The 69757-nt window shown below is 51.7% G+C and overlaps 2 protein-coding genes and 1 long non-coding RNA gene across 3 annotated transcripts; all 3 read left to right on the forward strand.

The window, feature by feature from the left end:
- The first annotated feature begins 23905 nt into the window (after positions 1-23905).
- MUL1 (mitochondrial E3 ubiquitin protein ligase 1) lies at positions 23906-32354 on the forward strand. Its single transcript, XM_046026994.1, has 4 exons — positions 23906-24188; positions 28312-28399; positions 28802-28922; positions 30344-32354. The coding sequence occupies exons 1-4, from the start codon at positions 24069-24071 to the stop codon at positions 31071-31073; spliced, it is 1059 nt and encodes a 352-aa protein (XP_045882950.1). The 5' UTR covers positions 23906-24068; the 3' UTR covers positions 31074-32354.
- Positions 32355-44561: 12207 nt separating this feature from the next.
- On the forward strand, positions 44562-48073 carry CAMK2N1 (calcium/calmodulin dependent protein kinase II inhibitor 1). Its single transcript, XM_046027634.1, has 2 exons — positions 44562-45230; positions 46724-48073. The coding sequence occupies exons 1-2, from the start codon at positions 45065-45067 to the stop codon at positions 46792-46794; spliced, it is 237 nt and encodes a 78-aa protein (XP_045883590.1). The 5' UTR covers positions 44562-45064; the 3' UTR covers positions 46795-48073.
- A 1277-nt stretch (positions 48074-49350) lies between these two features.
- Positions 49351-52524, forward strand: LOC123953975. The gene is made up of 3 exons (XR_006821003.1): positions 49351-49631; positions 50932-51017; positions 51990-52524. It is a non-coding gene; the product is annotated as an uncharacterized LOC123953975 (long non-coding RNA).
- The last annotated feature ends 17233 nt before the right edge of the window (positions 52525-69757 follow it).

Genomic DNA, 69757 nt, shown 5'->3' on the forward strand with positions numbered 1-69757 from the left:
TCTGGTTTTTCTCGAACAACCCTCACAATATCAAGGTCTGTAGGGCTTTTCTTTTGGGCAAGCCACTGGCCCCAGAGAGAACTTCTAGAGTGGCCTGCACATGGGGGAGGGCTGCCGCCCTCTGGGGAGGAGTGGGGATGGGGCCTCCTGCCTCCTGCCTCCTGACGGCCAGGCAGGCTGCCAGGGAATCCCTCACCCAGGCTGTGCCCCGGGGTCCTCAGTCCAGACGCCCTGGGGGCAGTCGCTCCAGAGAGAAAAGCTCCAGTCCCCTCCCCAAGGGCAGAGGTGGGAATGTGTGTGCTTCTCAGGAAAAGGGATGGCATTTGGGGCCCTCACTGCCGCTTTCCACCTGGCCCCGGTTCCTGGCCCCCTGGCATGACTCTTGTGAGGTTTCTGTTGTTCCCACCCTACTGAGCTTGCTTCTTCCAGAATGTTCTTAACACCTCGCAACTGCTATCATCACTTCTCTCTTTTTTTTTGTCAGTTGATGCCACTTTTGTTCTTTTGTTGTCATCTTAGTGAGGCTTGGGGAAGGACTGGGGAGTTTACCTCAATTTTCCATGTCTACCGGAAGTCTCTCCTCAGTAGTTTCAGATGGGCCATTATTATTATTATTATTTTAAGATTGTTTATTTATTTATTTGACAGACAGAGATCACAAGTAGGCAGAGAGGCAGGCGGGGGGGGGAGGGTGGTGGGAAGCAGGCTCCCCGCTGAGTAGAGAGCCTGATGCGGGGTTCGATCCCAGGACCCTGGGGATCATGACCTGAGCCAAAGACAGAGGCTCCAACCCACTGAGCCACCCAGGCACCCTTATTTTATTATTTTTAAAAAGATTTATTTATTTTAGAGAGAGAGAGAAAGCAAGGCAGGAAGGGGCAGAGAGAGAGGGAGAATCTCAAGCAGCTCCGTCTCACTGTCCTGAGATCCTAACCTGAGTCAAAACCGAGCGTCAGCCGCTCAGCCGACCGAGCCCCCCGGGCGCCCCACAGATGGGGCACCGCTGTGCTTAGGAGTCACATGTCATATTCTCATGACCCTTTGTTCCTGGGATCATAAAATCACCTTGATGCACATCAATTGATTCGTTAATCTATATTCATTCATGTATTCATTCAGCAATGTTGTTTTGCCAACTGAGGAAGCTGGACTCATCGCCATAGTCCCTTTTAGTCTGGACATTGTGCCATCATAGGAATCATTTTATTGAGTCGGTGCTGAGTTCAAAACCAGACACTGCAGGGGACACTGAAGAAATGCACGAGATGTTCCTGCTGTCGCCAGCCACTGAGAGGCTCCCGCTGACCCTGCCTCCCTGGTAGTCATGCCTGTGCCTTGTCCCCTCCCACACTGAGGAGGGTTGGTGTAGGTCATGGGCCAGCCATTGGAGAAAGGACATGGAGTGGTTTCTTTTTTTTCCTTTTTAAAGATTTTATTTACTTATTTGCCAGACAGAGAAAGAGAGAGCATACACAGGGAGAGGAGCAGGCCGAGGAAAAAACAGCCTCCCTGCTGAGCAGGGAGCCTGATGCAGGACTCGATCCCAGGATCCTGGGATCATGACCTGAGCTGAAGGCAGACGCTTAACCCACTGAGCCACCCAGGCGCCCCATGGCGTGGTTTCTGAGGCAAGGACATGGTGGGTCACCATCTCTGGTGGAAATCAGCTGCTGGGTCATGAGGACATTGGAAGAGCGAGTGTCTGGAGAAGTCCACATGGGGAGAAACTGAGGCCTCAAGCCAAGAGCCGGCATCAGTTCACCACGCATGTGAGGAAACCACTCGGAAGTGACCTTGCTGCCCCAGTCAGCCCTTCGGGTGACCCTGACCCAGCTTTCATCTGGACTGCAACCTCGTGAGGGACCCAGTGCCAGACCACGTGGCTCACCTGCTCCCAGATCCCCCCCCCCCCCCACGAACTGGGACGTAATAAATGCTTACTGGGGTCTTCAGTTGCTAAGCTTTGGGAGGATTTTTTTTTTTTTTTTAGCAGAAGATAACTAAGACAATCCCTAATCTGTCAACAGGCCCCCCCAAATCTCTGTGTGGTTGCGCTCCACCCCCACTCCTGGCTTCCCTGGGAGACCCTCTCTTGACCTCAGCCACGCTATGCGAGGTTCCTTCCGGTCCTGCCACCTCCCCAGCCCTGTCCCGTCCTGTCTGCAGGTTGCTCCTGCTCACCCCCCTCCTTCCCCTTCGTCTTGTTCTCCTTTAGCCTGTTCATCTTCCAAGCCAATGCTGAAGTGTCACCACCAGGGAAACAGTCCCCTAAGCTCTCCCGCCTTCCCTTGGTTCTGTCCCTCACAGCTCCTTTAAAGCATTGATCAGAATTGTCATCGTGTCGTTATTTGTGTAAGCATTTATATAATGCCTGACTCCCTGTATCCCGAAGACTCGGAGCATGCTGAGAGCAGGGAGTGTGTCCTTCCTTTACGCTGCTGAACCCCACAGTGCCCCTGAGAGCATCCAGAACCTAGTAGGCTCTGCAAAGACATTTGTTGGACATGAGAATGAGAGTGAGAGGTGCTCCTGCCAGCTGACTCAGTGGTAATCCTCTCAGCTACGACAGAAGCAGCTTAGAGCAAATCCCGAGTACGTTATTCTTAAAGGACAGCACATACCCTTAAATTAAAAAAACAAAAAAAAACAAAAAACAAAACAACAACTAAAACACAAAACTCACTTCCAACAATGACTCATTTTGTGACCTGGGGCAGCTTGCCTTCCTTCTCTGTAAAAGGTAGAGAGTAATTGGTGCAATGTTTCTCTTCAAGGCTGGGAACCGTTTCATTTAGAGAGATTTTGGCAAGGTTGTCAGAGCTCTTAAAGGACAGTTTTCTTAATATTCAGGTAGTTGTGATTGCGTAAATGGTGAATAGAAATGAGCTATGTTCCGTTGTGGAGGCATCTCAGTTCTAGGTGTGTGTGTGTGTGTGTGTGTGTGTGTGTGTGTGTGTGTGTGTGTGTGTGTGTAGGTTTTCTGGTGCTAAACTGATAGACCTTTGTGTGTCCATTTGTTTTAAAGAAGAATTTATGTTTGTTCTAGACTGCTTATGAACATCTAAAATTCTACAGATTTGTTTGAAGCTGTATTTTTTTTAAAGATTTTATTTACTTATTTGACAGAGAGAGAAAGACAGTGAGGGAGGGAACATAAGCAGGGGGAGTGGGAGAGGGAGAAGGGGAGAGCCCAATGCAGGTCTCGATCCCAGGATTCTGGGATTAGTACCTGAGCTGAAGGCAGACACTTGATGACTGAGCTACCCAGATGCCCCTGAAGCTGTGTATTTTATAAAGATTTATTCATTTATTTGAGAGGGAGAGAGAGTATGAGTGGGAGGGGCAGAGGGAGAGAGAGAACCCCAAGCAGACTCCACAATGAGGGCAGAGCCTGACATGGGACTTGATCTCACAACCCTGAGATCAGGCCCTGAGCTGAAAGCAAGAGGCAGATGCTTAACCGACTGTGCCATCCAGGCGCCCCTGTTTGAAGTTGTATTTGAAGCTGTACTCATTTCTAAGTCATTTGGCTCTCTTCTTTTGTGATAATAATAAACCTATATTTACTGGATGCTAACTCGGCACCAGGCATTATGCAAAACCTTTTCCTTCACCAAGCCAAACCTTACAGTCGCTTTTTGCCTGGCAGGAACTGTTGTAATCCCCATTTTACAGATGAGGGGACTGAGGCTCGAAGAGGATAGATAGCTTCCCTAAGGCCACGCAGAGGGTGGAGAAAGAACCGAAATCTGTTTGGCATGCTCTTAACCTTTGGAAAAATTGCACGTGTGGATTTGTGATTCAGAAATTTAAAAAAAGGAGTGGGGGAGGGGCGCCTGGGTGGCTCAGTCGGTTAGGTCTCTGGCTCTTGATTTTGTCTCAGGTCATGATCTCAGGGTCAAGAGACCGAGCCCCACGTCAGGCTCTGAGTTCAGCACGGACTCTGCAGGAGATTCTCTCTCTCTTTCCCTCTTTCCCTCCCTGTCTGCTTGTGCTTTCTTTCCTTTTTTTTTTTTTTAAGATTTTATTTGTTTATTTGACAGAGGGAGAGAGATCACAAGTAGGCAGAGGGGCAGGAAGAGGGAGAGAGGGAAGCAGGCTCCCCGCTGAGCAGAGAGCCCGATGCAGGGCTCGATCCCAGGACCCTGAGATCATGACCTGGACCGAAGGCAGAGGCTTAACCCACTGAGCCACCCAGGCAGCCCTGCTTGTGCTTTCTAAATAATTAATTAATTAATTTAAAAAAAAGGAAAGAAAAAGAGGAGTATGGCAAGAATTCCTATTCATTCTGGAGGATGTAAAATGTCAAGGAGCCTTCAGGATAGCATTGGTCCACGATCAGATGCCCGAGTGCCGAGTGGTATGAAGGTAGGAGATGAGCACGGGTGATGGATGAAATGTTATTTTCAGCGCACCTGTGTTCACGAGATAAGCTCCTGGTGCATCCATCAAATTATAGTCTGGTTCAAAGCAAAATCATGTTTGTGTAACAAACAGAAGAGTCTCAACTGAGGCCAGTGTTTGGGTACAGCTGGCTCTCAGGAATGCAGACAAGAGGAGACAGCTGCCCCCCACCCCCCCCAGGCCCTGAGCCCCGGCAGGTGGGATCAAACACAAGGCCAGAGGCAGGGATGTGGCTCCGTTTTGTCCCGAAGCTGATCTCGACGGGTCCCCTCCACTGGACCCCCTTCCCTAAGCAAATGTGGTCAGTCTTCAGTCACTCTGCCAACCTTTCAACAGATGAATTCTGAGCACTCGTTATGTGGCAGGCACGGGGGACAGAGGCCCACAAGCTATGTGTGGGCCGTCTCTGGAGCTTATAGTCTTAGCTGGGAGAGGGGTGTGTGTCCTAGGAATGTACACATAACAAACGATTACGCAAATCATTATTTAATTATGCGGTGAGAAGAACAGAGGGCTCTGAAAAGGGTCAGGGGCAACCTGCCTGAGGAAGTCGTTTCATTTGAAATCTAGGGGTGTTGGCCGCAGAAAGACTATTTAAAAAGCACAGGTTTGGGGAGCCTGGGTGGCTCAGTCATTAAGCATCTTCCTTCAGCTCAAGTCATGTTTCTAGGATCCTGGATGGAGCCCCACATCGGTCTCCCTGCTCAGCAAGGAGTCTGCTTCTCCCTCTCCCTCCCCATGCTCACGCTCTCTCTCTCTTTCTCTCTCAAATAAAAAAACAAACAAGATCTTTTTTTTTATAAATAAGATTTTTTAAAAAGATGTTATTTATCTATTTGATACAGAGAGAGAGAGGTCCCAAGTAGGCAGAGAGGAAAGCAGAGAGAGAGAGAAGGAAGCAGGCTCCCTGCTGAGCAGAGAGCTGGATGTGGGACTCGACCCCAGGACCCTGAGATCATGACTTGAGCCAAAGGCAGAGGCTTAACCCACTGAGCCACCCAGGCGCCCCCCCCCCTTTTTTAAAGCACAGGTTTATTTAATTATCTATGAAACAAGTCCCTCCACAGTGCAGTGGCTTACAACAGCAATAATTATTTGATTACCTCTCAGGGTTTCTGTGGGTCAAGAATTTGGGGGCAGCTCCCCTGGCCAGTTCTCAGAGTCTCTCCTCAGATCTCAGCCACATGCTGGCTGGGGCTGCCATCATCTGAAGGGTCGTCTGGGGCTGGAGGGTCTGCTGTGACAGGGCTCACCCTTGTACCTGGCAAGATGGCACGGCTGTTGGCCAAGGCCTTAGTTTCTCTTCACGGGACTGCTTGCGTGTTCTCGTGGCATGGTGGCTGACTTTTCCCCAGAGAGAATGAGCCAAGAGGCCAGCATGGAAGCTGCAAAACCCTTTATGATTAGTCTCCAAAGTCACAGAGTGTCTCTCTGCCATGTTCTATTAGTCACACAGGACCAGTCCTGCTCCAGGCCAGGAGGGACTATATCAGGTTATGTGTGCTGGGAAATTGGACCCTTGGGAGGCATTTTAGAGGCTAGTTACAAATGATGGGTCTGTAGGGGTTAAGCAATGGCCTTCCCATACAGTGTTTTCCTGGAGCCCTTGCAAATGGTGGATGGGTCCTGTCCCACACCACTCAAACCACTGGACCTGTGGCCAGGTACTGGTCCTTGCTGCTTCCCATTGTTGCTCCCAAATCAAAATCCCTTTCTCCCCGCTGAAATCTCCCATGTCACCAGACTGTGCCACCCACATGCTGTGGCCATTTACCAGCCCCAGGGGCCTCCCTGCCCCCCGAAAGATGTTAAGTCTTGACTCATTGTTCTCTGCCGTAGCCACAGACAGGATCCCCCACCATTTCAGCCCCCATTTCCTCCTCTGAGGATCCTGTCTCCTGCCCCATCTTAGCACTCATTCCCATTATCCTACCCTTGACCTTGCCATTATCAAATGCTGCAATCCCATCATAATGTCAACTCAAAGCCTCCCACAGTGCAAGATTTTACCTTCTAGCGCATCCTCTCCTGCAGTTCTTGGACCCCACCTGGTCCTCTCATTCATGGATCTTACTACCTTTGTACCCTGCTCATAGCTTGATTCGCTCCTCACTCAGCTCCGAGGCTGTGACTTCCTGGCATATCCCTGTATTTGTCTCCTGCTGCCGCTCTTACAGATTACCTCAGACCTGATGGCTGAAAACAACACAAATCCATTTTCTAGCGGTTCTAGAGGTCTCAAATCTGAAATGGGCCTCACTGGGCTAACACCAAGCCGTTGGAAGGCTCTAGGGAGGACTCTGTTTCTCTGCCTTCTCTAGCTTCTAGGGGCCACCCACATTCTTGGGCTCATTGCCCCTTCCACCATCAACAATGTTGGGCAGAGTCTTGTCTGACCATTTGTGTCTTTTCTGTCTTCCTCTTCCACTTATAAAGACCCCTTGAGATCACACTTGGTCTGTCCGAACAACGCAGGATAATCTCTCCGCTTCATGGTCCGCCGATTGCCAGTCTTTATTCTATCTGCAACCTTAACTCGGATTCTTGTTCACCATGTAATCTAAAATATGCTGAGATTCCAGGGATAAGGATGTGGATATCTTTGGGGAGGGGAGTGTTATTCTGCCTCCCACAAGCCCCCTCAAGTGCTTCGCTCTTCCCCCAGGTTGAGTTACTAACCCGAGCAGAATCCCAAATCTCGCTTCACCCCACCATTCACCTACACTCCGTGTCCGCACCCATGCAGCTCGGCCAGGCTGGACCAAGACGGAGACCGCAGCTTGGTCTCCATTCACGACCATTCATCTCAAGCAGACATTAGCCAGCCAGCCAGTTCTACTCTATGTCCCTAGTCCATTCACTCTCCCGTTCTCTGTGATGACTTCACACCTCCCCTCCCTCCAGACCCCCACGCCTCCTTCCTGGTCCTCACTCTGTGTGGATCTTGCTTCCTACTTCACAAAGAAAACTGGGGCACTAGGAAGAGAACTTCCTCAGACTCAGCAACACACCAACCCGCCCACCTGCATCTGTGCTCACATGCGGCTTCCTTTCTGCTTCTGTGGAGCAGCTGCCTAGAGCCAGCCCTCCACCGCAGGGAGTGAGCCAGCTCACAGAACACCCCACTGCCCTCCTCAGGGTCTTCCCCCCGGAGAGCCCCTGTGCCCTCTTCTATGTTCTCGATCCACCCCCCTCCCCTCTTTTGGGTAATTGTTCCATCAGCATACAAACATGCCATCATTTTTCATCCCATACAAAATGAGAACAAAATAAAATCCTCTCTTGATCTGACATGCTGTCTCTAGCCAGTGCCTACTTCCCCACTGTTCTTTGCAGTGGAACTTGAAAAAGTGCTCTCTGCTTCTTGGGTCCAGTTCCTTCCCTCCCGGTCTCCTGGATCCGTTCGTTCATATCCGGCCTTGGCTTCCACTGTGCTTCTCAAGGTCACGGCAGACTGCCAAGCTGCTAAATCAGTGTCAACTTTCAGTGCTCACCTTAACTGAGCTCCCAGCAGCATTTGAAACATCTGGTCACTCCTTCCTCCAGAACACCCTGGTCTTTACATCCTCTTTGGTGTCCTTGTCTCTCCATGGCCACTCTCTCAAATTCCTCCACTGGGCTTTCCTCATCTCTTTGACCTTCAGGTGCTGGAGTGCCCACACTCCCTTGGTGATCTCATCTGGGCTCTTAGCCCAAAATACCATTTTATAAACCAACGACCTCCAAATTCTATCTGTAGCCTGGACCTCTCCTCTGAACTCCAAACTCTTTCCTATCCTAGACTTGCAGGTCAAATAAACTTCTCAAAATGAAAATGACCCGAACCAGTGATGACTAGCCTGCCAGTTACTTGGGCAAGAATTGAGCATCACTCTTAACTCCTCTCTTTCCTTCACACCCTCAGCCAGTTCTTCTTCCCCTTTACCTCGGCTCTTCCTTCAAGAACGTCAGAGGTCTGACTGCTTCCCACCACACCCACTGCCCCTACCCTTCTCTCGGCCCTCATTCTCTGCTGTATTTTTCTCCCTTGACGTGTTTCCGTTTGTCTCAGTTTCCTATTGTCACTATGACAAATGACTACGAACAGTGGCTTAAAACAACCCAAACTTATTATCTTAATAATTCTGGAGATCAGAATGCCGTAGGGCTATATTCCTTTTGGAGGCTTGGGGGATAATCTTTTTCCTTCCCTTTTCTACCTTCTAGAAGTTTCCTAAACTCCTAGGCCTGTGGCCCCTTCCTCCACCTCCAAAGCCAGCAGCATAGCCTCTTGTTTATCTGGGGCCCCCCTGGATAATCCAGGATAAGACCCTCATCTCAAGATCCTTAACTTAATCACGACTGGGGAAACCCCTTTTGCTACTTCAGATGAAATATTCACAGATTCACAGGGATTAGGACATCTTTTGGGGGGGGGCACTTGTCAACCTACCCCACCTTCCGAAAAACCATCTTTTCCTTCTGTATGGTTTATCATCTGTCTTCTTGGGGGAAGGTTTTGTCTGGATCCCCAGTGCCTAGGACTATCCGTGGTTGATAGTAGCTGTTCAATAAATGCTTTTGTGGCGTAAACACCTGTTGTTTCGGCTGTGGCTGTGTTTGCCTGTTCTTGGGCTATGTGCCCCCAACAACGTTGGCTCCTGTTGGAAAGTCTCTGCCACCTAAGCAGCAGGCAGTGTTGACAGTGTCCAGGGTGGTTTCAAGGAGGGCACTGGGCAGCCCCCCAACTCAGCCAGGCTAATGGGAGCCGCACTCCCCTTCCATTTTTTACTAGGCTGCTTCAGTGCAATTCGATTTAATTCTTTGATGTTTTTTTGAGCGGCGAGGTGGAAGGCTCAGTCCCGCCCCGCCGCACCAGGAGATGTCTAGAAAGAGCCACCGTCTCCCTCAGCTTCAAGCCAGAGATTCATCTCCAGTCTCGAAAACGGCATTTGGTTACCATAGCAACCGAACTTCTAAAAAAACGGATGTCAAGCAACATGCGGATCCCAGTGCTCATGGCAACCACCGTTCTGCATATTTTGGGGAGAAAATGTGTCTTGTCTTCTTCCTGCCTGGGGATTGAGGAGGGGGAAGGTGAGCTGAGCAGCACCAGGTTTCCTTCCAGAATTGATGAGCCCCTGAGGGTATCGGGTTAGAGACCGAATCCCTCCCCCCCCGCCCCCCACCCCGGAAAAACAGCTCTTTTCCACAAGGTTGCATAACCAATGTCTACCCCCTCCAACCCCCTCGCCACACACACACACACACACACACACACACACACACACACACACACACCCTGGGAAGGAGATCTGGCTCCTGCCCCTCCCTTCTTTGATGCTGTTCAAATCCCTGGGGCCTTGCTTGGCTTCCGCTGGGCACATATAACGGAACCACCGCCCCCCACTCCCCATGGGCTGAGGATCTGACAAGTGGAGGTATAACCCTATAACCCTTCACCCATCGTCCTGCTTATTTGCTCTTTGATTCATTCATGCATTTCCTCAGTAAAAATTCACTAAGACCCTCCTGTGTGCCAGACCCTGTGCTGGGGCTGTGGGGGCAAGTAGGACGCGATTCAGTGATCCTCGTTCTCCAGCCCAGAATCTTGCAGAGGAGATAAGTAAACACACAAATTACATAGTGGCTTGAAAGAAAGAGGCGTCGTGCATAAGGCACAGGGAGGAAGGGGGGTGCTTAGCTCTGGCGTAGATGTAGGTGGGGGGAGGAAATCAAAGAACCCCGCCTTGTTTTAGCTTCTTTTATGGAAAAAATTGGCCCAATTCTATTCATTCGAGGAAGACTTAAGAAAATACCTCTAACAGCTTTCTCAAAGGCATTTTGGCCTCTCCACTCCCTCAAGGGAAGACGCACATTTCCCCCAGTATAGTGTTTCTGAAATCAAGATGTCTTATGATCAATGTCCTTATTTAATGAAGCGTTTCTTTCCTCACTCCCAATAAAATTGATAGTGTGTCTTATAATCAGTGGTGTCTTAGAATCAAGAAAACGTTGTTCCCAATATTCATGAGTAACTAAGCCTGAGACCTCCGAGAATCTCCTCTGCCTTGGATTCCTGCTTGTATTTTTTCCCCTGAAGAAGTGTAGTCTTTTCCGTTAGAAACAAGATACGAGGGGCATCTGGGTGGCTCAGTCAGTTAAGTGTCTCCCTTTGGCTCAGGTCATGATCTCAAGGTCCTGGGATCGAGCCCGAAGTCAAGCCCTGAGTCGGGACTCCATGCTCAGCCGGAAGTCTGTTTCTCCCTCTGCTTTTGTCCCACCCTCAGCTTGTGCGCAAGCTCTCTCTGTCTCTCAAATAATTGAACAAATTAATCAATTAAAAAAATAAAAGAAACAAGGTATAGTTCCATTCAGAAAGATTTCCAGGCGTTCCCTGACTTGGGTAGCAGCTAAGTTAGTGTTCAAGAGTCAGACAGCCTGGGTTCCCTTCATGTCCAGGCTCCTCACTGTGAGACCCTCTCAGACCATCATCTGTAGGATCATTATATTATGTAATTTTATCCTTCCATTTGTTCATTCAACTAATTTGGATTGAGCATCTACTATGAGTCAGGCACTATCAAAGAACTAGGAATGCAGGAGTGGACAAAACATAAAATCTCTGCCTTTGTAAGCTTACATTCCTTTGGGACAGGCCAATGATAAAAACACAAATTATTAAAATAGAGTACATTAGATGGTAGAAAGTGCTCTGGAGAAAAATGAAGCAGGAAGTGGGTGGGGACAGCTAGTGCAGGGTAGTTAGGCTTAGTAGTTGCGATTAGGTTCGCTTGGGAGTAGCAAAAAAAGCCAAAACAATGGTGACTTAAAAAAAGACAAAAGTTCATGATAATTTATGATAGATGTAGGAAGTCCAGCTGACTTTATACCCACTAGGAATCCAGGACCCATTTATCTTACTGCGCTGCCATCCTCAGCACCTGGCTTCTCCCTCATGACCCAGTATGGCTGCTGGAGCTCCAGCTATCTTGACTATATTCCAGCCAGCAGGAGGAAAGGAGGGAGTGCAGGAGGATGAGCTTCTTTATAAAATCAGGACGTGTCTTATGACCCAAGTATGTATCTGTTGAAGCGTTTCTTTCCCTACTCTTAATTAAACTGATGTGTGTTAAGAACATTCCCTGGAATGTGACATTTCCCTTTCCTCTCCTTTGTCTGGAACTTTGTTGCTGAGATAGTTATACTTTTGGAAGGAGGGCTGGGAAATGCCATTTTTATGTGCCCAGCTGAAACCAAGAGCTTTTATGACAAGGCAAGAATGGATGGGACCAATAATGGGTGTAGTTAGCTGTCTCTGCCACTCACTGTCACACAGATTTGATTAGATAATGCATACAAAGGATTTCGCATAGAATAAGCACTCGGTAAATATTAGCTCTATTTCAGCGGGTTTTCTCCATGTATGTGTGGTTGGGAGCTATTTGTGTCTGGTAAACATTGAGTAAACCAGGGCCCAAGGGTCTTAAGTGACTGCCCCATGACCGCAGAACAGAATGGTGGTGGGTCCTATCTCAGGAGCTTGAGTGGGTCTGCCTGGGAAAGAGGAGGGAGTCTTATGGGGGTGAGGGTGTGTCAGGGATGACCCTGTGGAAGTCCTCTGAGTTTGAGGACCCACACAATGCCATAGGAGGTAGGTCCCTGACAATGTGCATTGTGCTCTGTGCAATCGGGCTACCGGCTTCCCCAGACTGCATTCCTTTCCAGGACGTGGGCCTTGTTACCTCTCATGCCGGCCTGAGAGGTGCTGGCCACACAGTTTGGTGGCTTTTCAGAGCCATTTCTTTCACTCGGGCATGCCTCTGCTTTGCTCAAAAACTCCTTGCTGCTTCCTGAGTAGAGTGTGGACTTCACCATTTGGTGGGCATTGATATACAAGTTTGTTAAAGTAATCAGTTACAGGACCTCATTGATCTGGCTTTATTTTTTCCAGCCTCTTTCCCCACAATTTCCACACTCCCTGCTCCAAGTGGAATACTTTCTTTTGTAACTCAATTGTTGCATTTTTTTTTTCCTGGAACGTCAGGTTATCAAACTGTTATTTAGAAATAATTGTTTCAATGGAAAAAACAACAAAAGAGGGCTAGACTGTTTCAGACTTACAATACTCGGAGTTGTCTTAACTTACCAGACACTTTCCTGGTCTTAACCTGCAGTCCCTGGACCACAAGAACAAATACATATCCCAGATGACACCATCGTATTATTCCACCCCTTGGTCACAGTGATTGGTCCAGGCGTGGACATGGGACCAAAGATAACCAATGCGAGGTCTTCCCTGAGACTTTTCCTAAATGCCACTACCGGGAAACTCTCCCAGTCCCCTCTCCTATTTTGCTTGCAAGACAAAGAGCTTAACCCGGAGCTGCTTGCAATGATGATGTAATTATAAGGAGAAAGATGAATAGTGGTAGGAGAAGGAAGTAAAAAGGCAGCGGAAAAATGAGGAGGAGGGAGAGGGGAAGGGGAGAAGAGAAGAGAATGAATAAATACGGGTGCCTTTGAGTCCTGGATCCATGTGCCCTCTTGGCCAGCTTCACTATTGTACCTTTCCTAGTTAGGATATTGTTTTGTAAATATTTTTTCCTTTTTGGCTTCAGCGAGTTTGAGTTGGGCCAGGGCTGGGACTGGAGGAAGGCAAGCTTGTTTGTAGAGACCCGAGAATGAGGGCCTCCTTAAATTTGCATCCTAGAGTACAAGCTGGTTCTCCTTCATCTTTGGCCCTCCGTTGAGTTTCACTGACTTGTAACTGAATGAATTTTTGATCAGTAAAAATTCTATTTATATTTTGTAATCACAAGTTAAAAACATATTAGTTGATCAATTGGCCAAATACATCTAAGTATTAATGAGTGCCTCCTGTAGAACCTAGGCGACTGGATCAAAGCCCGTGGGTATCTAGACCAAGAAAGGAAACTGTAGCCCATTTCACAACTGCCAACGACTGGCTGGGCTGTAACACAAGCTGTTACATCAGGAACGTGGCTGCGTTGGTTATAATGTGGTCAGTTGCCATTGTACATATCTGGTTCTTATTGCTCCGGCACGTCTTATGGCTGGTGGAGTGGACACTGATCCATCTCCCTTTCTTGGGTTACAGTGCCTAGAACAGTGTTTGTTGCATAGAAGGCAATCAGTAAATATTTATTGGATTGGACTGAACAGCACTCTGATCTCTGGCCAATCCTCACGTCATAATGCATCTAATATTGATTACACCATTCCTTCTTGACCAGTCAGTGTTTTCCTTCCCTGTCCTCAGTGATTAGCTCAGGGATGGATATGAAATCCAAGGCAGTCCATGGAACTCAAATCATGGGAACTTTGTTGAAACAATTGAGAAAGGGAATTCCTTTTCCACTGGGGCTGCAAAGCTATAAGGATATGGGACTGGGGCTCCTGGTGACTGCTTTATGACCTGGGGACTGATTGCCTCAGAATGGAACAGAGGAGAGAGAGAGAGAGAGAGAGAGAGAGAGAATGAGTCCTGATAACATGACTTGAGTCCTGGATCCAGCCAACACTGAACGTTTCAGTTTCTGAACTAAGGCATTCTATTTTTCAAGCATGTTGAAGTTGAGCTTCTGCATATCCCTGAAAAAGCCCTCATAATGCAGCTGTCTTTTTATCTGTGTATCTGTTAGGATGCTCTGCTGGTAATACCAATGGCCAGTTCACTGGGATTATGCTATAGGGTTTATTATTCCGTTGACAAGAAGTTCAGAGATGGAACACCTTCAGGCACAGTTTGATCAAGGTTCAAACTCCACTTCTCTATGATTCTCTTAGATTTTCCCTTCTCCATGTATTGGTCTTGGTGGCAGCAAGAGGGCTTCAACAATTGCATCACATCCAGATCCATCCATCAGAGGTGGAACAGGGGCCATCTCTTTCAGCCCATGCTTCTTAAGAGAAGGCTTTTCTGAAGCCCCTCGCCAGACCTTCCCTCTAGCTTATTGGCTAGAACAGGGTTATGTGCTCATTCCTAAGCCAATCCCTGGCAAGGGATCCAGGGCCACCATCATTGGGTTGTAGCTGACGGCAAGGCCCACCTCCTGCAACACATGGTCCCCCAGAGGGTTCTCTGTTTATCCCTTCCTCTCCAGTGTCTACAGTCTGTTTCCTTCTCAGGGTCCATCTCAGCTGCTTCACACATAGATAACTTCCTCCCATCTTGTTCCCCTTTCCTTCCTTCTTTCCTTCCTTCCTTCCTTTGTAAAGATTTTATTTACTTATTTGAGGGAGAGGGAGGGAGAGAGAGAAAGAGAGAGAGGGAGAGAGCACAAGCAAGGGGAGGGGCAGAGGGAGAAGCAGACTTCCCTTTGCGTAGGGAGTCTGACCTGGGGCTCAAATCGGAGAACCCTGAGATCATGACCTGAGTTGAAGGCAGACACTTAACTGACTAACCGCCCAGGCTCCGCACCATCTTGTACTCTTTGAACCTGCCGTCATGTTTCTCTACTTCCTTCCATTAGAGTTAGGTGGGCTCAGGGTTGGCAGAACTCAAGGGAAATTTCTGAGATGTGCAGAGGGGCTCAATATTCAGTCTCTTCCTCAGGATAGTCAAAGCCTCGGGATGGCAGGACCAGGGCCAAGAAGGTGAAGTGCCAGAGATACAGACGGCTGCTCAGAGACTCCTGTGAGGTAGTGAGTTTCCCCACCGAGGGAATTATTCAGGTAACGGCTGGCTGACTCTTTCTGAGTCCCCGAAGAAGGGCTTCTCCTACTGGGAATGAGTTTAGACAGGGTTTGCTCATTCATTTATTTATTCCACAAGTATTTATTAAGCACCTATTGTATACCAGCTCCTGGACTAGGTACTGAGAATGCAGCAGGTGACAAGAGTGATACCTGGGCTCATTCAGCTTTGAATTCAGCAGGGGAGATGGACCGGAAATGAATCGTTATATATGTAAATACACAGTTGCTGGTGTGACAGGTGAGCTCCAGAGTCCCTTTTGAATGCAAAATGGATGATTCTGTACGTAGTTGCTTGGCTGAGGGTGCGGCACATAGTAGGTGTTCAGTAAATGTTACTGCTATTGTTATTCCCTAACCATAGAAACCTTCTGGCAAAGTTTTCCTTCTCTGAACCTCTGTGTCATCTGTGTCTCTGTGTTACTCATTTGCCATTCGGCCACACTTTGATTTTATTATTAAACTGTTAACTTATCTTGTGACTACAGTACCTTTTTCCACCCAGAAACTACAATATTAACCTACCAAATGATGCCAAAGAGATTCAACTAATTAAAAAATCTAGAATTGTTCAATTTTATCAACCTCCCTGCTGATGTTTTTCAAGCCAAGAACACAAACAATCATTAAAGGAGAACAATTCCTAACATGTCCATTTCGGTTTCCCATGCATCAGCTTATGTGGGGTAACAGCAGTCCTGTGTGGAAGACGAGGGAACATCACCTGCCTTTCCAGCTAAGAAAACAAAGGCTGGGAATGGGGAAATGGTTTGTCTAGTACCTGGGGAGGAGAATGTTTCTCCAATTTTTAAGTAGTTTGAATTTAAGTAGCAGAATCCCAGCTGCAGGATAATCTGGGGACCATCTACACTACAGATGGAAAACATTTTACCCAGGACTTGCCGAAGACTACATTGCTAGTAAATGGCAGAGCCTAGGACTCCAGTCTTGCCTAATTCCCCCCTTTCCCAATACCCGGGGTGCTGGTCCTTCCAACTGGTCAAGGGGTGCTGTTCATAACTACGGGAGCTCCTGTATTTCCCAGGTGAGGCTGGTGGTAAATTTAGCAACATGTGAGGGCCATTGGACCTGCTGGCAAATAGCGAGACTGAGGTGTAGTGGGACTCCTGGATACAGCCCAGCCTGGGGCCGCCTTTAGCCTGAGCGCTCCCTCCATGGTCCTTGTCTCCCCTCCCTAGGCCCCAGTCCCTTTCATCCTCCGGCTTTTCGCCCGCTGCTTCTTGTGCGTCTTGCGCCTCTTTGTGGCTAAAAGTATCCACTGCACTGGTTCTTGGGAAAATCCCCGAAATCATAGAATGGAGAAATTGAAGGACCTTTGGAGATCGTTTTACAAATAATTTCCATTTTTCCCCCTCTAGCAGTGGTAAAACCAACCTGAGTCAGGATTAGAGCTCAGGAGTCCCGATTTCTAGACCAGTTCCCCAAATGGGCTGTCCTTGACTCAGTCTTTGAACAGGAGTAACTTGTGGGGTTCAGGGTTTGAGTTGTTTTTGGGGCCAACAAGAAGAAAGAAATGAGTCAGTATAGTTTAGTGCTGAGGCATATAGATCTGGAGGGAGATGAAGTTGGGTAAACCCTACAACTTTACCTCATTGAGCCTCAGTTCCCACATCTGAAAATGGGGAGGAAAATATGTAACCACTTTGCAGGGAAACATGAGGATAGCAGGAGATGGTGCACAGAAATCCCAGTGCCTGGCACACCACATATGCCGAACAGATTGTAGACAGAATGTAAAACCGAAAACGATAAAACTCTGGGGGGAGAAAAGAGGAGAAAATCTTTGTGATCTTAGGTTAGCTAAAGATCTCTTTGATGCAACCCAGAAAGAAAGCATGGCCCAGAGAAGAAAAAAACTGATAAATTGAACTTCATAAAAATCAACACTACTGCTCTCCAAAGACAATTTAAGAGAAGTTAAGACATGATATGGAGGAGATATTTACAAATCACGTATTTGATGAAAGATTTGTGTCCAAAATATATAAAGGACTCTCAATAATTAGCAGTACAATCCAACAAAAATATGGGAGAAAGATTTGAGCAGACACATCACCGTGAACACAGGTGAGTGGACAATAAACACATAAACATCTTCAGCATCATTAGTCTAATATTAGAGAAATGCAAATTTTAACCATGATGAAATGCCACTCTGCATCTATTAGAATGTTTAAAATAAAAAGGTTGATCGGGGGCGCCTGGGTGTCTCAGTCAGTTAAGTGTCTGCCTTCGGCCCAGGTGATGATCCTGGGATCTGGGGATCGAGTCCCCCCGGAATCCAGTCCAGCCCTATGCCTCCTTGCTCAGCAGGGAGTCTGTTTCTCCCTCTGCCCCTCCTTTCCACTCATTTGCTCGCTCTCTCGTGCACATGCTCTCTCTCACAAAAATAAATAAATAAAATCTTTTAAAAAAAGGCTTATTGGGGCACCTGGGTGGCTCAGTGGGTTAAAGCCTCTGCCTTCGGCTCGGGTCATGATCTCGGGGTCCTGGGATCGAGCCCCACATCAAGCTCTCTGCTCAGCAGGGAGCCTGGTTCCTCCTCTCTCTCTGCCTGCCTCTCTGCCTACTTGTGATTTCTGTCTCTCAAATAAATAAATAAAATCTTAAAAAAAAAAAGGCTTATTGTTCCAAATGTTGGTGAGGGTTTGGAAGATCTAGAACTCGCATACACCACTGATGGGAATGTAAAACGGTATAACCATTTTGGGGTTTAGAAGTTTCTTTAAAAGTTGAACGTTTAGGGGCGCCTGGGTGGCTCAGTGGGTTACAGCCTGGCCTTTGGCTCGGGTCATGATCCCAGGGTTCTGGGATCGAGCCCCGCATCGGGCTCGCCGCTCGGCGGGGAGCCTGCTTCCTTCTCTCTCTCTGCCTGCCTCTCTGCCTACTTGTGATCTCTGTCTGTCAAATAAATAAAAAAAATATTTAAAAAAAAGTTGAATGTTTATCTACAGTATGACCCAGCATTCTAGTGCTAGGAATTTACCCCAGAGGGGTAAAGTTTATGTCCATACAAATACTTGAATACGAATGTCCAAAGCAGCTTTGTTTGTAGTAGTTCAACTAGAAACAGCCCAGATGTCCATCAACGGGTCAATGGATAAAAAAATGGAGATGTATTTCTACGATAGAAGACGATTCGCAGTAAGAAAGAGATGGACTGTCACTGATACACACAAGGTAGGTGAATCTCAAAATGCTGATTCTGAGTGTAAGAAGCCAGAGACGGGAGAGTACCTGCTGTGTGATTCCATTTACAGAAGATTTCAAAAAATGCAAACTAATTTATTGTGACAGAAAGCAGATAGGAGGTTTCCTGGGGATGAAGGATGGTGGGAGCAGAAGAGAGGCATCACTAAGGGATTTTAGGAAAATTTTGGGGGTGATGGGTGTGTTCACGATCTTAATTGTGCTAATGGTTTGATGGGTCTATACAAATGTCAAAACTTTTCAAATTGTGGGGCGCCTGGGTGTCTCAGTGGGTTAAGCCTCTGCCTTTGGCTCAGGTCATGATTTCAGGGTCCTGGGATCAAGCCCAGCATCGGGCTCTCTGCTCAGCAGGGAGCCTGCTCCCCACCCCCACCGCCTGCCTCTCTGCCTACTTGTGATCTCTGTCAGGTAAATAAATAAAATCTTAAAAAAAAACCTTTTAAAAAAACTTATCAAATTGTAGACTTGAAATATATGTCAATAAAACTGTTAAAAAAGAAAATTATAATGTTTGGTTGATAACCTACTGTGTTGAGGAATTTCAGAGTGAAGTAGTGACAGGTCAGTCCCTATCTAGGGGCTAGGACTTCTCCCATGATTTGCGGTGCTGGTGAGGCCAAGGCCCACCCCTACATCCTCACAGGCCATTTTCCCTTCCAAAAGAATTCCCATCTGTGTGCTGGAACCTTTGGTCAGTCAATGGTAAGTAGGTGCCATGGGCCCAAAGATGACTGAGAGTGAAAGTGAACCCACTGGGCTTAGACTCCCCGCTCTGCCCCTACCCGGGTGCACCCTCCTTTGGGAAATCCTCAAAGCCTGCATCCTTCCATGAGCTTCTGACCTCAGCATCCTCGGGGATGGACTGTGGATCCACCCTCTGACCTCTAGTCAACTTGGCCCCTCCCTCTTCATCACACTTTTCACCAGCTGCCTTGAATTGATCTCTGAGGTGCTCACCCTGTCTTTTCTATGAGATCATACCCCAACACACTTCCTTTTTGCCATGGCTGTTGGGAAGCTCACAGTCTAACATGGTGTCCTACTGTAGTTGTTAACTCATTCTAGGTGCCTAGTACCTGTTAGTTTCCTGCTCCTTTCAGCTGGGTTTTGAAGATTTTATTTATTTATTTGTCAGAGAGAAAGAGAGTGCACAAGCAGGGGGAGCAGCAGGCAGAGGGAGAAGCAGGCTCCCCGCTGAGCAAGGAGCCCGATGCTGGACTCCATCCCAGGACCCTGGAATCATGACCTGAGCCGAAGGCAGACACTTAACCGACTGAGCCACCCAGGTACCCCTCATCTGGGTTTTGTTATTGATTGATTTCTATGTTTATTTTTAATATATCTTTTATGGTATGTTCCATCTTAGGAAGTCATCTCAGTGTCTTTTCACAAATAGATGGGGCTTCAACCATTGTAAAAAGAAAAAAAACGTCTCACTTGTACCCCATGAGAGGAGGGGGCATGTCCTGTACGTTATCCTTGTGTCCCATATCTGGAAGAGTACATTACATGGGGAAGATGCTTATTAAAAATATTTTGAATACATTATATAATATTACATAATTACATAATTATTACATATAATTATATAATCATAGTATATATACAGCATATAATTATTATATAATGATACTTATCATGTTAGAGGCTCTCCCAAGGGAAAGTAGGGACACTGAATGACAACCAGATGTGGATCTTTTCTATTTTCTGTCTCCCGTGGCACCTGTCTGGTAACGTCAGTGCAGGTGCTAAAGGGACTGCTTTTGTATCGATTTGGGGCCTGGACCCTGCTAAGTGTCTTCCTGGATGGATGGCCGAAGAGGGCATTTACTCAGTGACTCAGAGGGAATTGTTGCTCCTCTGAGAGGAAACTAATGGCCTCAATTCTGTGTTTCCAGTGGTGGCGCTGTCCTTGGTAGCCCATCTCTCCCAGGTTTGACACCCCCAAAGTCTCTGCCTCCTGCTTTGGGAACTTACCTCACTTTCTTGAAATCAGAGGCTTATCTTTACCTCGTGACTCTGTGAGGACAGCCATTTGGAGCTGGGAATGGCTCCCTAGGGACATCTGGCTGCAGCTGAAACTGCCCATCTCTCATCGTTCCTAACAAGGGCCATTGGAAGTGCATTTCAAAATGTTCCAATAAGACCGTGCTCAGCATGGCTAACGAAGGATTTCAGCCTTTGGCAAAGAAATGGCAGGGTTAGTTAAAACCGAACTGTTTCATTGAGGAGTGATGGGTCTTTTAATGAGCTCCCAAGGAACCCATGAAAGCGTCGGCAGACTAAAAAGCAAGAGGGCCCCAGAAAGTCAGAAGTCATAAACAGGGACCCCTAGTAGTGGAGACACCACACCTGTTTTTATTTTTATGGCCCCTTCTTTGTTCTTTCCCCTGCTGTGTACTAAGGATACAGGAATTTTGATGATAAGAAAACAGATTAGATCATGCTTTGCTGGTTCTCAAACAGCTTTACTAGATCTCATCCCCAGTATGAGGGAGTTTAAGCTTCTGGTTTGGTTTTTAGGACCCTACAGGATCTGCTTGCAACCTTCCTTTTTAATTTACTTTCTTACCTCACTTTCTTGATTTACTAATTTTTAATTTACTTGCTCCCCATTCTCTGTCATCACATGTCCTGGCTTGGACTATACCCGCCAGCTCTGGGTAGCTTCCGCACTTTTGGTCATCCTCTTCCCTCTGTGTGAAAAGTCTTTCCGATCCCCATCTCTCCACTCTACCCACCGTTCTGTTTGCAGAACTCAAATTCCTTCCCTAGTGAGGAAAATAAACCGCACCTCCCTACGCCGGTGGTACTTTGCTTGCCCTAATTTCACTAGGTCTGGATAACAAATAACCGTCCATGTCTGTTTTTCCTCAAGATCCTAAATAGCCAGAAGGCAGAGCCTGGCTGGATATGGTTGTATCACGTGGAGTGGCGTGTTCTTATTCTTTTATTTATTTTTTAAAAGATTTTATTTATTTATTTGAAAGAGAGAAGAGAGCGTGAGAGAGAGAGAGAGAGAGAGAAAAGCAGGGGAGGAGGGGCAGAGGGAGAAGCAGTTTCCTTGCTGAGCAGGGAGCCTGATATAGGGCTCCATCCTAGGACCCCGGAATCACGACCTAAGCTGAAGGCAGACACTTAACTGCCTGAGCCACCCAGGCACTCCTCTTCTTGTTCTTTTTATTATTTATTATTTAATTTTATTTAAAGATTTACTTATTTATTTGACAGAGATCACAAGCAGGCCGAGAGGCAGGCAGAGAGAGAGAGGGGGGAAGCAGGCTCCCCGCTAAGCAGAGAGCTCGATGCAGGGCTCGATCCCAGGACCCTGAGATCATGACCTGAGCCGAAGGCAGAGGCTTAACCCACTGAGCCACCCAGGCGCCCCTATTTTTAATTTTTTTTAAAAGATTTTATTTGTCAGAGAGAGAGAGAGAGAACACAAGCTGGGGGAATGACAGGCAGAGGGAGAAGCAGACTCCTTGCTGAGCAGGGATCCTGTAGGTCTCGATCCCAGGACCCTGGGATCATGACCTGAGCCTTACCCAACTGAGCCACCCAGGCATTCCTCTTCTTGTTTTTTTAAAATCAAGTTTTATTAATTTAGAATATGCCATATATGCACACTAAAAAGTATAAAAGAGTGAAAAGTCACTCCGTTCTCTAGCCCGCAGATTCCTTTCTATGTGAATAACCAGTATTATCAGTTTTTTATGAATCCTTCTAGACGTATATAAACATACATATTTTTATTCCTCCTCTTTATTTTATTTTTTTAAAGGTTTTATTTATTTGACAGACAGATCACAAGTAGACAGAGAGGCAGGCAGAGGGTGGGGGAAGCAGGCTCCCCACCACGCAGAGAACCCAATTCAGGGGCTCAATCCCAGAACCCTGGGATCATGACCTGAGCTGAAGGCAGAGGCTTTAACCCACTGAGCCACCCAGGCGTCCCTCTTCCTCCTCTTTAAAATAAATGGGATCATACTTAAACAGTTTTGCATTTTGCTTTTTCACTTTACGATGCCCACATACACATACATTTAAAACTTATTTAACCAATTAACTTGATGTGTCAGTTTTCATTCTTTTGTTATTAAAAACAATGCTGCAGTGAATAATCTTGTATATTTGCCATCTTCAGATGCGTAACTATTTATGGAGGAAGAATTTCTGGAGGTGAAATTGCTAGGCCAATAAGTATGGGCACTTTTAATTTTGATCATCATTGCCTAATTGTTCTCTACAAAGAACATCCAGTTTCACACCCATAAGCGATATATGGGAATCTCTGTCCCTTCACCGTTGCCAAAACGATGTGTTATTAACTTTTGGACAGCTATTTGTTTGTTTGTTTGTTTGACAGACAGAGGGAGAGAGAATACAAGCAGGGGGAGTGGGAGAGGGAGAAGCAGGCTTCCCACCGAGCAGGGAGCACCAACGATGCAGGGTTGGATACCAGGACCCTGGGATGGTGATCTGAGCTGAAGGCAGATGCTTAAAGACTGAGCCATCCATGTGCCCCTAGATTTAATTTTTAAGTGTATGTGTGTGTGTGTGTGTAACAAATTCATGATCACTTCTTGGGTTGAAAATCATCAAAATTATCTGGGAGTGTTGACAATCTGGAGATTCTAAATCCATATTCACAGAAAAGTAATTCTTGTTTGACTCCAAGGGTAATTAAGGAATGTGGTAGAAAAATGTCACAGAGAACCCGTTTCTTTAATAAAGAGATTTTACTTTTGTGGAGCAATTTACAGATTTTAGATGCATTTTACATGCATTGATTTCGATTTCTGGTATCTTCTGATTATTTTAGTAAGGAAATTACTAAAGAGGTCAGAAGATAGTCTGAAATCCGCCCCATAGACGTGTTGTGAGGATTAAACAGGATGTCTGCAAAACTTTTGTCACAATACCCGGCATATAATAGGCACTCAGTTAAGTAGCTCTAGTTATTAGCTAACTAACAATAGGTTGTTACATGCTGCGATGATAAAATCTGCCCTCTTGGCAGTTAGGGCTCTGGAGCCCCATCAATTCCTCTCTGGCAGTGTGACTTTGAGCACATCCCCTAACCTCCCCCGCCTCAGTTTTCCCAACTGGAAAGTGGAAGAATAAAATCCAAGGCTCGAGGTTTGCCCTGAGCTTACGTGGGCAGTACTCTCAAGGGCTTGCTACACCTAGTTCTCTTCTTTCCTCTCAGTCTACTGACTGGAGCCATGAACAACCCATCCAACAGGAGGCGCCTGGGTGGCTCAGTGGGTTGGGCCGCTACCTTCTGCTCAGGTCATGATCTCAGGGTCCTGGGAGCGAGTCCCACATCGGGCTCTCTGCTTGGCAGCGAAAAAAATCTTTAAAGATTTTATTTATTTATTTGACAGAGAGAGATCACAAGTAGATAGAGAGGCAGGCTGAGAGAGAGAGCGAAGCAGGCTTCCCGCTGAGCGGAGAGCGCACAACCACCTGGCCCCTCCCCTCGGCGAGGGAGACCCCGCCCCAGCGGAGGCTCCGGCAGGCAGGCGATCACCCCGGCAACGCCGTCTTCCGGTCGGCTCGGCCCCGCCCTCTTCCGGCCCGACGGGACCCGGAGCGGGTTTCCGGAAGTGGTGGCTTGGGGGCGCGCTCCGGGGCGGGGGGCAGAGGGCGGCCGAGCGAGGGGGGCGGCGGAGCGCGGGGGACGCGCGGCCTGATCTCGGCGTCGCCGCCGGCACGCGGGACTCCGCGCAGCCATGGAGAGCGGAGGGCGGCCCTCACTGGGCCAGTTCCTCCTCTTGGGCACCAGCTCTGTCGTCACCGCCGTCCTGTACTCCGTGTACCGGCAGAAGGCCCAGGTCGCCCAAGAGCTCAAGGTCAGTGCTGGAGCCAGCCTGGCCTCAGCCGGCTCATCCCTGCCCCCGGGAGTAGTGTGAGCTCGCCGTTCGCCTCGCGCCGCTCCAGCGTCCGAAACGGCCCTAAAGAGGAAGTGGGCCCTTGAGAGATGTCGCCCCGCCAGGCACGGGAGGAGCTAGGATCAGAATTCGGGTCTCGTGATAACCGCTGCACTGCCCCTCTACTCCGCAGCCGTCCCGGTTCCTCAGAATCTCGACTTCATTACTTTATTCGACAAATACTTAGGGGCGGCCTGTGCGGCTCCAGGCACTGGGGCTCTGGCATGGGTAGAAGAGACAAAAGTCCTTGCCCTCATGGAGATTCCATTCCCGTACAGCGAGACAGAGAGTAGCTCAGATGGTATGACAGACGGGGAGAAAAATACTACAGACCCTGGCGGGGAAGAGGGGAAATGCAGCGCTGGAGAAAGGGAGGTTTGCCATTTCAAAGAAGGTGACATTTAACAGAGGCCCAGGAGGAAGTGAGGGAGACCGGGCAGGTGTCTAGGGGAAGCGCAGTTCACGTGGAGGGAGCAGCCAGCGCAGGAACTCTAGACTTTGCCCATTTACGTAACCACTCACTTCCTTGCTTCTACAGACTCTTCCTCTTTAATATTTTAGTTAATTTAAAAATAACGCTTGCTTTCTTAGGCTGCCCTCGACAGCTTTGCACATTCTCATCTTGTTATTTTTTTCTTCACAATAATTTTTTTGGGGTAGGGAAAACGACAACCATCTCCAGATTGCAATTCAGGAAGTGGAGACTCAGAGCAAAGGTCTTACAGCTCCTCTGGTTGGGACTTGAGCTTAGGTCTTCTGATTCCAAGTGTAGGCTTTTTTCCCTTTCTTTTTTTTCCTCCCGATTGACCACACTGCTTTATTGTGAATGTCTGACTGGCCCATGAGAGATGGACCTCTTTAGGTCAGAGACGGTCTTATTTATCCTCCTCCCGCCCCCTTCTAGGTTCTAACTCAGTGGTAGATGCTTAGTAAATGTTTGCGGATTCCTTTTGGCTGAAATACCACAATGTCACAGTACCACAGTTAGGGCTTCTTCACTTGACATTTATTTGAAGAAGGATTCCTAAACCTTAGTTGTTTATCATATGTTTTCAGGAAGGGCTTAGAAACCAGTGTGTGAAATCCCTGCGGAGGAAGAGAGTTTGGTAATCCATCTGAAATGAAGCAAGTTACCAGACAGTTGGATTTGTGGTGCAAGTGGCCTTCTAGTGAATTCCAGCTGCCCAGTTGTTTGTCTGATTATAAACAAGTTACTGCTGAAATCATTGGCTAGAGGTGTAACTGATACTTCACTTTCTTACTCTAAAAGTTTGAAATCAGGCTGGCCGAATGTGGGACCTTTGAAGCAGTGAACTCTCCAGGATCCAGTTTTGGTGACCTTAGAAGTTTTGCCAGTTAGTTTCCAAATGAGGATGAAATAGCCTTTTCCTGGAAAGAGTTGGAATTCCTAAAATTTTAGATTCTATTTTCTTGATCAGATCAAACTTCCAGAGTAGGTTTGAGTCTTATCCTTGTGTAGCTCTCAGAGTGATGGGAATGCCTATTTATTGGTTGCCTACACGTGCCAGTCCCTGGGCTAGGTTCTTCACACCTTATGTATCATTTATTTTTTATTAATTTTTTAAAGGATTTTATTTATTTGAGAGAGAGAGCGAAAGAGAGCATGAGCAGTGGGGAGAGGAAGAAGCAGACTCCCTGCTGAGCAGGGAGTACGTGGGGTGCCATCCCAGGACCCTGAGATCCTGACCTGAACTGAAGGCAGACACTTCGCTGGCTGAACCACCTGGGTGCCCTCCTATCATTTAATACGCATAAAAATCAGGGACAGTTTCTCTCCGTTTTCTACAACTTTGGAAACAGATTCAGGTTGTTCAAAGTCACGGTAGATGCCCTGAAACTTGATTCAACCCTGGGTCTTTCTGATCGTATTCTCTCTCCCCTTTAAAAAAATTCTAACTAGGGCACCTGGGTGGCTCAGTGGGTTAAAGCCTCTGCCTTCGGCTCAGGTCATGATCCCAGGGTCCTGGGATCGAGCTCCACATCGGGCTCTCTGCTCCGCGGGGAGCCTGCTTCCTCCTCTCTCTCTGCCTGCCTCTCTGCCTACTTGCGATCTCTGTCTGTCAAGTAAATAAATAAAATCTTAAAAAAAAAAAAAAAATTCTAACTAGCTCTCCTGTGGTGGATACTGTGGCTGTGTAACTTGGAGCAAAGCACTTCACCTGTCTGAGCCTCTGGGTCCTGATCTATAATTGGGGATGATGTCTTCTGTATAGGGACGGTAGGAGCATTACATGCATTTATGCTTTTAAAGTGTTTAGCGTAGTGCCTGGTATATACACTTGACCTTTGCACAAGATGGATTTGAAATGTGCAGGTCCATTTACATGCAGATTTTTTTTCAGGAAATACAGTACTGTGAATGTGTTTTCTCTCATGATTTTTTTTAAAAGGATTTTATTTATTTTTTTGAGGGAGAGTGACACAGCGAGAGAGGGAACACAAGGAGGGGGCATGGGAGCCGGAGAAGCAGGCTTCCCGCAGAGCAGGGAGCCCTAGGTGGGGCTCCATCCTGCAACCCTGGGATCGTGATCTGAGCCAAAGGCAGATGCTAGATGCTTAACTGACTGAGCCACCCAGGCGCCCCTCCTGATTTTTAAAAAGTCTTTTCTCTAGCTTGCTTTATTATAGGAACACAGCCTATAATACATATAACCTACAGAATATGGGTTGATTGTCTGCTTAGGTTATCAGTAAGGCTTCTGGTCAACAGTAAGCTCTGAGTAGTGAAGTTTGGGAGCCAGATTTATATGCAGAATGCAGATTTTCGACAGCGTGGCGGGTCAGTGCCCCTCACCCCTGCGTTGTCCAAGGGCCAGTTGTAGTCTAAGTGATGATTCATTCACTAACTCATTCATGAACTACATACTGAGTGCCTGCGGTGGGTCAGGCACTGTTCTCAGCCCTAGGGGGACAGCAGTGAACTAGGCAAGTGAGGTCCCAGCTGTCCTCCAGTGTAATGGTCTGGGGGAGGGACACAGAACAACGGAGTCAGTAGACTGTAAGTGTTAGTTGCTGGGTGGTTATTGTACTATGTTCACACTTAGGTGGTTCATAAGTTTGGTTTGACCCATCTCCTGTCATTCACTGTGCAGCTCTAGCTTCAAGTTCGAGCGACCTCAGTGACCTTAGAGTACCCATCCCTCTTCACGCCTCAAGGGCTTACTTAGCTGGCAACCTTCAGATTTTTTTTTTTAAAGATTTTATTTATTTATTTGACAGACAGAGATCACAAGTAGGCAGAGTGGCAGGCAGAGAGAGAGGAGGAAGCAGGCTCCCTGCTGAGCAGAGAGCCTGATGCGGGGCTCGATCCCAGGACCCTGGGATCATGACCTGAGCCGAAGGCAGAGGCTTTAAGCCACCCAGGCGCCCCAACCTTCAGATTTTTTTCCCCATCCTTCCAGTTTGTCGATGGCAGTTCCCTGCAAGCAGGAAGTGTCCTTGATTCATCCCTGAATCCCCCGTGCCCAGCCCACATGGATGCTCAGGAGCCGGTCATTGGTTTTATTAATCTCTTTATTTTCGATACAGCAGTGCCAGGCTGGCTCGGTCCCCGTGCACAGCAGGTTGGAAAGTGAATCAGAGCGGGTGGCCCACCATTGCCTGAGCCCCTGCCATGTCCGAGGCACTAGCGCGGCTGCTTCCCACAGCAGCCCTCTAGATGCATGGCTCTGTGTCACCGTCAAGAAGAGATGGAATTTTGTTCTGTCTGTGGCATGAAAACCAATAAGTCCCTTTCATATTTTCACTAAGAAAAAGTTAAAATGAAGAGGAGGGTGTGTTTCCGTTAACTGGGGAGAGAATGTCACCGGCACCCCCGTTTGGAGGGCAGCAGATGCTGGTTATGTGGAGAAACTTCTGGGGCACAGCTTGGGAATGTGACTCTCCATCCTCTCCTTCCTGCCTGATTTCCTTGTTCTCTTTTCATTACGTGAAAAAAGTAAATAGGCTTTTTTCGTGTTGGGCCTGTCAGTGTGGTAGAACATGGAGTTTTCAGCAGCTGGTTGAATGTGTTGTTTCCATTTAGGGAGCTAAAAGAATCCACTTGGGTGAAGACTTAAAGAACATTCTCTCGGAAGCGCCAGGAAAATGTGTGCCTTACGCTGTTATTGAAGGTATGTTTATTGGCAAAATTAAAAATATAAAAATATTTCCTCTTCTCCAAGTTTGATTAAAAATCTTCTTGGCTGATATTAAGGCCCTTTTGTATGGGGCAGTGGTCCAGAGCCTGGACCTTGGGGTCAGGAAGACCTGTGTTATCGCTGTGTGATCCTGGTGCAATTACCCAGCCTTTCTGAACCTCTCTTACCCCATCTGAACAAGAATTCCAACCTTTCAGGGGGGTTGGAGAGCTGAAATGATGGATCCCCGTAAAGTGCCTGCAGAACAGAACTTACAAGTGATGTCATTTTCCTCATTTTGATCAATGGAACTCAAACTACAAACAATATTTAAATCACCTTGAAAGAAAAAGGCAGAACAGTTCTTCAGCAGTAAAATAATCTGTTTCTGTTTAGGGGCTGTTCGATCTGTTAAAGAAACGCTCAACAGCCAGTTCGTGGAAAATTGCAAGGGCGTGATTCAGCGGCTGACGCTGCAGGAACACAAGATGGTGTGGAACCGGACGACCCACCTTTGGTACATAGCCTTTCTCCCCTGGCCAGGCTTCCCAGTTGGCCGGCTCAAACGCGGGTGTCCTGGGTACTGTTTCCATGTCTTCTGGTTCCCCTGAGACAAGGCCTAGACCAGTTCCTTCATGCTGACAGTATTCTTGCGGGAGAACGGTTTTTCCAGCCAATCCTAGTGGGTTTTGTTTTGTATTTTTTTATTGTGGTAAGAACACTTAACATGAGACCAGCCCCCCACTTTTTTTTAAAGATTTTATTTATTTGAGGGAAGGTGGGGTGTAGAAGGGCAGAGAGAGAGGGAGAAGCAGACTTCCCACTGAGCAGGGAGCCTGACGCTGGACTCGATCCCAGGACCCCAGGATTATGACATGAGCCAAAGGCAGATGCTTAACTGACTGAGACCCAAGCACCCCAAGATTTATTTTTACCAGCACTGGAGCATACAGTCCTGTTAGCTGCCGATGCAAAGTTGTACAGCACCTCTCTAGAATATATTTATCTTATATAACTGACGCTTTGTACCCACGGAACAGCAGCTCCCATTTTCTTCTTTGCCAGCCCCTGGCAGCCACCATTCTGCTGTCTCCATGAATGACTACTTTATTTTATTTTTATTTTTTTGAGAGAGAGGGAGAGTATGTGTGCGTGTTCGCGTGAGATGGGGGATGGGCAGAGGGGGAGGGAGAGAGAATCTTAAGCAGGGTCCACGCTCGGCACGGAGCATGACGTGGGGCTCTATCTCATGACCCTGAGATCATGACCTGAGCCAGAATCAAGAGTCAGACGCTTAACCGACTCAGTCACCCGGGTGCCCCCTGAGTGTGACTATTTTAGGTCCTTCATGTAAGTATTTGACTTTCTGTGCGGTGGCGTAGTTCTCTTAGCATAATGTCCCCCAGGCTCATCCCTGTTGTCACTGTCACATATGGCAGAATTTCCCTCCTCTTTATGGCTGAATAATGTCCCGCTCTGCGTGTCTCACATTTCTCGCTCCACTCATCTGCTGGTGGGCGTCTAGGTTGTCTCCACGTCTTGGCTCTTGTGAATAGCGCTGCGGTCAACACCGGAGCGCAGATACCTCTCTGAGACCCTGATTTCACTTCACTGGGTTGCATACCCCGAGAAGTGGGATTGCCAGATCGTACAGTAGTTCTGTTTTTGACTTTCTAAGGAATTGGATATTTATTTGAAAGTGGCAAGGAGTGGTAAATGGAGGAGGTGATCTAGGACAGTGCTTAGTGCCCACTGATCGGCCTGAGAACCTCAAAAATGGAGCTTCCCCGTCCTGAGGCACTAGGATAGCAGAGATTTGTGCATATTCTTCTGGTTAGTGCGGACACTACCCTGTCCTGGCATTTAGGCCATCCCCTCTGCCTGGGCACGGCGCGTTTGCCGTCGTCTCTTCTATCTGGGGTTCTCTCGTTGTTTCAGGAACGACTACTCAAAGATCATTCACCAGAGGACCAACACAGTGCCCTTCGACCTGGTCCCCCACGAGGATGGCGTGGCCATGGCCGTGCGAGTGCTGAAGCCGCTGGACTCCCAGGATCTGGGCCTGGAGACCGTGTACGAGAAGTTCCACCCCTCCGTCCAGTCCTTCACTGATGTCATCGGCCACTACATCAGCGGCGAGCGGCCCAAGGGCATCCAGGAGACCGAGGAGATGCTCAAGGTGGGCGCCACGCTCACGGGGGTGGGCGAGCTGGTGCTGGACAGTAGCTCCGTGCGCCTGCAGCCCCCCAAGCAGGGCCTGCCATACTTCCTCAGCAGCCAGGACTTCGACAGCCTGCTGCAGGGCCAGGAGGCCCGCGTCCGGCTCTGGAAGGTCCTGACGCTGGTCTTCGGCTTCGCCACCTGCGCCGCCCTCTTCTTTATCCTCCGCAAGCACTACCTGCAGCGCCAGGAGAGGCGGCGGCTCAGGCAGCTGGAGCAGGAGTTCCGGGAGCACGAGGCACAGCTGCTGAGCCGCGCCAAGCCCGAGGACAGGGAGAGTCTGAAGAGCGCCTGTGTTGTGTGTCTGAACAGCTTCAAGTCGTGTGTGTTTCTGGAGTGCGGGCACGTGTGTTCCTGCGCCGAATGCTACCGCGCCTTGCCGGAGCCCAAGCGGTGCCCCATCTGCAGGCAGGAGATCGCCCGTGTGATCCCCCTGTACAACAGCTAACCGTGCGAGGGCCCTGCGGGGGGACTTGAGGGGGGACACCCCTTTTCAGGAATTTTTGTCGTGAGGCCTTTAGGTGCGCAGTGATGGGGGCCGCAGTCAGCCCAGCTACTCCTGGGGGAGGGGACTCGGTGAGGGGGTGGGGCATCCCGGTCCCATGCTTCGGACACTGGGATGCTGCTTTGCTGTTGCCGTGAGAGGGGACCCTCCCTGAGCTGGCTGAGCCTCACCCCCCGCCGGGGTGGATGTGGTGGCCTTGCATTCCTTCCTGGCACCTGTGGAGAGTGTGTGTGTGTGGTCTGAGGGCCCAAGCCTGCGATCTCTAGCTCTTCTGATCCTTCCTGGGGAGTTGCTGTGGTCTGGAACCTTGAGTGACTCAGCCAGCAGGGAGGCAAGCCGGGCGCTGGGTCTGGTGTACGCCTCAGCGGGCTGCCTCTGAAGAGTTGCCTTTGAGGAGACTGTCAAGTCTTTCTTTGTTTTGCTTATACCCCAGGAGAAAGGCCAGGCTGGACATATCACCTGCGTCCCTTTCCCCTCACCTCCTTACCTCTTAAATGCGTGCGCGTGTGTGTCAGGACAGAAGGGAGTGAAGCCTACTGCTTGCCTTCTACCTAAAAGATGGGGCTCTGATCAGCCGGCTGAAGAGCGGCCACTTGAAGGGACAGTCGGACCGTCACGTCGTCCCCAGTGGTGAAGATGGCAGCTTGGCAACCACCCTCCTCGCGTTTCCGTGACCTAAAGGGAGGGCCGTCCCAGCACACGGAGCGCACCATGCACACCGCCGGCCCTGACTGGGAGTTCCCAGGGCTCGAGGGGGTTGAACGCTGGCTCCGGCTTTCCCTGCCTGAGATGAGCCTGGAAGGCCTCACGTCCTGCAGGAAGCAGTAGGGCCACTGCTCCCCCAGCCTCGCACTGCCAGCCTCCCTCCCAGGCTGTCACCAAGGCAAAGGAGTGAGCCAGCCAGCACCCCAAGCACAGAGCCTTCTCCAGGGTCCTGCCTCCTCACATCGAGAAGTGAACATCCCGTGGCAGAATCCCATTGTCCCTTCCTGGGTTGCTGTTCACGCCTTCTCCTGCCCTCCTCGTTTTTGTGGAAAGAAGTGGCGGAACCCCCCTCACCTCCGACTAGTCAGAGGTCTTGTGCACAGCTCTTCTCTCCCTTCCCTGGCTTCGAATATTTATCCCCTACCCTCCTCTGGGGGAGGTGGGGTGCTCTTGGGGGCGGATACCCCTTATATGCAGGGTCCAGTGTGGACGGCACAAAATAAACACGTTAATACCAAGTGTTAGCCTGTTGATTTGTCAACGAAAGTTCCGTGGTTTGGGTGAGGCTTGCCCAAGATGGGATTGAATCCTACCGCGCTGGAATGATCTAGAGACCTCATAGCCGCTGTGTGTGTCTTCCTCGGCAGAGAGGTGCTTTGGGGCTCTTATAGGGGGTGTGCAGCTTGATGAGGCAGAGGCCTGGCGGCAGACATCCTGGAGAGCAGCTGGTCGGTATCCCTGGCCTCGCTGAGAAGTCCTGAACAGAAGGGCAGGGAGACAGTGGCACTGGGATGGGGTGCTGGGGGACAGCAGGGGGGAAACGAGCATTTAGAATTTTACACTGTGCATTCTTCTGAGCTTTCATTTCAAGGTCAGCTAATCCTCCAGAAACCTGTAGGCTCTCATGGTGTCTGCATCTCACAGATGAGGAAATCGCCCCCGAGGGGAAGTTTGTGGGGCTGGGGGCACACTGCCAGTAGGTGGGGGGCCCGAGTTTGCGCTCCAGGCTGTTTGCAAGCCGCTGACCCTCCTGCTCGCTGGTGGTGGCTAAGTTCCTCAGGGTCCATAGGAACTACGCAGGACACTGACTCCTGAGTTCATGGAGGGGCGGACTGTGGAGGAACGGGCAGAGGTGAGAAGCTGCTTGCCAGCACCGAGTCCTGTCTGGGGATGTGGGAAGAGCCTGGGGGCTGGGCAGGTGAGGGGGTGACCCAGTGCCGTGAAAGTACCTGCCCCTTTTTCCTTGTCCTTCAGCCTTGACTTTGTCAGAAGGTCCAGCTTTAATTTTTAAATTTTATTTATTTTTAAAGATTTTATTTATTTATTTGACAGATCGCAAGTGGTCAGAGAGGCAGGCAGAGAGAGAGGGGGAAGCAGACTCCCTGCTGAGCAGAGAGCCCTATGCGGGGCTTGATCCCAGGACCCTGGGATCATGACCTGAGCTGAAGGCAGAGGCTTAACCCACTGAGCCACCCAGGCGCCCCAATTTATTTTTATTATTTTTTTTAAAGATTTTTATTTCTCTGAGCGTAAGTTGGGGGGGAGAGCAGAGGGGGCGAATCTTCAAGTAGACTTCCCACTGAGGTGGAACCTGAGTCGGAGCTCTATCCCAGGACCCCAAGAAGATGACGACCTGAGCCACCAGGCGCCCCAGTCTGGCTTTCAGTAGAGGTTGAAAGAACCGCCTGTGGCCGGCGTAGGTGGCGGTCTATCCAGAGTTCAGCCCTCAGCACGGATTTCGTAAGCCGAGCGGGAGCGATGGAACAGGGAAGGCCACCAGCTCTACCCCAGCCCCACTCAGATCTGGGCAGACCAAATCTGCCTCGACTGTTCCTGCAAGCCCAGCCAGGGACACGGAGCCGTGGCACATGCTCCCCGCCTTAGGAAGTGACAGCTGGTGGGGAACATTGACACGCGTGTACCCGGGTTCTGCATTTGAGGTCCCTGCTCAGTCCTAGCCCAGGAGGGGCTGACTCTGTCTCCCAGCCCCCTGGCCCTGTGGCAGTTCCCACCTTCCACTGAGGCAACCCTCTGCTCCGTCACTTCAATCCTCGACAGACACCTTCAGGAGTCCTCTTGAACATCTGCTCCTGGCATCTCGAATGTCTGTGAGGCACTTGTGTGCATTAATGCGGTGGGTGGGTGGGGTCCATAGAGTGGACATGGTTATCCCTGCTTCACAAGCGAGGCTCAGAAGGGCTCTTGTGTTTGCCTCCAGCCCCATACCATCTTGAGCCAGCCCGTGTCATGTTCCTCACAGGCGGGCTTCCTAAGACTTGGGGCGAGCAAGAGGGGGAGACTATCACCCCGTTTTGCAGGTTATGTAGTATGTCTGAGGCTACTAAGGTCTGACTGGAATGCCTTCACATTCTGTCTTTATCACTTTAACCTGAGAGGGAAGGAGAAGTTGCCCAACAAACCCTTGAGTGTGGCAGACCCGGCGTTTTCCTGGCCAGTCAGCACTCAACAATCACCAGTCACCCCCTGGTTTTACATATCCCAGGGAGAGGCTTTGCTCTTCCCCACCTTATCCTGATGGAACAGAAGCCAGAAGGCAGGTCTTTGGAATCCTAACGCATTCAGAATTATGATAGAAAATTAAAGAAGCAACAATATGGGAAACATTTAAAAAGCAAACAACAAGACAAACTTGGCCGGTCTGGAACCCTTTACAAGCCCGGTTCCAGGCCATGAAAATCCCAACTGCATGTTGGGTCTGAGGCCGATGATCCCACAGGGCCTCTGGAATGCTCAGAGCAAGAGCTGGTCATGTTCAAGCTCATTGATGGGCATTTATTCATCTAACAAACATTTGCTAAATCGATATTTAGCAATCTGCCTGGAGAGGCAAAATGAGTAGGACAGTCTCTGCCCTCAGAGGGCTCCGAGTTGTCTCTATACACCGGCATTGTTTGAAAGGCAGTAAAACTTAGGGGGGTGGTGTGATGGCGTTCAGGGGTTGGGCATTTTTGGGGTTCACAGAATATAGGAGCTGGGGTGGGCCTCTGAAACTGACCAGCTTAGAGCAGATTCCCATTCAAAATCAACCCACCAAGGGCAGTTCCGTGTTGCAAAAGGGGAGCCAGGCAGAGAAGACGGACCCCACAGAGCCTAGAATGACCTAGGAAAACACCAACCTGACCGTGTCCATCCTCTGTTGGAAGCTCTTCCCCAGGCTCCCTGTGATCTCCAGCCCCAGGCCCTGACTCTTCCGTGGCATCTGCAGGTCGGCGTAATCCAGCCCGGGCCACCTGTCCACGTCTCTACGCATCCCTCTATCCCACGCGTGTGGCTCTGGCCACGCAGTCAGTGAGGCTCCCGAGACAGGCCGTACCGAGTCCTGGCTGCGGCATCCTGGCCCTTCACGTCGCTCATGTCTACTTAACCTTTCAAACTCAGCTTTAGGTGGTGTCCCCTCCATTCCTAGATGCCTCCGCGGGGTTAGAGCCCCTCCCCTGAGGTTCCATAATACAATCTTCTCATTCCTGCACCTAACCTTGGGAAGGACCTGCCTCTTGTTTTCTCTTGGGTCGTCCCTATACACTAGTTAGAGCTAACATCAGGGCTTGTTTTTTGCTGGGTACTCACCGAGTGCTCACCATGATCCCTGTCATTTAATCCGTATCCTAAGTTACGTGTTTGCATTAGTCTTCCTTTAAAGAGAAGGAAACGGGGTCCCCAGTGGAGGGGGGGGGTGCTCTGTCGGTCACGTGTCTGCCTTCAGATTAGGTCCTGATCCCCAGGTCCTGAGATCAAGTCCCAGTGGACTCCCTGTTTAGCGGGGAGTCTGCTTCTCTCCCTTCGCCTCTGCCCCACTCGTGTTCTCTCTTGCTCTCTCCCAAATAAATGGATAAAATCTTTAAAAAAATAAATAAAGAGAAGGAAACCAAGGCCCAGAGATGTCAGGTATCTTGCCAAGCTCATAAGAGAGTCAAGATTTAAGCCCACACAGTCTGACTCCAGGCCTAAGCAGTGAATGTCCATGGAATGCGTGCGTGTTGAGTAGCAAGTGTACCAGACACGCGGTAAGCGGTCCTGAAAGGCTGCCTGTGGGAGTCGGTTAACTGGACCAGAGATGAGAGCCATGACCTGGTTGTATGAAGTGAGGGAAGGGCCTCTTCTCTAGGGCTTTGAGCCAATGACGATAAACCGCACGAGAGGAACATCACGTCCAGCGAGCTGACCAGAGCGTTGAGGACGCCACATAGGGAAGTTGGAATGATGTCATTGTGTGGTGGCAAATAGTCTGGACTGGCAGCCCAAAGGCTGGCCTGCTTTCAGGTCAGCTGTGTCGCGTTGTGATCTTAATGGAGTGATTCGACCTCTCTGGGCCGCAGTTCTGTCTACAAACGGAGCGAGTTGAATCGAAGCCCTCCAAACCTTCAACCAGCTCTGCCACTTTGCATGTCTAAGAGTGGGTGAGGGAGCAATGAGGGGGAATTTGGGGGCCCTCTTTGGGGTTGCAGGTCTGGCAGAGGAGAGCTGGGCCCTCTTCAGGCTAGCTGCCCACCATAGCTTCAGGACCACATTCCCCTAAAGCCGGGAGAGAGCACATTTTCTAATTAGATAGTGTTAACTTATCAATTTTGAATGAGATAAGTTTCAATGTATGATGTCCTGAATTGCTCCCTGGAGTGCTCATTAGTCACTTCCCCTGCAGCTGCCTTACTGTTTTCCAGATGCCAGCCAAGGGACCTGGCATTTCGCTTCCTCAAGAGCGGGCTGCACGAGGCTGAGGCAGTGACCCCAGCCTTGCCTGGGCCGGGGTCCTCCTCTCTTGCCCTTTGCCCTCTGTCCTTGCCAGAGCGATTCCCTTCCACGACGTTCCTCAAATTCAGATCCCTCCGGGATTGAGCCACGACTCTGGGGGCCATAACTGAACTCAACAAGCATTTATTAGGCACCACGTTTGCCTGGCACCTTGTATCTGTAACCTGAATGTTCTCTAGGCTGGGGGAGGGGAGGGAGGGACAAAAGAAGTTGTGTTAATATTAAAGTCCATATTGCCCCAACTGAAGGTCTCCCAGTCCCTCATCATCTTTCCTAGTATTTAAGGTTCTTCATAGGGTGGAGCTTCATAGACTCTTGCAATAAGTTGGTCCATAGTCTTTATTTCTTCCTACCCTTTCCCACAGCAGGACTCGCTGCATGGGATCTCTCCTACTGTTGCAGTCCCTGCCATGACCTCCAGGTGGCGCTGTGCCCCCACGGTTGAGGCCGGCTGGAGGCCTCCCGAACCACCGCGGCTGTGCTTCCAAAGGTCTTTGCAAATTTTCTCTCCCGTGATGGGCAGAAAACAGGCGTGCGAGGGTCCCGAACTGCTGATCCCAGGTCTAGCGGGGCACAGCCCGGAAAGGGGAGAAGCAGGGATTTTTCTCTCTGGTTCCTTCCTTTCTCTGCCCAGCTCACCAGGAAGCTGGGTGGAGACGTGAAAGTTTCAAGAAGCCCAGAAAATTCTGGGGGGAAAAATCCGCCATTTCTCCCCCGATAATTTTCCAGGCATTCACATCTTTAAATATACTAACCATGATTTCTTTCAACAAAAACGAGATATGCATAATGCATCACATGTTCTTAAAATACCCAAATGACTTCACACTGGCAAAGGATGCTTAAAAAATGGTATGGCATAGATTCTGATTCTCCCCCAAGAAGTGTTTTCTCCGCAGGAGAAAGAAAGAAGTGTCTCTTAGCCCGGCCTGCTGTCCTTGCTCTCGGTCTCTTCTGTCCTGCCTTTGCCTTTTTGCCCCCTCATCCAAGTGCCCAACTCCTCTGTCCCCTGCTCTGGCTGCCTCTTGTCAATTACTTTACTTGGCAGTCCTACCTCTTATCTGCCCTGTTTGCCTCTTGCCTCCCATTGTGGGTAAGAGTTTCTTCCTCTGCATGTGGATCTGTCCTCTTCCCTGAGGCTTTCTTAGGCTCTCTGCTTCTCTCTGCTTCTCTTCTGTGTGGCTCTCTCCCCTCTCATCTTTCTCACCTGTGCCTGCACCTGCCCTCGCAGACAGAATTTCCTTTTTCCCCGTCCCCTGCTCAGGCAGGGTAGGATGTGGAGGGTTCTGCGACCATGCAGTGGCTGCTTCTCACTCTTCTCCCCTTCCTGTTACATCGGGATTTCCACTCCTGGGGAGCAAGGGCCCTTCTGTCCACCCCTGGAGGGCTTAGGTGGTGGGATTCACAGCATGGGACTGTCCCCTGCAGTGACCCCACAGCACCTCATCTGATCCGTACAATCTCCCTTTGAGGCTGATGTAGTTATCTCCCTTTCAGAGCTGTGAGGAATTCTGGCTCAGAGAGGGAAGCAACAGCATCCACGCCCATGCGTGTGGTGTAGGGAGGGGTGTAGGAAGGGGTTTAGGAAGGGGTGCAGCTGGGCGAGGCCGGGTCTTCTGATTTACTCTCTTTTACTTGCTCTTCAGCAGGTCCAGTAGACAGATCTGTGCTGGGAGACCTGGGATCTTGGTCCTGACGCCGTCTCCTTCTGTTGTCACAGGAGACTGTTGGGGAATGGCAATTTGTGGGATCTAGTCCTGCGTTCTTTAACTTTAAGGGGCCATGGAGGTTCAGAGATCCCCTGGGAACTGGGTACACAATTTTCTGCTTCTGGGAAAGAGAATCCTTTCTCTTTGATCAGATTTCCAAGTTCTTGGCCTGCAAGAGGGTTAGACTCTTTAAGCTAGAGCCTCTCCATATCTGTGGGTACACTGAGGTGCAGAGACCGGAAGAGGCTTGTCCCTGGTTTGGTGATGCCCTGGTGTCCTCAGGGAGGCAGTGTCGCCCAACAGTTGGGAGCTCAGCCTTGTGTCAGACCTGCTGCCTCTCCTGGGCTGTTGCAACTTTGGGCTTGCCACTCCTTTCCTGGCTGCAGACCCTTACAGATGGTCTAAGACAGATGAGAGTCACTCCCAAGGTAATGGTGAGCATGATCAGGAGCCTGGTAAGCTCTTAGTAGTGCCTTAGACTGGGCAGTAGGAGTTTGGGGTCAGGAGGTGGTGGTGGCCCTTTCTGAACTTGCTGGAGTCAGCGCCTTCTTTGTCCCCTTTAGCTCAGCTCATTGCTCTAGTGGGGCCAGGTACCCTTTTGTCAGCAGACTTTGGGCCTCTTGGGAGCTCTGGACAGATGAAGGCAGACACATAGGTAAAATACCAGAGCCCTGGTTTCTGAGTCAGACCCCAGTTCCCAGGCTCCTGAGCCTCCCCATGTGTCCATAGGGCTAAAGCTATACCCATCCCTGTCTGCCCCTAGGATCCTGAGGATGCTGGAGACCACCATGGCGCCAGGCCTGTCGGCTGCCCTCTTTTTTCCCAGCCCGAGAGGGGCTATCATTTCCCAGGGTGACACAGAGCCCCGGCACCCCAGCTGCTCGGTCTGGTTTGAGGGTTGTAGGCAGAGCTGCTCTCTTAGAGTACCAGGACCCCCCATCCCTCCACATGTGAGGATGCGGAAGGAGGGGGGCGGAGAGCAGGGTCAGGACATAATACCGGTTATCCCCTTTTCATGTTCTGGTGACATTTGGCTCCTAAACCCCTCCCAGCTGTCCTCACCCACCGTTCTTTAGGTTTTCCTGAAGAACCTGTGGGACTCTTACTTTGTGGGCTGTGGGCACAATAAAAACTTAAAAATTTTTAAAATTAAAAAAATTACCTCTTCCGATACTTTTATTTATTTTATCTGAAACACAGCAAACGTCCTTGTTGAGAAAAGCCCTTTTTTCTGACTAATGGTGGGTGCTGCAACTCCCGCCCCCGTGCAGTTCTGGGTGGGCTGAGTGGTGCAACGCTAATGGAGGGGAGCCCTCCATTCCAGCAAGTCCTGGCATCGGGGCCACAGTTTCCCCATCTGTACCGGAGGAGGCTGGACTAGCTGAACTCTGGGTGGTTTCCCACGGAGCTGTCTCGAGCTCTGGGCATTCTTTGGAGACCCTTTCGGGGGGGGGCTGGGGGAGCCAAAGGGTGAGTCTTGAACCCCTAGCTCCCCAGCAGCTTGCCCTTTATCTATTATTTTATTTACCGGGGTTTCTTGTGAGATGATTTCTGAAGAAAGGGGCTTGGTGATTAGACAGATGAAGGGAGAAGGGAAGAGCCCTTGAGCTGTCCTGGGGGAAGGACAGTGCTGCCGCCCAAGTCCTGATCACACATTTGCTGAAGGAGTGAGAGATGCATGAGTTCCTCTCTTACTGTTCTTCGATTCAAGGCCTAAGCCACGTCCACGCGTTAACACGCCTCTCTCTCATGGCGTGTGCCCGGGCATATGTGCCTGAGTGAGGAGGTGGGCAGCAGAGGCCCTGCCTGGCTGCACCCGGGTTCCAGTCCCTGAGCTGAGAAGGGTAGGGGTGACGTGGGTTGGCATCGAGACTTGACTCAGAGCGATGATGCCCTGCTGGGAGGCCTCTTAGCCTCTCTGAGGTGACCAGCTGGCCACTGACCTCGCACAGCATCCTGATGGAAGGCTAGGGTCGGAGCCAGCCCTGGCAAGTCTCCACACTCCCCACACTCCCCTCTGTGGCGGCATCCCTGAGACTGAGGTTCCCCACGGTCTCATTCTTCTCTGGGTTCTGCCATCGCTCTCTGCTGCTGCCGCTTGTGCCCTGGTTTCCCCGTCTGGATAGGAGAGAAGGGAAGGAAAGAAAGAGAACCACTGTGTGCCAGGTTTGTGCTGGTGCTGCTGGGGCTGGCTTTCCCTTTATCCCTCCCCCCCCCGCCCCCCAAACACTGGTGTAGGGCTCAGTGCACAGCAGGGACCTGCCAAGATCTATCACTTCAACCCGGGAATGTCGGTGCCCCAGGGGCCATGGACGTAGTCCAGTCCTGTGGCCCCCAATTCTACAGAGTCCTAGAGTCCCTTGAAGGAGATTTCAGATGAAATTTGAGGGGGATGCCCCCCACTTTGGCCTCAAGGAGGTTTTGTCTCCTTGAGATTTGGGAGAACTGGCTGATTTTGCAGTTGAAAAAAAGATGCGATTTTTTGGTGTTTTTTTTTGTTTTAATTTTTTTAAAAGATTTTATTTATTTATTTGAAAGACAGAGATCACAAGTAGGCAGAGAGGCAGGCAGAGAGAGAGGAAGAAGCAGGCTCCCTGCCGAGCAGAGAGCCTGATGTGGGGCTATCATGACCTGAGCCAAAGGCAGAGGCTTTGTTTTCTATTTTGTGATGTAGAGTCAGAGGCCTAGTGGAGAGCACCAGCTTATTCAAGGCCACAAAGAGAGTCAATAGCTGAGGATGAGAAGTGCATCCAGGACTTACTGTGTACCAGGCATATGATGCGTATATGATCTCCTTTCCCGAACAAACCTGACCAAATAGGAATAATTATTAGCCCCATTCGACAGATGAGAAAACTGGGGCACCATGAGGTGAAATAATCATTAAGTTAGGAAATGCCAGGTTAGGGATTTGAATGTGGTGGCCCCAGGGAAGTTTGCACCCCCCTCGCCGGCTACTGCACTAGACCGTGTATTGCCAGTCTTCCTTGATGGGTAGCAAAGAGTGCAGCTTCCTCTCCTGTCTTGCTTGGTCCACTCCTCCATCTGGCCCAGGCGTCCTCAACACAGCCCTGGGCATCTGGCTCGGAGCCAGCCCCTCAGCTTTGGAGGAGAACACAGGAATCCCCAGGCTGTGTCTGCATCCAGGTCTAGTGCCCTGGAGATAAAGGGATGCCCCACTGGAGGCTGGACAGAAGGGAGAATGGGTGCGGCATTTGTAACTGAGACAGCTGGGAGGCATAGAGGCGTGGACAAATGCCACGCTGATTCACACTTGCTCTTGCAAAAAGGTCTTGTGAACTTGGAGACACCAGTCAACCTTCAGGTACCTTATCTGTAAAACGGGCCTGACCGTCCTAGTCCTGCAGCTTCTAAAGGCTAAGGGAAGGCTCCGAGGGTGTAACAGTCATGGAAATGCTTTTCTAACTGTCAAGTGCTGAGTGCCTGGGGTGTGTGTGTGGGTGTGCTTCAGGAAGGGGGTGTGTACTGAGCTGGGAGGGTGCAATGCAGCCACCTTTAACCCTATTTGGAACAGGACAAGGAAAACCTAAAAACAGATGGGGTTTAAAAGCCGGCTTATCTTCTTACTCTCGCTTGCTGTGTGTGCAGGGTTCCTCGGCCCTCCCTGTGCTGCTGTGCTCACCTCTGTATAGCAGGGAATGTGCTGGATGCTCATTGTGTAAATTGCTTCATAACTCTGCAGCAAGGAGGGAACTGGATGAGTAGGGTGGTCCCAGTCCTGCGTGGAGCGTCCCCTACAAGGACCTGGAACTACAGCTGGCAAGAGTGGCTTCTCCTGGCTCCATCACTAGCCTGTGACCTTGGCATGTCACTTATCCTCTTTCTGGGAATATCGTTAGACAGGGATGGGAGGTCTCCTCTCTCTACCTCTGAAGATATTTATTTTGAGAAGCAAGGTCAATCATGGATGTGAAATGCATAGGGGGAAAAGCAGAAAAGCAGGATACATTTGTAAGAGCTTCTTGTTGTATACTTGATCATCCTCCTGGTTATGCTTTTGTTTTCTCTTCCAGCATTTGGCCTGATGCTAACCTCAAAGCAGACACTCTGCAGAGCCTTCATGAATGGGGCGGCTTGTGGAGGGAAGCAAAGGGAAACTGCAGACCAGCATTGACCAGCTGACTCGCTGCGGGATTTGGGGCAGGCCCCTGAGCCTCTCTCTCGGGATCTCAGTTGCCCCCTTGTCAATGAGGTTGGGCTGCATCGTCCCTTAGGGATCCTACCAGCTCTGACAGCTCAGAAGTGGGAATGAATGAAGTGCTAGTGTTCTTTCTCACTACTCATTAAGCACCAGGAGCCTGATTTCATTTTGTTCTGCTAACAGCCCTGTGAGGCATCCAGGCAGCTAGCCAGCCAAATGTCCCATTTTACAGCTGAGATAATGGAAGTTCAGAGAGGGGACGTGACTTGTCCCAAGCCACACAGCTAGCCAATGACAGGATAGGGATTCAAACCCAGTCCCCACTCCCATTCCCCACCCTCTCAAGCATCCCACTGTCTCTGTCTCTTGTTTCTCAGCCCCCTTCCTCTGGCTCTCCCCAGGGTGCCTGGCTTCTGGGAGGGGACCCTTTTGCACAGTTGGGAGAGGGGGCTGGTCTGGCTCCTCTCACGTAGCCCCCTCTACCAGATGTGGTGTCCCTAAAAAACCATACCCCTTTCCCTCCCGCCTGCCCCCCAGGGGAGTTCCAGAAGGAAGGGGAGTGTGAACCTGAGGGTGCTCCTTCACCAAGGGTGGGGCCAGGTGATGGGCCAGCGGTTGGGCCAGCTGAGACCTCACCGGGGGACCTAGATGTGTTTGTTCCCTGGCTCTGCCTTTGCTGGTGGCACGACCTGGGGACGGTTACCCCTCTCGGTGGTTAGACTGGCTCTGCCGAGTGAAGGCGGTCTCCAGGGTGAGAGCTGTTGGCTCTGGTCGAGGATAACAAGCCCTCCTCACGTCCCTTTCCCCCCTCGGAGTTACCATCTGCTTGGCAGATGCACCTCCCAGGCCTCCGGGGCTGCCCCAGTCTCCCTCCCGGGACCGGGAGCCCGCTCCTCGCCACAGAAGCCACAGTGTCTCCCCAGGGCTCGAGGCTATTGCTGGCAGGGAGGTCCCCCAGGGCAGAGGGCTGCAGGCCCGGGGCATCCCCGGAGGAGAAGGAGGAGGCGGTGGACGCCGAGAGCCGGGCATCCCGGGCGAGCCCGGCGTAATGAGGCACTCCCCTCTCCTCCGGGAGGCGGGGCTGCCCCCTCCCCCATCCGCCTCCACCCCGAGGCCCCGCGGGAGCCCGAGTTCTGAGCCTCGGCTAGGGAGCAGGGCCTTCCAGGGCGATCGCCGTGGGGGAGGAAGGGGGTGAGGGCCTAGGGGCCGGGCGCCGGACGTGTGAGGGGGGGGCGCCAGTGTGGTGGGGGGAGGGGGCTTCCTGGTTTGAGGCCGGCGCGGGAGGCTGCGTCCTCAGGTCGCCCTCGCGCCCTCTGACCTTTCGCCCCAGCGTCCGGCCTCGGGGGAGACGGGAGTCCATCTGTCCTTCCCGGTGTGTGGTCTTTGGTCCGCGCCCCCTCACCCCCACGCCCACCCCCGCCCCGCGCCCCGCGCCCAGCCAGAGGCCGAGCGGGCGGCAGGTCCGGCGCTCACCGGCTCCGGGGCCGGGTAAACACCCCGCGGGAGGGGCGCGGGGGGAGGAGGCGCCCGGAGGCCGCCGGTCCGGGGCGGGGCTCGCGGGGGGCCCCTGGGCGCGGGCGGGCCGGCGGGGGCCGGGGGCGGAGGCAGGAAGCGAGTCGCGGCCCGGGCCGGCCCGCGCGGCCCCGTGACGTCGCGCGGCTTCCAGGGATCTCTCCCCGCGGCCCCGGGTCCCCTCGTCTCCGCCCTCCTCCCGCCCTCCTCCCCGCGCCTCGCCTCCGCGCAGCGGCCGGCATTTCTCGCTCGCAGCTCGCTCGCGGGCCGGCTTCTCCGTCCCAGCCTCCTCCTCCGCGCGCTCCCACTCTCCGCCTTCCCTCCCCGACCCTCTTTCTCTCCCCGCCGGCCCCGTCCCCGCTCCTCTCCGCTCCGCCCTCGGCCGCGGCGAGCCGGACCCGTCGCTGCCTCCCCTTTCTTCTCTCCCTCCCCTCCGTCTCTCCCTGCCGGTTCCCCTGCTTCCCTCTCCCTTTCCCCTCTGTTCTTCTCGCCGTCTCCCTCCCGGTTTCTCTCTCCCTTCCCTCCCTCCGGGCATCCTCTCCCCTCCACCCCCTTGCCCTCCCTCCTCCCTCACTCCCCTCCCCCTCCGCCCCTCGGCGCCCCGCCGCTCGCCGCTCCCCAGTCAGCCTTCCCGAAGCCGCGCGGCCGCCGCCCGCACTCGCCGCAGGACCGGCCCGCCGGGCTCCCCGGGGTGCGCCCTCCTCGGCCCCGCGCCCCGCGGGCTCGCCGGGACACCGCCCCCCCTCTCCGGCTTGCGGCCCCGCCCGGCCAGGCCCCCGCCCAGCGCCCGAGCGCGCCGAGGATGTGAGTCCTGCTCGCGGGTGCCGGAGCAGCAGCCACTCGCGCGCGGAGCAGGAGCGCAGCGCAGCGCAGCGCCCGGCGCTCGCAGGGTCGCTCGGGCGGGCGGCGCGCTCTCGCCTCCGCGGTGCCACCCGGCCCCTTGCCGGCGCCACCGCCGCAGCTGCCCGCGGGCCGTCCCCGGCCGGCCGCCCCCGGCCCCAGCGCCGCTGACCCTGTCCGCCGCGGGCGGGGACGCGGGCGGAGGAGGCGCCGCCGCGGAGCCCCCGGACGCGACCATGTCGGAGGTGCTGCCCTACGGCGACGAGAAGCTGAGCCCCTACGGTGACGGCGGCGACGTGGGCCAGATCTTCTCCTGCCGCCTGCAGGACACCAACAACTTCTTCGGCGCGGGGCAGAACAAGCGGCCGCCCAAGCTGGGCCAGATCGGCCGGAGCAAGCGGGGTGAGTTCGCGGCCCCCTCCCCCGGACGCCCCTTAGCTCAGGCGCCGAGGCCTGGCCGAGGTTTGTGGGGGCTCTTCAGCACCCGGGAGCCGGTTCCGACCGGACGGAATCCCATCGCGCGGAACTGGGGGGATCCCGCACTGCGGGTCGGGCGCCCGCTGGCCGCGGAAACCCCTCCCCCTCAGCCTGATTCCCGCTGGGGTCACCCAGGGGGCGTGGCGGCCTCGAGCTACCGCGGGGGCTGGAAGGTTATTCGCGGGTCCCCACCCGCGCCGAAGTTTGCTTTTCGATTTCTAACCCCCCTCCCCTTTTGCGCAGTGTAGTTGCAGCTGCACTCGCTCTATAACCCAGGGCGGTGGGTCCCAGGGCTCCCCCAGGGACGGCGTGGAGAACTGCTGGGGGGACCCCACTCCCACGGGGAAGGCTAGGGGCTTTCGGGGCGGACGGCTTCTCATTGTTACTTAGCAGGGGGAGGGGGTGGCCGAGTCCGAGCGCTCGGCGCGGGAGCTGGAAAAGCCGGGAGGGAGACTGGGACGCAGCGAGGCTCGGAGAGCAGTTCCAGAGGCGCGGGGACAATGAAGGGACCTATAACTGCCCCGAGATATTGAGACGCAGAGATGGGGGGCTGGTGGGGGAGGCGGCTGGTGGATCGGGGGAGACCGAGAGGGGCAGAGGCCGAGACAAAGCTCGGGAGAGGGAGCCAGAGCGGGAGGTAGCGAGCCGGGGACGCCAGTCGGAGAAGGACAGAGAAACAGCTGAAACAATGAGGGAGACCTACACCGCAGACGGAGAGAGACCCAAAGACCTCGACAGGTGACGGCCACGCCGAGAGACTGCTGGCGGGACTGAGGAAGGCGAGGCTGGCTAGGTAGAGGCGGTGAAAGAGGCGGAAGGGCTGGCGGGAGGCCGGCAGCGCGGGGAGGCTCTGACCTCTGCCGTGGCGGGCGGCGCGGAGGGGGCGCGCAGGAGGGGTCGCCCGCCCTGGCCAGGCCAGATCCGCGACCCGCCGCGCGCGGTGGCCCCCGGCCCCCCGCGTGCCCCCTTGCTCCCCGCATCTCCGTACCCAGAGACTTGGACACCCGCGCCGTGCTCGGGGCACCCTCGAGGGTCCCCAGGCGGGGACCCTGGCACCTCCTCCCCGCCTTCTTCTGTCGGCGAGCCTTCTTTCTATAAAGGCGCCCGGGAGGTGCGGTTCGGTGAGGACGCGGACTGGCCGCGTCTCGGCTGCTGCGGGGCCTGCGGGATTTGCGCCCTTTCCGCCGCCTTTTCTCAGAACCGAACCAGGGCGCAGCTTGGGGTCGTGGGGAGCGGTTCAAAGGGAAGCAGCACTGGGTCCCCCGGCGGAGACAGAGGAGGTTGGCGCGCGAGGAAGCCTCCCCCTCCCTCGGCCTCCCAGTCCCATTTCCCAGTCCCCGGACGTAGCGGGCCACATCGGAGACCCCCGGCGAGGCCCAGGCGCGCTCACGTCTCCTTTTCTCCCCCTTTTTTTGCAGTTGTTATTGAAGATGATAGGATTGATGACGTGCTGAAAAATATGACAGACAAGGCACCTCCTGGTGTCTAACTCCCCCAAAGACAATGAGTTAAGGGAGAGTAAGAACGGCGGTAACAGTTATTGGCAAAAAGCATGAAAAGAGAAAGCACTTTGAAATTCATGACTAGCTTGCTACCCACGATGAAATCAACAACCTGTATCTCGTGTCAGGCCGGGAGACAGACGAGGCGCGAGAAGGAGGAGGAGAAGGCTCTGGGCTCCTCAGCAAAAATAAAAATTAAAAAAAAAATTAAAAATTAAGAAATCACTATATACACACGTATAAAGAAATAAAAAAGAAGTCTCAGTACAGCTATTTGTCAAAATTAATATCCATTTCCTTTTATATACAGTGAATATTGCGCAATGATAGATCTGGATTTCGAACCACTTAAATAATGAAGCGGCAACACCGGGTGTTCTGAGGTGTTGGCATTCTTCACTGATTTGGCTGTTCCCAATGTTTACACTGTTTAATCTTGCAAAAATGATTCTGTGCACTTGGATGTGAAACGCTGTCCGGTTTTATTTTTTCATGTTGTTATCCTTGGATGTATGAAAAATCAGCAGATTATCTCTATAGATACTATGTTTTATTTTGGTCATCATTTGAAGTTATCAGGAATGCGTTTAAAACACGAAGAGAACTTTTCTAAAGAATGATACCAAGGGAGAATCCTTGTTTTATTTTGAAGTGACTTGTAAAGCTTGTGTTTCTTTGTTCCTGCAAGCTATTGCCCAAGTTAATGCAAATGGACACATTTTATATGTCAGGAGAAAAACCCAGAAAAACAAAACAAAACAAAACAAAAAAATGCTTGAGCTCGTTCTAACCTCTTCCTGCAGTCTGTTGTGTGAGCCGCCTGTTTTTTTTCTCTAATATTGTGTCAGTTTATTCTCTTTAATGGGCTGTAAAAAAAAATGTAATCACAAGAGTGCCAAATATCTTGAAATGCCAAAAGGCATTTTGGTTTCTTTTCTTTTTCCCTGTGCTCTGAGTCCACGTAAAGGAATGCTTGGAGTGTCTTTTCTGTTATTTATAGGGGTTCTCTTAAGGCACACCAGCTGCCTGTTTTGCATGGTATTTGCAAAAAAAAAAAAAAAAAAACAAACCAACAACAACAACAAAAAAACTCCTCCTGCGTGAGGAAATCTTTTACCACTTTTTGTTTGCAACTTTGGACCTCAAGAGGTTTCTTCCCTTCCCTGTTCCCTCTTTTCTTAGTTCGATATTCTGGATGTCGCACCTGTAACCAGCACACGGGGCTCTTTCTCCAACTTACAATAAAAGAACTGTCCCTGTGTCTCACTCCTCTCCGGTCTCTGCTTTGGTTCGGGGGACTTGCTTTTGTCTGCTGGCTGCAGACCAGAAGGAGGGACTGGTAGCTTTGGTCCGGGAGGCAGCAAGGCGGTGTGGAGGGCCCCGCTGGGGTTGGGCTCAGATGGCAGGAAAGACAGTAGACTGGCAGGGCCATACCCCGAGGGAGAGAGTTCATTCCATTTGGATTTGCAAAGGGCTCTCCCTGCTTCCCTGCGTTGCTGCCATCCCTTGGGTGTGGAGAGATGAAGGTCCCGGTCCTGGTCCCTTGTGTTGGGAGGCATGCAGTCTTATTAAAAAGAGTAGTGTTTAGAGGCTGGCAGACGTGGATTAAAATCCCAGCTCCTTCGCCTCCCAGCTATATGGACTTGAGCAAGTCGCCTTGCTACTTGAAGCCTCAGTTTCCAAATCTGTGAGCTGGAGGTCAGGCAGCTCCTGCCTCCTGGAGTTGTGAGAGGTTTAACACCACACCCAGCAGGCTGTAGCTCTCCGTTATAGGCGGCTCTATGCCCATAGGATGCTTCACCAGAGGCCATCTGTCCTCAAAGGCAGGACTGAGTAGCGGCAACAATCTTTCCCCTGCACCTTGGGCTTCCGGAGTTCACAGGTCACTGTATAAGGGATAGGCCCCGTCTTCTGGGGCCCACACAGCCTGGTAGGTCTCAGGTTCCCCCCAATCACCACTCAAAGAGGCTCCTTGTGAAACAAAATCTCAGTCCCTTGCCGGACTCTGGGGCAGTTAATGGTGATGGAGCAGGTCCCTGTGGGAGGAGGGTTTGGGAGAAGGGTTTTTGCTGAAGAAAGGCCTGGAGAAGTTTTTTTTTTTTTTTCTTTTTTTTCGGCGGCTGTTCTGCATCCAGGAGCCTCAGTGCTGGGAATTTTTAATGTGTTTGTTGTAAAACTGTCAGCCAGGGAGTCACAACACAGCTCACGGTGACAGGAGCCTGATTGTGACTCAGACATCAGGTAAGACAGGCCCCAGAGTGGCGGCAGTGGGGGTGGGGAGAGGGGCTCCAGAGGGCCTGTGGGGGAGGGGCTGATGTCTCATCCCCCTTCCCAGGCAGTGGAGGCCTTGAGCCTCCGGAGGGCCCAACAGAGAGGCTGGACATCCTATCAGCCATTAGTGGGAATGGAGGGCAAGCGGGAGGTGGTGTTGGCAGCAGGATGACCCGGGACGGCAGCTTGAGCTTCCCAGGCGCGTGACCCTGTTCCTGAACCTGGCTCTGTGTCTGGCCAAGGCCAACCCCAGAGAATCCCAGTGTTTTGGAGCTGATGGGCCTGTAGGCACCACAGAGCCCTACTCTCTTTCCCCTTGTGCTTTTCCCATGAGAAAGTGGAAGGGTACCACCCTGAGAGTGCGAGGCAGGGCCCACCTTCTGCTCGGCCTCAGTCTGCCAGGAGGGGTGGGACCCATATGAAAAGAGTCTTTCTGAAGACACCTCTTGGTCCATACCAGGAGTAATTACTGCTTAGCTGCTTGATACAGTGCAGCCCTTCTCTCGCGCAGTCGACCCGGCAACTCTGGAAACCCACAACGATGAACTCTCTGGTAGGTAAAGAAATTGATGCCCCAGAGGGGCTAGAAGGACCACAAAACAACCACACCAGCTGACTTTGACTGTAAGCCAGGCTCACAATAGCCCTAGGAAGCTGGCTTTATTCCTATCCTGATTGTGCAGGAGAAACCAGGACTCAGAGATGCGAGGTAACTTGCATAAGGCCTGTGCGCTAGTTGGTCGGCTTGGCAGGAGTAGAACCCAGAGCCTGAATTCCAGGACGTTGTGGGGGAGGGGGGCGATGCAGAATCACCTGAGCTCAGTCTCAGCTGCAGTCATTGTCCTTCAGCCTTAAAGACCCTTTAGCTGGTTCGTTGTTTCGAGGTTACGCTCTCTGCCCTCTGCACAACAGACAGCTGCATAAGCGGTCAGGAGGGAGGCAGGGCTTGGATGTGTCAGCGGAGGCCGGGAGCTGTCCTCTGCCGGGAAGGGGAGAGCACGGGAGCCCTCTGCCAAGGCTCCGGGTCCACTTTAATAAGTGATGTATTAAAATGTTCTTGCTGGAGGCCACCCCGTCAGCCAAGGCAGGATCCTCTGCTTGGGAAGACAGAGTCGGCTTTTCCGGAGGACTCCATTCAGCAAAAAGGAATATCAGTCTTTTAAATATACTCCAACATCGGGGTAAACATTTGTTGGGAAGGCACTTTGGGGACTGGGCAGATACCGGATTATACTAAGGGCCGAATATGTTTGAAGTATCGGGTTAGGTGGCAATAAATATGGAAAAGGCCATGACACGTCCAAGGTGGGGGAGGGCGTCTGTAAGCCTCCCTGCATCCATCCAGCCACCATGGCTGCATTATTCAAACTTCACTAATTGAATGCTTGCAACAAGCATCCATCTCCCTGGATTCTGCTTCTGTGGCCTGTCCAGGTCAACAGCCCGGAGGAATATCCAAAAGCACCTCTAAGGGAGAAATTGGCAGATTGAGTTTTAAAAGAAAGAGACTTGAACGGCACTGGATGAAAGGATTAAATAGGAACTCTTATCTCTCCCCTGCTTAGAGCCTGGCGCATAATGAATGGTAACCACCAATGAATGTATATCAAGTGCCTACTATGTGCCGGGCAGTAGACTTTCAGAACCTGGAAAACAGATCTTGTTGTATGAAGTGTCTTCGTAGAAGTACCCATTGGGGGTACCGAGGGGGCAGCGGAGGCTTCACTGCGGGGTCTGGGAGCAGATGGAGGGGGAGCAGCTTGGAGGAGTCTGCTTACCTATTATTGTCATCAGCTCCTCAAACCCCCCAGTAAATTCAATCCTAAGTAAATCTGAATGCTTGTTCTCCAAAGGCCCTGTTCGGAGAAGTCTACCCACTTCTAACCATGTTGCCAGAAGCCTTCCTTCTCCGGATGGGGACTCGGATGGGGACTTGCAGGTACTGACCTCTTGCCCAAGAAAGGGAAGAGTGTGGCTCTCTGCTCAGTTAAGATTTTATTTATTTATTTGACAGAGAGAGAGAGAGAGAGAGAGAGAGAGAGATTACAAGCAGGCACAGAGGCAGGCAGAGAGAGAGGAGGAAGCAGGCTCCCCGCTGAGCAGAAAGCGGGATGCGGGCCTCGATCCCAGAACCCTGAGATCATGACCTGAGCCAAAGGTAGAGGCTTTAACCCACTGAGCCACCCAGGCGCCCCTCAGATCTCCTCCTTTGACAAGTCCTCAAGTTTCATTCATTTTTCACAAATATCAACTTAGCACCTGCTATGGGCCAAACACCGAATTTACAGCCATTAGGAAGTGGGAGATTTCCTTGGGCTTGGAAAGGATGACAGTTCCACGGAAAGGAGGTTGGGCTGGGGTACCACCAAAGTCAGTAGCCGGGACCCTTGCTTCAGGCAAAAAAGAGGGAACCAAAGAGAACCTGGTCTTAGGGGTTGCCTGAATCCCACTTTTCAAAAAAATAAATTTTTACTTTAGAATAGTTTTAGATTCTCAGAAAAGTTGTGTGGATAGCATGAAGTTTTCAATACCCTGACTCAGTTTCTCCTATTGTTAATGTCTGACATTACTATGGTACATTTTTCTTTTTTAGATTTTGTGTATTTATTTATTTATTTGAGAGAGAGAGCGAGCACGTTCCTGTGAGAGCAAGGGGAAGGGCAGAGGGGGACGGAAAGGAAGAGAGAATGGCTGAGCACAGTCCAACTCGGGCCTTAACCCGGGGACCCTGAAATCATGATTTGAGCCAAAAGCAGGAGTCAGGTGCCTAACCGACTGAGCCACCCAGGTGCCCGGCTTTGATACATTTTCTGCAACCCAGGAACCAACCCTAGTACACCACCATTAGTGAAACTCCACAGCTCATTTGGATTTCATTCCTTGTTTACCTAATGTCCCTTTTCTGTTGCAGGATCCCACCTGGGACACCACATTCCAATTAGTCATTGGATCTCCTTGAGCTCCTCTGGGCCAGCATAATTTCTCAGACTTCCCTTGTTTTTGATGGAGGACTGGTCAAGTATTTGGTAGATGGTCCCTTGACTGGGGTTTATCTGATGTTTTTCTGGTGATTCAGCTGGGGTTATGGGTTTTCGGAGGCAGGGAGGTAAATTGTCCCTCATTACATCATATCAAGAGCACATGCTACCAGCATGACTTACCACTGTTTCCACTGACCTTGATCATTCAACTGAGGTGGCCTTGATCAGGTGTCTTACCCTCCCATCGCCTTCCATACCGTCTTCTTTGGAAGGAAATCATCATGTGTAGCCCACTTAAGGTGTGGGGAGTTATTTTGTTGGGAGAGCATCTCCATAAATTACTTGGGATTCTTCTGCTCAGGTCATGTGAATGACCCACTTTTGGCCATTCAACTTTGCCCTGTGTTGGGCAAGCCTACTGTGGTTTAGATGTAATCATGAATTCCAGCAAACGGAAAAAAAAAACACACACACACACACACACACACAAAAACAACCAAAAATGTCCATAAGGCTAAGGTGCTGCCTGATGACCGATAGATGGAGTCTTATAAAAAAATAGATTAAAAAAAACAAAAACAAAAAAACCCCACACACAAAAACCCAACAACCTTAATAAAAGCAACTTCCTGTGGAGGGGAACTGTCACCCTGGTTAGAAACTGTGCAGAATTTTCTCTTGGAAACCTCAGGCAGCTGCTCTGGTTTATAAAATCTGCCTATTGGAGGGAAGCAGAAAGAAAAAAAAAAAAGGTTGTCGTTATTCCAGCAACAGAGATTCTCCCAAACCATATGCAAAAATAAATCCGAGGACTGGGCTGTATCCTGGGAAACCTGGCAGCTGGGCCAGAGCTGGTGGGGTGGCCCCCAGGGACAAGAGAGCCCATGCCTATGGGCTCTAGTCGCTTCTTCAGTGCAACCCAAAGTCTCAGAAAGACAGCCCCACCTCGGGTACTCACCACCCCCTCTCTCATTCTGGGAGGAAGATTTGATTTATCTTGTCACCTCTCACATTGGAGGGTTTGTCCTTAACCCGAGGCTGTGCACGCCCTCGGGGCTGGAGGAAGGTCCTTGACCCAGAAACAGCTGTTTGAGGACAAAGGGTCACCAGAGGGAAAGGGAGGTCAGGGAGGACAGGCCGAAGGGAGGAGAAGGATCTGGGAAATGTGCCATGGGAAATCCTAATAGAATGGCCACGGGGCCTGGACAGATGAGGGGCAGGCGGGGATGGCAGGAAGTTGTCAGGGAAAGGGGTGTCCTGGAAAGCAGAGAGCTGGTAGCCAAGGCCTTAGGGGGCTTGGTCTGGGAGAGTGTTGGGGCAGAGGAAATGAACTAATTAATGAACTAAATCCCTGTTCCTTTAAGACTGGTGTGCCAGGGATGGGGAGTGTGGGCGGGCTGGGTATTGGACTTGGCTGGCACTGGGCCCACAGGACTGGCCTTCAGGGACCTCACTCTCTGGACAATGACCCTTTGAGGACAGTGCAAGTTCAAGAAGTTGGGAAGGGGGGCTGGTGTTGCAGGAAGCTTAGGAAACCCTTGGGGAACCCCCAGAGCAGGTGCCCAGCACAGGCGGTGGGTGTCTGAGAAAGGACTGGTGACTTGTTACTCCAACCCCAAATGTGCTGCATGTGAACCTCACCCTGGGCAGGTTTTTGCCCCTCTGGGTCTCCCTTTCCCCACGCGGAAAATAACGTTTGTGCGGGGCTCACTGTACACCAGAAACCATTCCACACTCTTCGCATTTAATTCATTTAATTTTCACAGCCCAAAGAGATAGTTCCTAGGATTATTATCCCCATTTTACAGATAAGGGAAACCGAGGCACAGAGCCTTGGTGTCTGTCTTCTGCCTGCCCTGGCACAGCCAGGAAGCCCTGGAGCTGGGACTGAACCCTAGGGGGCCCGACTCCAAGAGTCCCCGGTTTCAACCGCTCCAGGATCAGGAGCGGGTCGGGCTAGGCCTGCGCCCAGCGCCCAGAGCCCCGAAGGCCCGTCCTCCGCGGGGGCGGGGGGGGGGGGGGGAAGCTGAGGATCCGGCCGGCAGTGAACCCTGGACCGGGCCAGCGGTTGCCATGGGGACGGCGGGGCGGAGGCGGCGGGCGGGGCTCCGTGCCCCGCGGGGCAGTTCCGGGGAGAGCTCCAGCCGGTCGCGGGGAGCCGCCCCAGCCGGCACCTGGGGCCGCGTCTTCCCGGCAGCCGGGGCCGCGTTAGCGCTCCCCTCCTAGACTGGGGAGACCACAGGCCCCCTGCCGCGGTCTGCGCCTTCTCCGACCTGAACTCGATTCCCCGCGAAGCAGCACTTATCTCCAGTTCATCTGTGTGAATTATTTACTGCGTCTGGCGGCCTCCGGCCCGGCCTCCCGCCCGCCTCCGCCCTCCGGGTCCCCGCGGCCTCTCCTTATCCGGGTTGGCGGGGTAGCCCCTGCCCTCCCGATCCAAGAATTTCAAATGTCAAGCCTCCCCCGGGAGCGCGGGCCAGGAGGTTCCCACCTTCTCCCACCTTCCTCCGGGAATCCTTGTGCTGGAACCAGGGCGAGCACTGGACGAGGAGCATTCCCAGCAGTCCTATCAATCTGGGTCACTGGAAATCATCCCCATTTCACCTATGGAGACACCAATGGCTGGAGGTTTGCAGAACCTGTCCTCAGTCAGTCCTCAGTAGGAGCCGGAGGTGCAACAGCCCAAGCCTGGCTCCCACTCTTAATCCTGAACCCCTCCTGAGTGAGGTGGCACCGTTGCCTCCCCAAGGCCCAGGACCTTTTCTCAGCCCCCGGAGTCAGCTTGGACACCAGTCGCATCTGTGACAGCCAGGTGCACAGAGCAGGGGGCTCTCCTGGTGTCACCGGCCCCTGTGAGGTGCTGGGGATGCAGGGGTGAGTCAGGCACAGCCCCTGACCTCAAGTTGTTTCTGTCTGGAGTGCGGGTGGGGCACAGGGACAGGGAGCAGGCAAGGCCAGACACGCTTATGACTAGTTAGGATACCAGCTGGAGAGCTGGGGAGGAAACAGTGAGTTCTGGGCTGGAGGGGGTGGGGAGCCATTCAGGAAGCAGGTGGGCTTGGGTAGGGCCTTGGAGGTGGAGGTGGGAGTGGGAAAGGCAGTCTGGGTATAGGGGAGAGGAGCAGAAGGACAGAGGCTGGCAAGCTGGGGGTTTGCTTGAGAAAGGGCCCGTCCTCTGGGTAGTGGTTGAACAAGGCATTTCGGGCCGTGCTGGCGGGGTGGGAGGAGGGGGTTTCGGGTCTGATGCTGAAAGTCCTTGCATCTGAGCTCTAGGGTTGGTTTAGATAGCTTCTCTGCAGGGGCTAACTTTGCCTTCCAGGTGACATTTGGCTGCGTCTGGAAACATTTCTGGTTGTCGAAACGCAGGGAAGAGTTGGAGCTCCTGGCATCTGGTGGGCGGAGGCCAGGGATGCTGCTGAACAGGGCCCAGGCCAGACCCGGCCAGGCAGAATTAGCCAGCCCCAGACGTGCTGGGGTTGAGGAATCCTGACCTGGAGTCTGTTGAAGACCCTTTTCCACTAACCAAAATGAGACTGTGGGCAAGTCACTTGGCTTCTCATGCTTCAGTTCCCTCTTCCCTAAAATGGGCTGATGATACGGGCTCACATTTGAGGAAATGGCTGTTTTTATTTTCCCACTAGCTGTCTGCCCACATTCCCGTAAATGCTGTCCGTACAGCAGCTCATCCAATCCTTATAACCCAGGCACAGATGCTGTGGCTAGTAATAACCGTGTTTGGGGGGCACTTTTTTTTTTTTTTAAAGATTTTATTTATTTATTTATTTGAGACAGAGCAAGAGAGAGAGAGCGAGCATGAGTGCGGTGGGGAGGGGCAGAGGGAGGAGAGGGAGAAGCAGACTCCACGCTGAGGAGGGAGCCATGCTGGGGGGTGGGGGTCGGGGTTTCTGTGCACAGGGTGCTCCATCCCAGCTGGGATCCCGGGATGGTGACCTGAGCCAAACGAAGGCAGATGCTTAACTGACTGAGCCACCCAGGCCCCGCTGAGGGCACTTCCTAAGCACAAGGTCCTGCAGTAGGCTCTTTACATATATAACTTTATTTACTCCTCAGAACTCCAGGAGGTGGGCACTGTTATGAGCTCCATCTGACAGGGAAAAGGGTGGAAGGAGGGTAGAAGCTTCCCGGGGGCAATGTCTTGTTTTCAGCTGTCTCCCCAGCATCTAGAGCAGTGTCAAAATAAATGTTCGTGGGAAGTACGTAAACTCTCCGTGGACTTTGGCAGGCTCCCAAGCCTCCTGCCACTGGGCAGACCCTGGGGCACAGAAAGGTTAAGGGTCTTGTTTGGAGACACGCAGCAGGACCTTCACCCCCTTGCTTTCTGGCTGAGGCCTCCGGAAAGCCCCTGGGTGGTTTCTCTGGTTCCCTGGAACCTCATTAGGTTCCTACCACTGGCAGAAAGGGACCTTGGGGCTTTTCTGAGATGCTCCGAGGGTTCTGGGTCTCCCCAGAGTGCCATGTGAGCCGGGGAGGACTGGCATCCTGGACTGTGACCCAACCTGCGAGCCCGTCAGCTCAGCAGTGTGTCTAGTGCCTGGGACTGGACTTATCTACTCTGACCAATGCGGAGAGACTTCAGATATCACCAGACCCTAGTCCTGACCTCGGGGGAGTGGGTGCCTGCCAGACTCGTGTGAGCATCAGACACGGTGTTTGGGAACCAGCGGAACTGCTGCTTGGTCTACCCACGACAGCGTCTTGGAACACATCGCAGCCTCACAGCAGCCCCCAGAGCTAGTGGCACTGTCCTTACTGTGCCGACAGGTGTGAAATCGAGATTTCAAGTGGCAATCCGTCCCCGGGAACCAAGGGTGGGGGGCAGACAGGTTATTCCCACCTGGAGGAAGCAGGGCCAAGGGTGGGCGGAGGCTTGGGGAGCTGCCCTGCACTGGTCTGGAGAGCACAGACCCACCCACCCATCTCCCGGTGGGGGGGGGGGCTTCCCATAATGCCTTGTTGCCCCTGGACTGTAAAATGCCAGTGATGCCAGTGTGCCTGGTGGGGTTGCCTTCCTGGGGAGTGGGTCGTGGGCTCCCGCCCCATTCCCTAAGCAGTTAGGGGATCACTGGCAGTTAAGAGAGCTGATGGGGGTGTGTCTACACCATAAGCCGCCCCTCTTTCCACTTCTCTATAAACCCGCTATGCCCTGGTCATGCTTTCTTTCCAGAATGCCACGATTTTTCTGCCTCCGCACTTTTGCATAGGCTGTTCTCTCAGTCTGCCACCCCCTTTCTGTCCGGCCTAATCCTGCTCATCCTCCAGGTTTCAGCTGAGATGCCACCTCCTCCAGGAAGCCTTCCCCGAGACCCCTCGCCTTGAATTAGCTCCCTCACTGAGGCTCCTGCAGTGCCCTGCTTCCTTCTGATCAGTCACTTGTCTTCCTGTGTGTTCCTGCTGGTCTGTCCTCCTCCATCAGACTGTGTTTCCCTCTTGGGTGGCACTGGGGCTCTCCTGTGGATCTCTATTTCCCCGGGGCATCACACAAATGCCTGGTGTGTAGCAGCTCCTTGGCGGGGAATGTCGTTGAATTAATGTTACAATAATAACAATCTCTTGCATATGTAAAGCTCTTTTCCAGTTTCAAAAGCCTTTTTATGGCAATTATGTCATCTGATCCTCGCACAGAACTTGTCATTCGAGGTAGGCAGGGTTGGCCTCCGTGTTTCTGGTTTATAAGGCAGAAAGCAGGCTGGAAGAGATAAGGTGCGTCGCCCAGGTGGCTGGCGGGACAGGTGCACTGCCCACACTGTCTGGCAGGCGTGGATCTATGTGTGATATGTTTGGCCCAGGGTGGGAGCCTCCTCAGAGTTCTGATTCCAGGCTTTCTGTTTGGGGGGGGGCAGGGCAGGGGCAGGGAGTTGGGGGCTAGGGGTGGCTGCTGTCAAGTCCTTGGTGTGGAGTTGGGGCCGGCTTTGTGTGGTGGTGTTGGGGTGGGTGTGTGAGTCCATTCTCGGGAAGGGGAGCCGGTAGTTTTCGCCACTGTGCTGCTGATGCCCTAGGAACACCCGGCATTCAGGAAAGAGAGATCCAAAATAGGAGGATGACTAAGTAAACTGTAGTCCATCCACTTGGAATATTTAGCAACCATTAAAAATGATGTTTCTGCAGTTTGTGCGCTGACATGGGAAAGTGTGGATGTCAGGATGCTCAAGGCAAAAAAGGAGAATATAAATTGGACCCACGATAGAATAGCGTTGTGGAACCGTTTGGAGCCAGCTCTGCCCCTTAGTGGCTGTCACTAAGCTAGCCACTTGGTGCCTCAGTTTCCTCATCTGTAAATCAGGTATTTACTAGTCATCCTACCTCGGAGGGCCGTTGGGAGGATTAGACGAATTAATACACGTATAGCACTTAGAACAATGCCTGTCACATATTAAGATATGGTTATTATGTAATTATTATGATCATCTCGGCTGCTGCAAATATGTAGAAGAAAAAATCAGATGGAAGAAAAGATCAATGCTGTTTTCTTTCGGATGAGGCTTATTGGATGATTTTTACTTCTTTTTTTCCCATTTCCCTGAATTCTCTAAATATTTTACAGTGAGGGTGCATTACTCTTATTATCACTAGAGGATAAGCTATTTCCCCCCAAACCACAATAGTCAGGGGACAGACTCAGGCCTTTTGGATTCAAGAGGGGGGACCACAGGGAATCGCCTCCATAATTAACACCTGGGATACCCTGAGAACACACTCATGTCAATATTTTTCCTCTTGCCTGGGTCAGCAGCTCCCGGGTAAGCTTTCCCCAAACAGATCAGGCTGTCCCTTTCGTCTCTCATCTGCTTGGTTAATAATTTTTTATGATGCTTATCGAAACAAGGCGCTGAGCTGTTCAGATACTCACAGCCATAAACTGTCACCACCTGATGACAATGAGAATTCCCCAGGCAGGCCTCATCAGAGCTGAAACTAAATCATTCTGACCACCCCTGTCATCATCACACTCTCCCTCCATCCAGGGAGACAAGGGCATTTACAGTGAAGGAAACACCAACTGCTGTGTAAGCTGATACGGGCTCTGTGAGCCGCCTGGCCAAGCCTAGGCTGCCAGCCAGCCAGAACGAGGGAGCCAACCCGCTGGCCAGCTGGTCAGCAGAAGACTGTGCTGAGCACACAGTAGGTGTGCAAATATTAGTCCTCGTCAAATTCAGTTGGAGTTTTGGGAGGTCTGGCTGATGTGCACAGCTCTATCTGGGCACTATCCTGTGTCCTGGTGTAGACCAGGGGTGCTAAAGGATGTCTTCATCTTTAGGGAGCAAAGGCCCATAGATCCTTTCAGGCCCTTCTACTGAGGATGGCATGAGTTCTGGGCTTTTGGGACTGTGGTCTATGCGAGACCTTGATTCAGTTTTCTCCTAATCCCTCTTGGGATATGACTTTAAATGATCATGACCGCCATCATTGCAACATCTTACCACCTCTCACCTCCTCATCCTCCTATTTTTTTAAAAATCCTTCCATCCATCATCCATCCATCCCTCCATCCCTCCATCCACCAATCCATTCATGGTCTATCCATCCATCCATCTATCCATCCATCCCTCCCTCATTCCATCCCTCCCTCCATTCATCTAGCCATCCACTTATTCATCCACCCATCCAACCACCTAAACATCCATTCATTCAGCCACCCACTGCGAAGCAGTGTGATGGTGGGTAAGTGATTAGACCTTTGAGTCTTTGAGTCACGGGTCAGACTGCCTGGTTTGAAATCTCTTTGTGGTCTGGGAGGCAGGCAGGTAACCAAACACTGAGGTGGCATGTGAGTTCAGGGGTCTGTGGCTGCAGAGAGAAGGGGTCTGACACCCAACTGGAGCCTTGGGGGTGAGAGGCTGCACCCTGGGTAGCACTATTGCCAACATCATCACTCCTGGGATTCCTTTGACCAGTGATGGGGCCTTGGTCAAAAGGGAATCACTGGCTTGTACACTTGGGCTGGTTCCTGCCATGTGTCCTCCTCCCCAGCACACCAACCCTCCCCTCTCCCCCGCCCCTGTTTCTACTCTCTGTTGCCTTTCCTGGCTCTGTTCCCCACTCTTCCCTGACCCCTCCAGTCTACTCCCTACCTGTCAAATCCATCCGTTTCCAGAGCCCCGATTCTTGCTGGATGGCAACTATCTGGGTTGATAATCCAGCTTGTGTAGAGGGACTGATGGGTGTTAGCATGTTCCTGCGACACCCCCCACCGCCCCGGCAACATGTGTCATCACCGTTGTGCATCTGATAAGCGCACTCAGTGCTGGATTGTCCGCATTATTCAACACCAGTCGTGCACAGATGGCCCGGATGCGGAACACCGGAAGTGCGCCCCGACCGCCTTACCCAGCCTCGTCTGTGCGCTTCTCGGGTGCACCAGGTCCAGACTTCAGCTGTCTTTAGAAGATAGCAGGCTGGAGTGGGAAGGGTGAGGTTCCAGCCAGATGGGCCTGGGTTCAGATCCCACCAAACCTCTTTGTTAGCTCTGGGGCAAGTAAGTCACTTACCCTCTCTGAGCCTCCGTTTCCTTATCTGTGAAAGGGAGATAGGAGTACCTCCCTGGATGATGGACACTAGGTCACTGCAAAACGTCAGACACCACGTGGGTGCGAGAGTGAGGCCAGGAGCTCTACAGCTCGGCAGACGCTCCCCCTGCAAAGGCAGAGGTGCTGCTGGCTGGAGACCCAGGGAGCATTCGGTGTGGGCTGGCCGTGACTCGGTGTCAGAGTGGCCTGAGACTGCTTGGTCCTCCCCTGGGTCTAATCCCCCAGGGCCTCGCAGGGAGTCTTACGAGCTGAAGGTGAAGACTTAGCCTACACCAGTGTCCCCCACCGAGTCTCAGCCACCATCGCTGGGTGCCCTCCTTGCAGATTCCTATGGTCCTCCCCTGCATCCCTGTGTTCCTTGCCTGAAGGGGAGCATTGGTTTCCCATCAAGCGCTCTGACCTCCTGCCTTGGGTTTTGAATCAGGGCTTACCCTCCCCCAGCCCAATCCATTCACACGCTAATTCAGCACGTGTTTATTAAGTCCTACCCACCTGCTGAAGGCTGTGCGTGAAGCAGGGTGCTGTGGGTGACCAGTGCTGAGTGGGGATCACGCATCTGGTGCGTGGCTTTAGGCTTTAGGCATTCCTGTCTCTCCCCAAGGGTCTGTTCACCTGGCTCAGTGGGCTCCAAGTCATCGAGGCGGGCTGGGACCAGTACTTCATAATAAAAAGGATACACTTACAATTGGCCACAATCACTTTGGTGTTTCTGGGTCCAAATACTGTGTCAGTATGTCACAACTCTCCCAGGCCATTGGACATGGGCGCATCAGGACACTTCCTGAACTGGGATGTGAGGGTTCAAGGTTATGACCTTGGTGGTGATGGGTCAGATGATGGGGGGATGGTCTTGCCTGGGCTGGGGCGAAGCACTGGGGCCACAGAGAGACACGTGGGGTGAGGAAGAGAAGGGAGAGGAGGCTGAGGACAGAATCTGGGCAACAGGCAATGGGAAGAGCGGGCATGCTCGGAGAGGTGGGAGAAGAAGCAGCAGGACCAGACCAGGGAAGGATGGTGGTCCGTAGCGTCAGAGGAGATCCAAGTCTCGGTGGTCCCCTGACACACCTCAGGTATGGCCACTTCTGTGAGCACAAGGCTAGAACCAAGAGTCAAGAGGTAAGGGAGCGGTGGCCATTCTTTGGAGGAGGTGGGCAGGGGTGCTGTTGGGGTGGGAGACAGCTTTGGGTGGGATGCAGTTTGAGACGGAAGGGAAGGGTCCCCTTGGTGCTGGGCATATACTAGGTGTGTGGCCAGTGTTTAATGGTCTCTCATCCCTTTATGTCTCCAGCACCTTCTTATTCCCCAAGTCCTGCCATCTAACGGTAGCCAGTCCACCCCTCAGTAACCCCCGAGCACCTCCCTGTGCCAGATTCTGTTCCAGGCACTGCGGATGCAGCCATGAAAAGATGGACAGGATCCAAGCCTTCCAGGATCTTTCCAGGTAGGGTGGTGAGAAAGAAAAGGGCATATTATAACTAAACTAAGCTCCAGCACTGACAAGGGCTAAAATGGAGAGAATATCCTTTGGGCTTTCATCAGAGAAGCAGCATCATTACAAAGGTTAGAGAAGAAGGCTTTGCTCTAGGGGTCAGACCTGGTGCAAGTGCGGGGACTCACGGGCAGGCTGTGGTCCCCGCATCTGGGCTTAGGCGTGAGTTGCTCTAGGCTGGTCAGGCTGGCAGTGGGAAGGAGAGCTGCCCGTGGACTTGGGGAAGGATGAACAGGGACCTGCCTAGGACTCCCCCCACCTCCAGCCTAGGCTCAGCTGAGCTCCTGGGCAAGACAACATCCTTCACCATGGAGCTGATCGCATACCCGGTCCAGGACTTGGAGAGCTTCAGGGGAGATCTGGGGGAGCTGGAGTGGCTGCAGGCCTGGGGGCCATCCCTTGCCAACAGGGGACAGGAGATGGATGACCAGGGTGCGCCCTGCCCCTGACCTTCAGAGCAAAGCAAACACATGGCGGCGGCTGCTTCCCAATGTCCCTCGAGAGGTCCCTTGCTCCCTAGTGCCTGCCAGAGGAGGGGGTGCGGGGAGAAGCCATCTGGGCTTCAGGACACAGCAGCTATCCTGAAGATGAAGGGGATCCCGTGGCAGGGGTGACGGGGTTGGGGGGTGGATGGGTAAAGCCCCTCTGAGGAAACAGCATTTGTGACAAGACCTGGAGAGGAGAGCTGCAGTGTCCTAGGGTCAGGGACAAAGCTGGGGTGGCCGGGACCTGCAGGAGTGGGCAGAGGCCAAGAGGGGTCTGAGAGGGACCCGAGTCCCCGTTGACTGTGACTGGGGTTTGACTCTGATCTTGATGGGAAGAGGGGCAGTGGCGTGGCCCAGCTCCTGCCGGGTGGAGGACGGACTGAGGTGGAGCGGGAAGGACTGGAAGCTGGGGGTGCGGTGCTGGGATGGGGGGCCACCATGGTGAGCTAAAGAGGAGATAATGTCCACCAGAATGGAGGTGCCGCAGCTGTGAGAAGAGAGAGGGGTGCTTGGATTGTGGGTCCCTCTGGGGACAGAGACAGGACAGAGGTGGCCTTGGGATAAAGGATGAGCAGGAGTTAAGAATAATACTGATTAAGAATAATACTGATTCTGGTCCTTGCTTCTGGGAAAGGCTGTCCTCTCTCTAGTGCCTTCCTTGCTAGTGGCCCCTGCCCTCAATGCATGGGAGAATCCATCCCCTGTGCCCCCTCCTGTCTCCCCCCCAACACACGGGGCCACCAACTCCATACCCCACCCCGCAGCCCCCTGCCTCTGGCCTCCAGTCAGCTGTCAGCACCCTGCATCCTGTGCCTTTAAGACCAGGAGACAAGAGCCCAGTGAAATCTGTCTCCTCAAAGTCCTGCTGGTAATGAGAAGCAGAGAGAAGATAATAAAAGCGAGAACCAGCCTGGGGGGAAAAAGAAAAGATTTTTATCCTTCCAACCGGGCAAGTTCCCCTCTGGCTCTGAGAAACCTCAGAAGAGTTCTCTCCGAACCTATGAGTAATTCCCAGCAAAAACACTGTCCTCGGAGCAGAGGGAGAAGACAGAATGATTCTGGCTTTGATTAGAATTTATTTCCAACCTGCAGCCTCCCTGGTGCCAGCCTCCCACATTCCTGCCCCTGCCCCTGCAGAGCGTGGTGGCCGGTGGCCGGGGTGGCTGGGGGAGGGGGGAAGGGGGGAGAAGGACCCGCCCATTCCGGAGAACTTCCAAGTGTCCTGCTGGTGGCAGGGACAGGGAGAAGGGATGTGTCCTGCACTTGCTGTCCCCAGAGAGAGGGGCCAACGGGGCTGCAGGGTTAGCCCAAGAGTGAAAAAGAGTCCACGGGATTTTCTGAGGCCGAGAGAGGGCTGGGTGACTGGAGCAGCCGGGCGGGCTCAACTACCAGCTAGCTGTGTGGATAGCTTAGGTCGCCTCTCAGGGCCTCAGTTTCCTCATCTGGCTTTGACACATTTTTAAGGACCTTCGTGGCTATGATTTTAGGACAAAGGCAACATGCCTGTCTGGGAGCCATTTGGGTTCTCGTTGTGTAGGGCTGGGGAGGGTTCCCTAGAGGGATGTCAGATTTTGGAGTAATGTGGGGCAGAGGGGCAGGGTGAAACTTGGAGTGAGTGCTCTCTCCTTTTTTGGGTCCTCTGTGGGGGACTAGGTTAGATCATCACCTCACTCACTCATTCATTCATTCATTCACTCACTTACTACTTATTCATCACAGGCCATGTGACCAGTGCTATGCCGGGTACAGCGAACAAGACATGGTTCCTGATCTTCCAAGGGTCCCAAGGCGGTGGGGGAGGGGCAAACACAGGGAGCTGGGGGGCACTGGGGAAATGCCCCTAACCTGGGCTTTGGAGGTCAGAGGCTTCCTGGGGGAAGCTGACATCTAAGCTGGGACCCAGAGGGGAAGCCTGGGGAGGAAGTGGGGAGGGGCAGCACCAGGAGGGGGAAAAGGAAGAATCGGTCTATGCCGAGGTGCAGGTGGGAGTAAGCAGGCTGTGTGGAGGGTCTGGAACATGCCAGCCTGATGGAAGGGAGGCCCAAAGTGGGAGGGGTAAGTCTGGGGTGGGTTCAGAGCTCCCATGCAGGGCTCTGAGCAGCATCTCTCTGGAAAGGTGTCTGGCCAAGGGCATTTCAGGGCCATGGATGTCTTTCTAAGACTCGGGTCTCATAAGGCCCCACCTCTGGGGTTCCCTTCTCTTGCCCTGGAAGTGGACAGTTATGGTTGAAATATGAGCTAGACTATTTTAGGATCTAGTGCTTGAATGGGTAAAAACTTTGGAGAGATGAGACAGACTTTGGCCCTATTACGGAGTCTCGTTGTTGGATCTGAGTGCCCTGGAGGGCGTCAGCTCCTGTTCATGGACTAGCTGGGAGGCCATCTGTCCAACTCTGGAAGGAAGAGTGACTGGGATGGGCAGACCCTCGTCTTGGAGTCGAGAGGCACGAGCACTCGTCACAGACGATCTGGTTTTCCAGTATTGGCTCTGTCATGCGGAAGCTGTGCATCTTTGGGTAAGTCAATTAACATCTCTGAGCTTCGGTTGCCTTAGGTGTAAAATGATATCCAAATATCCACTTCCCAGGGTGGCTGTGAGTGTTAAACAAGGTGGTGAGGAGGAGGAGGAGGAGGATGATATTAAGAGCTAATATTTGTTGAGGCTTAAACCCTTTTAAGGGGGTGAAGCAGTGCCCTGCTGAGGTCCCCCTTCAGGACTGAGGCCCTCGCAGCTGGTTTCCAGGAGTGTTGCCAGCTAAAAGCTCACTGCTGGGCGCCTCCTTGGAATTGTTCTCCACCCCCTGGCCTCAGTGTAGGAGAACTCAGTGTGGGGGTGGGGATCGGGCAGGGATGGGTGGTGATCCCCGGCTCCCTGCCCAGCCCTGCCTCTTGTACCCCTCACGGGGCTTTCCCCAGGCCTTCCCTGGCTCCTGTGTCCAAATCTTCATCTTGGAGTCTGACGTAGGACAGCCCTTTGTCCCCTGTCTCAGGCAATCCCCCCAGCAGCCCTTTGAAGGAGACACCTCGATTAAACCATTTTGACATACAGGAGAAACACATAACACGAGATGAAATCTGTGGCCACACAGGTAGGACGGAAGGGGCGGGATTTGGTTTCTGGACCACTGCCATTGGTTCTAAGACCCCACCCCCACCCCCTCTCCCTGCCTTGCTGGCAGCCCTCCCCTGCGTGCCAGCGGCACACGGGGGCTGCCAGCACCACACGGTGAAAGCGTGGAAAGCGACACCTTCCTGGGGCCACCCACTCCCCAGCTGCTGATGGATCACCATTGTTACCAGTGCGAGGCAGGTTGGGTGTCCTCACCTGTGCAAACCTCATGCCTCATGCCCTGTGGCGGACGCTGCTGGGGAAGCTGCTGGAAGAGATCTGGAATCTGCTCTTGCCTTCCCCTGATATCGGAGACCCTGGAGGACCCAGGCTCTGGCCGGGCCTGCACTTGCGATGAGCAGAGTCCTGGTCACGAAGAGACCTGGCTCTAGTTCAGGAGAGGTCCCTGTGCTTCTCTGGGTGTCGGTTCCCCACCCAAAGGTGGGCAAGGCCCTTCAGAGTTAATGGGACATTGCACCTCCACATGGATGCCCCATGTGACTTTTGCTTCTTCCCAGCTCACAACTCTGAGTGTCCAGAATCGCTGGTGGAAAGCTTTACAGTTTGTTGATGCCCGCATGTGGTCACGTTTGAACGCTGCAGCTCGGCTGGGAGGTTGCACGATCACCTTCCTGGAGCGGATGGAGCGGATGCTAATTCCTGGTGGACAGGGTGGGGGGGTGGGGCGGGAAGCGGCTTGCTCCTTTCAAAAACTCTTGAAACTCCCTCGTCTTCAACCTACAAATTAAAAAAAAAAAAAAAAAATATATATATATATATATATATATATATATATATATATATATATATATGTTGCTCAATAGCAGAACGGAGAGCTCAGAAATCATTCTGTTGGATCCTTCTGTTTGACAGATGGGGGACCTCATTCCCCGCCCCCGCCCAACCCCGCGCTCCGCACAATGTCCATTGACAGAGCTGGGACAAGGGCTGAGTCTGGGGCTCATTCAATTATTCTTGGTCAGGTATTTTTCAAATTTTGTGCCTTGAATGAGTTCCCATTTAAGACTGAGTCCTAAAGCACTACTGGGAAAACAAGCTCGCGGCCCTTTGATCCCTGTTTCTGATGGTCTGTTCTGGGGGGGATGCGTGCAGAGTTCTCAGGGTGAGGACTGGATCTGTTTCCCCTTGTAACACACAGCGGCAGGCAGGTGGGCTGGGTGGAGAGGACTTTGGGTATTTATTTTCCTATCACAGTAGCGCAGGCAGACCAGAGAGGAGGTGAGGCTGAGCAGCAGGGACAAAGAAATGTGTGTGTTCTGGCAAATTTGGGGAATTAACTCCGAGGTTGTTCCAAGGAGAAAATGATGTTTTGAATCAGGATTTATTATACATCTGAGCTCACTGCCTTTTAAAGAACACCTTGTTTACTTAACTGTTCTGTTTAGAGATTTATTTATATCTGGCTCAGTTTCAAAAAGAATCTGAAGTGGCTAATTATTTAATTAGACTGTGAGCTCCTTGAGGGCAGGAGCTACCATTGTTAGTTCTCCTCTTCTTCTGACAGGCTGACTCCTGGTTGCCCCTACCTCCTGCACACCCCTGGCTGGATTTTCTGCCTCTCTGTTGTAATAATCTGTTTCTGTCTCTTTGTTTTCAATGAAACTGTGAGTTTAGTGAGGACAAGGACTACATATTTCACATTTCAGTATCTCATGCAACCATTTATCCATCTAACAAATTAAACATCCATCCAACCTACCACCCATCCTTCCATCCATCCATCATCTGCCTAGCCATCCAAGACCTATCCATTCATCCAACCACCGAACATTCATCTGTCCATCCAACCAATCAACCATCCATCCATCCATCCATCCGTCCATCCATCATCCACCTATCCATTCAACACCTATCCATTCAATGCCTATCCATTCATCCATCCAACCATCCACCCATCCTTCTATCCATCCATCATCCACCTTCCATTCAACACCTATCCATTCATTCATCCACCCATCCATCTCTATAATCATTCATTTGTGTAATCATCCATCTATCATCCATCTATCCATCATCCATCCATCCATCCATCCATCATCAATGCAACCACCATCCATTCTTTCAAAACCAAGGAAGCTGCACAAATAAAGCCAAACCGGATGAACTACAAGCAGTTATCCTTCCCCCAGTGCTCATTGACTGTGCCAAGAGCAGCACATACATAAACTAATTGAGTAAAAGAAACCAAAACCTCCGAAGACTCCATGAGGCAGAATGACTATGACCACATTTCAGATGAGGACAGTAAGATGGACAGAGCTTTAGCAACTTTCCCAAGGTGACGTGGTTGGTAAAACATCAGTGAGATTTAAGGCTGGGTGTCTGACTCCAGAGTCTGTATCTTTTGCTTCACTGTGATGGGAAATATCTCTGAGGAATGATTTAAGCTGACACCTTCCCACCAACAACCTAACATTTCTCACTCCCAATCGTCATCTTCTCCAGCTCTGACCATCTGCCTGCCCTATCTCCCCATTGTAACTCCTGGGGTTGGGGAGAGAGTGAGAAAAGGCCTGAGTGGGCATTCCATTTGGGCCAGGTCTGGGGTGAGGAAGAAGAGAACATTGGACAGGCAACCCAAAGCCTTCTTACATTCCCTCTGCTGACAAGGGAGGGGCCGGTGGGGGGTTGGAGCTGCATGAGGTGTACAGCTCTGGTGTGAGTGGGTGGTGATGAGTCAATGTGTCCAGGAGGGCCAGGAGGGCCAATCAATGCTAAGAGCACTAGGTCTCAGAAGCCCTTGGGGCTTTGGGGACAGGAAGTTTGGCTGTTCCAAGTTTATAGGAAGCCAAATGGGGTTCCCAGAGAGGACTCCTCCTGAGCCTGATGCCTTCCCGGCAAGTTACAAGGCTTTAAAGATATGAGTCCTGAGCTCTTTGCAATTGGATAGACACCAAGATACCAGGAGGAAGAGGGTGTCCTCAAGTTGCCTGAGGCCAGGTTCCAATTGTTCCTGAAGTCAGCTGCCTCTCTGGCTTCCCTTCCCTTTGTTTTCAGGGCAGGGCTGAGCAGGTGGCTAATACATTTGCCCTTTTCTCTTGGGTGTTTCTGTCACTTGCAATCAAAGAATCCCGGTGATTTCATTGTGCAAACCAACAACTCAAGTGTCTTCTTTGGTTCAGCAGCCCTCTTACCTTCTCATCCAATCAAAACCAAACTTCTTTTTTAATTTTTTTCAAAGATTTTATTTATTTATTTGTCAGAGAGAGAGAGCACAAGTAGGGGGGAGTGGCAGACAGAGGTAGAAGTAGGCTCCCCACTGAGCAAGGAGTCTGATGTGGGGCTCAATCCCAGGATCCTGGGATCATGACCTGAGCAGAAGGCAGATGTTTAACCCACTTAGCCACCCAGGTGTCCCAAAACAAAATTTCTGAAACTCCACATTCTGATGAACTCCCAGCTCTGCTGCTCACTTCTCTCCAGTCTCACAGCCTTCGGGATTATGGGTGAGTCTCTCACTGGGTCCAGGCTTGCCCCCTTCAACCTCTTGCTTTAGCCAGAGTGCTCCTATCTGGTTATTCCATGGCTATAAACCCTTCCTTGGTTTTCCCATTATTCCCAAGATAAAGTCCTAGATTTTCCAAATAAAATCCCCAAACTTTTCATTTTGAAAGAACTTTTGATTTATGGAAGAGTTGGAAAGATATTGTAGAGAACTCCCATGTATCCTACACTCAGCTTCCTCTAATGTTAGTCTCATGTAACCACCACATGTTTGTTAAAATCAAGGAATTAGCATTGTATGACACCTTTAGCTGAATTACAGACTTCATTCTGATTTCACCAGTTCTTCCAGTATTGTCCTTTTCCTGCTCCAGACTCTGGTCCAGGATACCAGGTTGCACTGGGAACTCCTAGCTTTTAAACAGGGCATTGAAAGTCTTCTGTGGTTGGTCTTCTGTTTACCTCCAAGCCCATTTCTAGCCCCTCACCCTATCCCTTTGTGCTCAAGCCACCCTGAATCGTTTGCACTTCCTCAAAAGGCCAGACCTTTTCTTCCTCTCGGGCCTTTGCACATGCTGTCTCCTCTGTCCAAGGAGTCCCTATT

The sequence above is a fragment of the Meles meles genome, chromosome 1, assembly GCF_922984935.1.
Source record: "Meles meles chromosome 1, mMelMel3.1 paternal haplotype, whole genome shotgun sequence".
Classification (NCBI taxonomy): domain Eukaryota; kingdom Metazoa; phylum Chordata; class Mammalia; order Carnivora; family Mustelidae; genus Meles; species Meles meles.

Coding starts and splice junctions, on each gene's coding strand:
- MUL1 (XM_046026994.1), top strand. CDS start 24,069: ATGGAGAGCGGAGGGCGGCCCTCACTGGGCCAGTTCCTCCTCTTGGGC. Junction 24,189..28,311: donor AGGTCGCCCAAGAGCTCAAG/GTCAGTGCTGGA, acceptor GTTTCCATTTAG/GGAGCTAAAAGAATCCACTT. Junction 28,923..30,343: donor AACCGGACGACCCACCTTTG/GTACATAGCCTT, acceptor TCGTTGTTTCAG/GAACGACTACTCAAAGATCA.
- CAMK2N1 (XM_046027634.1), top strand. CDS start 45,065: ATGTCGGAGGTGCTGCCCTACGGCGACGAGAAGCTGAGCCCCTACGGT. Junction 45,231..46,723: donor GATCGGCCGGAGCAAGCGGG/GTGAGTTCGCGG, acceptor CTTTTTTTGCAG/TTGTTATTGAAGATGATAGG.